We start from the raw sequence: 69563 nt of genomic DNA, 5'->3' as shown, positions 1-69563 counted from the left end.
GCTCTCCACTCGTTCCTCCATACATCCGCAGATAAGCACAGATGCATGCGTACCCCCACTCAAGCGCACAATCGCATACTCGCATTAAGAGAACAACACAGAGAGGTAGAAGGGGAGAGCTACAAGGAGTCACATGCAACCCCAACACACAGGCAGGCACCCCCCTCCCCCAACCCTCTTCTCAGGAATACGCTGGAGAGGAAAGGAGGGTAAGGGGATACGATGCGGGCTCCCCTCCCCTCGCCTCTTTCTTTTTGTTCATTTTGCATCAATCGTGAGTTTCGCCGAGTCCGTAGTGTTTTGAACTTGTCTCCTGGTCCGGAAAGTCTCTGCCCCACCCCTTCCCCGTCACCTCTGCACATCTCTCTCGCTCGCCCCCCCCGCCCCATCCTCTTTCTCTTGTTGCCGCAGTATCGGCGACGCAGAGAAGAGGAAGAGGGGAGGGGGAGAAAAGATGCACCGAGAGCCACGTGAAACACAAACACAAGAACAAGAGAAACACAGAGAAAATGGAAGATCACTGGCGGAAACAAAGGGAAAGGTTTAGATGAGCAAGACTGGGGGAGAGACACAGGGAGGGAGGGACGACGCGCCGATGAACTTTGAAGCACGGCACTAAAAGACCCACAGGCAGGCAGACTTTGACAGCTATCAACGAAGAAGCTCTGAAAAGAACCACACCGCAACACACATGTCAATTTTGCTGAACGGAGAAGCAACACATAAGAGAAGAATAAAAACGCAGGACAGACAGATACACACACGCATACATACATACACAGGACAGGCAGGCACACACACACACACACGCACAAACACACACATACATACATACACAGGACAGGCAGGCACACACACATACACACACACGCATACGCACATACCTCTACACATACATAATGACGAAGATGATGCTGAAACAAGCAAGGCGGAAACAATATATATATATATATATAACGCAAAGAGAGCACGCAGAGACAGACACAGACGCACGTGAAAACGCATATGCGCCATACATACACGTAAAAGACCATCGCTCGTGCATGACGTTATCCATCACACGAAGAGTCCATCGATGCTTGCTGTCGTGTGTGATCGAGGAGGGAGTGAAAGATAGAGAAAAAAAAAGGTTACGCGTCAGGTTGCTGAGAAGCTCTTGCTGTTTTCCTTTGGCGTTGTTCGTTTTTGTTTTTTGTTGGTTTTTCGCTCGTGCCGCGCCTCGCAACACACACACACACACACACACCTCTGCTGCTCCTCTACAGGGTGGGTACAGCTTGTACAGCACCCGAAACACCACGTTCAAGGTTCGCTGAGCTCGAAGTCTCTAGCTGTTTTGTGGTCCAATGCATGCACGCGTACCGTGCGCCGATACGCATAGAGCAAGGACCCTTGCGTGGGACATCAGCGATAAAGCGAGGAAGAAGGAAAATGCCATGCAAGTAGAGGGAGAGATGCAAACAGGACAGGGCGGGTTTCTGGCGCAGAGAAAGCGGCTGCTAAGGCACACAGCGGCGGAGCACACCCCCAAGGAGGGAACGACCACGCAAACATTTTGAAACAGACACGGGCAGAAGGCATGGGCTGGAAACAACGGAAACAAAAAAAAAAAGAGGGAGAGAGAGAGAGAGAGAGAGAGAGTAGAAGCACAGACTCACTCGCGCACAAGCACAGGGACTCACAGAGGCATGAGTAGACAGATACATCGGTAAGAGCAACACACACACACAGAGAGAGAGAGAGAGAGAAAGCGCTCGGAAAAACAAAAGGAACGAGAGAGCGAACGCAAAACAGAAATTGCGCATCCGGGGTGACATGCGTGCGCTGCTCATGCAGCACGCCAGCACGCACCCACACAAACAAGAGACGAGTCCGGAGTGAAGGAGGGTGAGAGAGAGGGGAAGGGGGAAAGGGGGGAGGGTCACGTAACGGGAGAGATGAGGGAAGCAGAAAGATGGGAGACAAAGACGAAACAAAAAGCACGCGAAAAAGAGGAGAGGGACTTGAGGGAGAGCCACGCAAGAAACAGAAACCAGATCCTAGGAGACAGTGAAGCGACAGCAACGACTCACCGGGTTACAACTCCAAGTGAAAAGAAACCGAATTTACTGCTTTCAGCGTGTGCCATACTCCACCCGCGGACAAGTCAGTACGTACACACGCAAGCACACAGCCACAGCTCACCTGCCTCGGTCGTACTGCGGCTAAAACCCTGGCCGACCAGAGCGAGCCGTCGGCAGTCGAATGGGGTCATGCGTCTAGCAGGCCCTTTTTGCCCGTCCTCGCCCCTTCTTCCGATACGCGCCACGCGATCAGCGCCAGGCAGACACCCGGCGGACCGCACACCCCGACCCACGCAGGCCGCATCCAAGCTCCTGACCGAGGGCGGAGGCGGCGGCGCCCGCCGTGCGAGTAACCACGCGGTGGCGCACGCGCATGCCGGATCAGCCCAGCGAGGAAGCCCGCCAGCCGCAGGCCAGGGCCCCCCCAGACCCTGCACCCGGCATGCATGCCCTGCCCCCCCCCCACCAGCCACGGCACCCCACAACACGGCACGGTGGCTCTCCACACCGGAGTTTGGAGGGCCCGATGGTGTCACCCGGGGCGTTCTCGGCACGCTTCCGGCACCGGCGCCCCGCCAGCACACACGGCCACATCTGGGAGACGCCGGGCGCGCCGCGCACACGCACGGCGGAGCTAATTCGCATGCGTATCCCCGCGACCTCTTCGCCCACCGCCCCTGCTCTGCTGACCTCTCCTTGCTCTGTTCGGGTGCGATACGCCATGCCAGCGGCGCCCGACAGCGCGTGCGCACAGCGCCCGTGCCCCGGGGCGTGGCCCGAGGCAACGCCGTTTTCCAGCAGGTCCGCTGTCCGCATCCCCCACCCCCGTCGACACCACGAGAAGGGGGGCGTCCCCGGGCGGCCCGCCCGCATGCGCCGCGACAGGCGAGGCGTTGCCGCCGGCCTGTGGCCGCAGAGGAGCCCCACCCACCCACACCCACGACCCATACGCCTTTGACAGGGAGCCGGCGCGTGGCAGGCGAAAGGGGCCCGCGCACACGCACGCACCAGCGCACAGGGAACCGACCACGCGCCCTTCGCAGGGGCACGGGAGGGGGCAGCCACACACACGCACACAGGACGGGGAAGCCCACGCCGCGCGAGCGAGGCGCGCGTAATCAGGCCATCGCGTTCAGGACCATTGCGTCAGACGGTGTGTGCTCCCCAGCTGCCAGCGACCCGCGAACCCAGCGCAGCATACCGGCCACAACGCCGGGCCGGCCGCCCCCATGGCAAACACAGGTGGGGGCCGGGGCTCTGGCGGGGGCGGGGGCCGCCACAGCGCCAGCGGCGCAGCAGGCAGCACACCGCCACCGCCAGCCACCCGCCACCGCGGCAACCCAATGCACCCGGACCGGCACCCGTGCGGGAGTGGGCAGGCGCGGCCCCCCCCGCCGCCCCGTGGGCTCAAGCATCCCTGCACATTCGTGCGGGAGCGCAGCCGCTTGGGAGCCCCCGCCGCACCGCGTGGCGCCGTGCAGCGCGGTTTCGGGGGATGCCAGCCCGGCGTCTGAGACCGGCGGCCAGGTCCGCGATCCACGCAGTTGGCGTCAGCGCCCCCGCCGGCTTGGCAAGCTTGTCGGCGCCGTCCTCTTGCCCCAACCCACAGCCACCAGAGACAAGCGGAAGCGAGGGGCGCGCGCGACGGGCCAGCAGCGCCAGCACCTGTGCCCCCATGTGCCGCATCATGCCACACCACAACACCCCCTAGCCCTTGTAGGGCCCGTGCCGGCCACCCTGAGGAGGCGAGAGCGAGCCCGCAGCAGCGACCACACGCACCTGACTGCGCCCTAGCTGATCCCGTTGTCCTCGCAGTAGGTCAAGCTCCAGCACCACTGCACCACGCCCAGCGCGGCAGCGGCAAGCAAGGGGGCCGCAGCCTGCTGTCGCTGCGCCGACGGGTGCATGGTTGTCATGAACCATCGCGGCCTCTCCCGACTTGTTCTCTGTCTGTGTCGCACCATTCGCCCACAGCGAGTAAGGGAGCTCCACACAGCGGGGGAGTCATTGCCTGCGTGCCGCTGGCCTTCCTCACTTCAGAGAGTCCGCCCACCACCCGCCAGGGGGTCGATGCGTCGAAGTGCATGCGGCCGCTGCGCGTGAGACGCACACTAAGCGGCACAAAAAGAAAAGAAAAATAGGGGGTGGCAGTGAGACAGCGATCAGCGCGAAACAAGCAAAAAGAAAAAGGAGGCTTGGCGGGGGAAAGGAAGCTGAGGGAGGGGGTGGGGATGAGGTGAGCTGGTGCGTGTTTGTGTGAGTGTGTGTAAAAGACGGGTAGACAACGAAACGAGAGAGGGGAGTTGCTCTTCTTCCTATCGGCATCCCTGTGCTCCCGCGGTCGCTCGCCTCCTCCGCGGACTCGCACACGCACGCTCACTCGCATACACACACACACACATACACACACCTTATACACATGAGTTTAACACTGTCGCTCCCCCGCCCCGCGTTTACTAACAAGAGGAAAGCAGTGAGCGAGGCAGTGTGAGAGGAGGAGGGGGAGGAGGAAAAAGGAGGAGAGAAGAGATGCACAACGTGCACTGAGCTGTAAAGCGAACACGGAAGCATGCGAAGAGCAACAGAGTCGTAGCGAAAGGTAAGGTACAGCAAGAATGCAGGCACACGGGAACAAGGTTTTCTTGAAGGCAAGAGCAGTTGTGGAGGAGAACCAGCGGAACATGTGCACAACAGAAGTAAAACACGAGGAAGAAGAGCGTGGAAAACGTAGGCAGGTGCAAGCAGTGGACAGCAAACAAAAGGAAGACAGGGGAAGGGGAGTCTAAGGGAGAGTGAGAATGTATCTTGTACGGACGAATGGAGAAGAGAGTAGGACGTGATAAGTAGAGGAGAGAAAGGGAAGGAGATAACAGTGAGCTATATAGACACATCTATATATATATATATATATCGATGTGTGTGTCTGTGTGACTGCCCCTTCGTTCCTTTCGCCCTTCGCGGTTGGATGTACGCGCGGCACCGTTCTTACACCAGCCTCCTTCCCCTCTTTCGCTCCGTCGTCGTGTCGATATCACTCGTTTGCGTTTTCGTTCGCCTTTCCTTCGCTGCGTTTACTCTCCTTTCTCGTTCCTTGCCGGCGCGCATCCCTCGCCACCACCGCCCCCTCTGAGCTCACGATCCGTTCTTTGGGAGGTCGCATCAGTTCAGTACGTGCACATGCTTGCATTCTTTTATCGCGTGTAAGCGTCTCTCTTCTCCGCTGCTCAGTTACGTGACTTGTCGCCAGACATGCCGTCTTCTATTTCTCGCACGTGCTTCGTACTGTTGCCGAACCTGTGAGTCAGCGGGGCGGTGGGAAGAGAAATCTCTCGACTTGTTCGACTACTTGGTTTAACTTCTTTTTTCTTGCAGCTGCATTGATCTCGCTTTGGGGGGGGGAGTGTCCCCCTTTCCTTTCCTTTCCCATCTCGTCCTCTTGATCTCTGCGCATCTAGGGGCATGCGTATGTGTGCTTGTGTGTGTGTGTGTGTGTGTGCCCACCTCCTCCACCTCTTGTGGTGGCACAAGACGCGTGCGCTGGCATGTCGCGTTGCGCGCTTCCTCCCCTCCCTTCTCCACTGAGAAAGAGCGCGCCGCCGCAGTAAAGCAACGTGCCTGTCTTCCCCAGTGCGGGCGGAGGACTCATCTATACAGCAGACTTCAGGAGGGGGCGGAGGCACACACACACACACACACACACACTGACACACTGGATGACAGGCAACAGGAGGCGGATCGACAGCAGAAGCCAACCGAGAAGAAGAAGAGAGAACCAGACATCAGAAGAGGGCCGCACGAATACCAAACAACAAAAAGAACGGCACTGTGGGATCTGAAAGAAGAGCAGAAAGTATAGCAGGCGACGGAGCGTAGTGAGGGGCGGCAGGAGACGTGTCCATCATGTATGTGGGCGTTGCGTGCGACAGCCTCTGTGGATATCCGCCTATTCACAGGTGACCCCACTTCCTACTTCGCATCCGTCAACGCAGACCCGCAAAGGCGATACAACGGTAAAAGAACGACTTCTCACAAAATGCCAGCGAAACGAGAAAAGGAAGGTGAACGAGTCCCGGAACAGGTATGCGAAGTGGAAACGAGATGAGCAGAGACTCCACATGAGCACGCAGACACAAGAACAAGTCTCTTGCACAGAAAGCAAGAGAAGGGCAAGACGAGGGCACTGCACACGACACGCTTCACGAAGGCAGCTTCCTCAACGCGTAGCTGAGTGTGGTGAAGCACGCCGCTGCGACGAGCACAAGGACCATTTCCTCGCCATACAAAAAACAGACCGCAGTATCCTCCTCCCCCTCACCCCCCTTTCGCCTTCCCATACTGAAATCCTCTTGAACGTATCTCACCGCGGGTTCTTATGCAACGGCTCCGACACACACACACACACAGAGACGCAAGCACAAGCGCCCCACATCTCTATGCCCCGCCGGCTCAACGGGCCCGCAGCTGGTGCACCTCGACACTTTGTTGTCTTCCGCTCCCTTCCCGTCTTTTCCTGCGCATCTCACGACTTCTCGTCTCCCCACGCGGGTGGTGGCACAGGGACGGAAGTCCGACGAGAAAGAGATCCGCCTCCCTGCGGCATCCCTCCTCCTCCTCTCTCTCGTCATCCAAGCCACCCACCCGTTCGCCCCCGCAGCCCGCACGCACACTGTGTACCCCCGTGCATGGCGTCCTGTCCTCCACAAGCTCAACGATGCCTTGATCCATCCTGACAGGGCCGCGTTTTCCCCACTGCAGAGAGGTCGAGCGCTCGCACGCGAGATGGAAATGACGGTTTGCGGCCTTCGCGCTCGTAAAGTTCGCCTCGGCACCTTTCCCAACCCTTCCCTGCCGCCGTTGCTGCAGTGGAGCGGGCAGGCCTTTCCCCCCGCCCCCCCTGCCCTCAGCGCCTGCGTTCGGAGAGAGTGTGCGCACGACAGTCGAGGCGTGGATGTCTGCGCTCGAGGGACAAGAGGAAGAGGCCTGGCCGAGAAAGGGAGCGGCCTGTAAAGCGACGCCGCCCCAATCGTGCACTCGCGTGTACCTGGCCAGGCATGCGTTTGTGTCTGTGTGCCTGTCCGTAACGTCGTGGTTATCTCGCGCGGAACGTATCCTCACCGAGGCCCTGTTAACCGAGGCAGAGAGCACAAGAATGCAGGAACAAGACCAGAAAGAGAGAGACCGCCAGCAGCCGTCCTAGTAGCCCATCTCCTGTTGCGGGGTGCGCTGGTTGCCGTAGCCGGCTTGCTGCTGGTTGCTGGTGGTGCTGTTGGTGAGAAGGGCACAAGCCTTGTCACTGCTTGTCGCGTTAGCGTGGCTGGCGCTGCTCGCGCCAGCGCCAGTTTTTCCCTTCCCTGAGCAGCCACCCTTGCCTCTCGCAAGGGTGGCGTCGGCGAGGTCACTGTTCGCCTGAAACGTCTGCTGCTGCTGCTGCTGCTGCTGAGACGCAGGGAAAAGGGTGCTGTTCGGCGACGGCTGCTGCTGGTGCGCCTGGCCTGCGCCGTTGTAGCCGCCGTTCACGTACACCTGCGGAGACTGTGCACCGCCACGGCGAGTAGGCTGCTGTTGCTGCTGAGACGGCGGCTGCAGTGGTTGGGACGTCGGCGTCGACTGCTGCATCGAGGTACCATACCGGAGAGAATAGTTGCCTGCCTGCTGCTGAGACGGCATCGGCGCCGAGAAGGTCGCGGCACCAGCGAATGCGCCAAAGCCGCTAGGCGCTATCTGCGGAATGTACGCCTGCTGCGGCTGATACAGCTGCGGAGCGGCGGCTGCGGCGGGGTAAATGTACGCCGGCTGCGGCGCCTGGGGCTGTTGTTGCTGCAGTTGAGGAATGCCGTAGGGGGTTCCATACGGATACTGCTGCGGCATGGGCATGTACCCGGTCATGATCGGCTGCTGCAGCTGCAGCTGCGGCTGTAAGACTAGCATGCTGTTTGGATTGCCGCCACCGTTGCTTCGCATGGCGTTGTTTTTGCCGTCGCTGTGCTGGTTGTTACTGTTGTTGCTGCTGTTGTTGTTGTTGTTACCGCCACGCCCGCCACGACCTGCACGACCGCCGCTGCCGTTGTTGTTGCCGCCGCTGCTGCTGCCCACACCACCGCCTGGACGGTTGTCGCGGCCATTGCCATTTCGGTTGGCGTATGATGTAGAGCCACCGCCGTTGTGGCGGTTGTCGCTGCCGTTGGTGCCGTTAGCGGTGTTTCGGTGGCCGCCGCTGCGGTGGCCGCTGTTGTTCGCGTTCCCGCCGTACTCGGGGCCGCTAACATCGATGCCTTGACTGAGGAGGAAGGTGTTCGTTAGAATGTTGTTCGACACCATCTTGCGCAGCAAGTGGCGGCCGTAGACGGACTGATTGATGGTGCCGATGTGGGGCTGCACAAGCTCGCTGATAACCTCGCGCTGCGTGGGCGAGACGGCCTCAAAGAAGCGCTGCACAACGTAGTTTGCGTAGGTGTCCTGCATCATGTTCACTAGGTAGTTGCCGCCCTGAAAGTCGCTCAGGGGCTTCTTCAGCTCTTTGATGATGGCGTCACGTTCCTCCTCGGTCGCCGTCGTCACAATGCGCTCGGCGACGTTGCTGGCGAACTTGCTGCACGACAGCGCATATAGCTGCGGCGTCAGCTGCACCACAAAGCGGTGGCGCAGATCCTCGGGCGCATTGAGCATGGCGTGCTGCACGACATAGTTACCGTATTGGTGCACCGTGAACTCGTTCACACGGCTCAGCACGGCCTCCATGAGCGGACGAATCTGCACCCCCGCCACGTCGTGGCACTTCTCGAAGGTGCGCTGCAGCACGCGACAGCCGTAGGCGTGGCAGGCCAGGTCACCCAGGGACGGAATGAAGGCGTCCACCACAAACTGCGCGCCCGAAGGGCATACCTCGACGACCTTCTGCACCACGTGGTTCGCGTTTTGATCAAAGACGAAGTCCACAATCTTCCCATCTAGCTCACGGATGATGGCGTTGCGGTCGGCAGCGCGCATGTTCTCGACCGCCTTCTGCATCACACGGCAGCCGTACGTTTGCACAGAGTACTCGAGTAGGTGGCCACGAACCTTCGCCGTCAGACGGTCCAGCATCTTCGCCTCCTTGATCTCCTGAAGCGCGTTGGCGTCGTTCTCCGCCTTGGGCACCACGTCGAACATTTTCTGCAACACGTAGTTGCCGAACACATCGGTCGCCAGCTCGCCAAACTCTTCAATAACCTCGTTAAAGATGGAGACGATGTTCTCCGGCTTCTCTAGCAGACGCTGCACGAGACGGCTTCCATCCTGGTCCCGGCTGAAGGTGCAAACGTGGCTCTTGATCTGCGCGTAATCCCAGTCAGGGCGGAAGGTGTCAACATACAGCTTTACGAGCGCCTGTGAAGAGAGGTGCTCGGTCGCCTCCGGAGCGGCATCGGCAGTGGCAGCGGCAGCAGTATTACAGTCGTTTTCTCCGTTCTCAATGCGGTCGCCAACAGCACCATTCGTGGAGGGGACAGACTGCTTGTCGCCGCTCGACACCGCGAACGCGCCGGGTGCGCGGGCCTCACGCACGAGGTGGTGACGGCGGCGCGTCAACGGCGGCAGCATGCGGGGGTCACGTGGGTTCTTGGAGTAGTACAATTGGTGGTAATCCTCTGTGTAGCGGTACTCCTCGTCTGGGTTCACCTCCTCGAAACCTCCGACACAGAGAGAGCCCCCGGTACCCATGATGGTCAACACCATCGGTGCCGTTTCGGCACGGCGAACCGCGCGGGGGTCTGACACCAGTAGGTCATCGGCATTCGAGGTGAACATGTCATCGCCACCCGTGGAGCCCCAGTCGATGTCCTCCACGCGAAGATGCGCGCCGGACGCGGCAGTCCAGTTAGAAGCCATGGCTTGTTTTTTCTTCTTAGTTTCCAACCGGTTGGTGGTCTCACGGAGGGGTGCGCAGGCGAGGGGACGAGGTAGCCCAGGAGCGAAAATGCGTGTGTGCGTAGGTCGTGCCTGAGACGGTCTTCCCACGCCTGTGGCTTGCACTCTTGTCGTACTCAGGAGGGTGCGCGCACTTATGTTTTTATACGCCCGAGCGCGCGTAAAGGCGTGCCTCCGCGGTGAGCCCTCAAGTATCAACACAAGCACGCACGAGAACAGATGCGTGCGCTTCAACAAGCAACAGGCGAAAAGTAAATAAGCCGGGGGAACGAAGTGTGCAGGCGGGAGCGTGTGTGTGTGTGTGTGTGTGTGTGTGCCTGTGTGTGTGTGCCTGTGTGTGTGTGCCTGTGTGTGTGTGCCTGTGTGTGTGTGCCTGTGTGTGTGTGTGTGTGTGTGTGTGTTGGGGGAGATGAGGGTGCTCTTGCCGTTGGTCTCCTTCACGGGCTTAGCAGTGGCAGCGATGACGCGGACAGCGACGGTGAAGTGGTGCTGCTGCACAACGACAGACAGAGAGCGACAATACCTGGTCGTCTGGGGAAGAAGAGGAGAGGACAGGGTGCGGGGGTTACGTGATAAGCCGCTAAAGTAACTTGAGAGGGGCAATTATAGCGTTGATGGTGTGCGGTGACACTAGTCGCCACCCGAAGACGTGCATACATGTGTGCGTATGCGTTACCGTGCACACGGGTCGCGCCCGGGCAGAGCGAAGCGAAAAGAAGGGTGAAGATGAAGAGGAGGTAAGACGACGTTGTAGCGCACGAGCCGCTGCGCCTGCACCGGGCGTCGCGGCGGGGTTTCATGCGACATGCGCGCCTCTTCCACTGCAAGGAGAGCGCGCGCACATCTCACAGACGCCGGTGATAAAGCGCGTTGCGTCATAAAGGTGAAAGCACAAGAAGCAAGAGGGAGGGCGAGATTGCCGCAACAACAGCAACCGTCGCAGCAACCTTCTTCCCACCCTCTCCCCTTGAACACGTGCAAAGAGTAATTAAAGGGGCGGGCGCACTTTCCGTTTCTCTTGTCCAACTTTGCCACTGCCGCTCACGGTTGCCTCAGCATTACGTATCAGCACACCGAAGATTTCTGCGCCACCTGCTGCAACTTTGAACCTGTCTTCACGTTCTTCTTGTACGTACGCAAGATTTGGCCCTCATGGCGCGTTCATGGAAGCGACGAAGCCTACACAGACCCAGGGGCCGAAGGATCGAGAGGGCGAGCGCGCGCCTGCACAGCGCACGTGGTGACGCCGTAAAATAACTCACGCAGGAAAAGGCTGTAGCGCTTGTCGCCGCTCCACACGCAAACAGACAAAACAAAGAGAAACGATCGAGAAAAGGAAGACAGAGAGATGAAGCACACCACCGCAGTTGGGAAACGAAGACACATACATACATGGAAAATAAAGAACAGCGAGGTCGATGTCAACCTCCGCCCCCACCCCCTCCGCCTCCCCTTCGTTCCAGGGAGAAGAAAAAACCAGGGCAGGCACAAGACCAACAACCGAAGCCGCACCATCATCACCACAAGAGCGAACGCCAATAAAAAAAAAATGACTCGAGCGCGCACGTAAACACGCGTGGCAGAAATAGATAGAAGGAGGCACGCACGTTAGAAAGGAAAAAGGAAAGAGCACGCAAACACCATACATACTCACGACCACGTCTTTGCATGCATGCATGTGTGTGTGTGGGTGGGTGGGTGTGGGTGGGTGGGTGTGGGTGCGTGTGTGGGGGGAGGGATGAACGCACGAGTCTAGGAGATCTAAGCAAAATCAGTCCATCTACAGAAAATAATAAATATAGGTAAAATGGAAACAGGCGAGGTAAACACTACCAAAAACGAAAATGCAAAGTCCGCCGCCATGGCGATCACTCCCTTTTGTGGTGGCCTGCCATCTGCTGTCCTCAAAGAGCGCCTGTGTCACGAAACGCGGGAAACGCAAGGAACGCGAACACGTGGGGTTGCTTTCTCCAATGCACCAGCACGTCCGCAGCGCGATGGTGCGCCTCAGCAAACGGGGTTGCAAGATGTGTTGCTGCGCGCAAACGCACGTGCCGCAGGTGCGGTGGTGCGCTCCCGCTCACACTCCGCCATCTCCTCCGCACGGAGACAGCCGTCGCGCGCCACCCGCGCGGTTGCGGGGCAACGCACAAGGCGTCCGCGCGGGCTAGCCGCCGGTGCGCTGAACTGACGGCGGCGTGCCGACCGGCGATGCTCCTGGGAAGAGCGACAGCCCCGTGGGAAAGCCGTCACCGTCGGCGGCGAGGTCGCCTGAAGGACCACCTCGCTCGAGTAGACGTCGTAGTAGTTGGAAGTCAGTCGCTCAAAGACGTCGCAGTGCGCCGGCGGCATCAGACCAGCACAGACCGGCGCCGCAGCTCCAGGCACCTGACAAGTACGCTCAGCGGCGCTACCACGCGCGGAGACCATAGCGGCAGCGGGCTCTCCCACAAGCCGACGTGGACGCTGCTGGACGCGGAAGCGCGCGCTGCGTGGTGTGCGGATGGTCGAGGGGCAAGGCGCCTGCGCACTCGGCTGAGCTGTCTCCACCTCGACCACCTCAACCCCACCACCTTTCATCATACTGTAGTATCGCTCAGTCCGCGCCACTGGCGCGGCAGACCGCACCGTTTGGCTAGCGGAGGCGGTACGATGGGGCTTGCTTGGTGGGCCGCTGGTCACAGCCGCAAGCATCTGAGTAGGATACTGCGAGGCTTGGCGCTGCAACATAATCGTCTCCCCGCTGTGCCCGTGGAAGTCGTACTTGATGGGCACGTCCTCGCGGCAAAGTCGCTGGTACCCTGCCAAACGCGGGCTTGCCACGACCGGCGCCACCACTAGAGAGGCAGCTAGCGCCGTCGCCGTTTTCCTGGTCTCGATCGCCCTCTTCCAGGTCGACGCTCCAGTCAGCGCCTTGGCCCACTTCGTTTCCTGTTTCCGTTTCTTCTGCTTGTTGTCCTTCGACGACGGCAGCGCCGCAGCCCGCGATCGCACTGACGTCGCATCTGCACCCCCCGCAAGATGCACAGCTGGAGAGCACAAGCGGCGCAGGGGAACCGATCCTGCCGCGTGTGCCGCGGCGGTGGTGGTGGGCATGGAGGTGGGCAACGCTGAAGCTGGTGTCAACGACGCGGTGCGAGCAAAGTGGTAGTGAAGCGTGTCTGGGGGCTCCAGCGCAGAGTCGCTAACACCACACACCGCTGCAAACGGTCGCGCTGTCAAGGCGGCCGTGGCGACACTGCGAGCAGCCCTCTGCCGCCGGAGCTGATTCGGATGCGTTATGTACATGCCCGTCGTCTCATCCCAAGCAGCACCGCGCTTGATCGGGGAGGCGCCGCCGAGCTTCGACGGGGGAGGCGGCGGTGACAGCTGGGGTGTACCACTGTCTGGGTTCTGGACGTTGCAGGGCGAGTGGCCGTCGCTACCCTCCGCTTCACGCTTTCGGTCTGTCAAGGGCACGCGCGGCGTGCGCGGCGGCTGCTGAGCCTTGCCCGCTCCGCCACTGTTGCTGGCCGCGGTTGCCGTATCGCCGAACCTACTACCGTGCGTTCTGTTAGGCTGGTCGTGTGACGCCTCGGCGGGCAGGCGAGGAGAGCAAAGGCCGGAGGCAGGGGTGACGTCGGTTGCTTCCTTCGGTGCCGGGAGATGGTCCTTCCAGGGAGACGCTGGCACTGCCGCCGCAGGTTTCGTCGCCATCGCCGCCGGAACCGTCGGCAGTTGCGGCGCAGGTGCCGCTGCGACTAGTGCAGCCCAGTCCGTGCCGCACACACTCACAGCGCCACTGCCAGCCAGCGACGGCGGCGTGCAAGAGGGAGAGGGGTTGCTGTGATTGCGCGGCAGCTCCCTGTAGGCGACATCAACGCCCCCTTGAGGGTGGCCGAGGGTCGAGGTGCGATCGCGCCGGTGCGTGCCCCGCACGGCCGTCGGCTTGGAGTCCACGAAACCGACGTAGCACTGCTGCCGCGGATGCGGGACCGGTGCAGTGTGCATAGCTGTGGGATTCGCGTAGTACCCCATGGGCTTGGCAGCCACCGTCTTTCGCGGCCCCTCGTCGTCGCCAGCGTCCTCATGGACGGTGGAAGGCAGCGACGGAGGTGCGACCGGCGTAGAAACTGGAGCAGCAGCGGTCACCGTGGTGCTCGGCTTCGGTGCCGCCGGTGACAGATGCTGGCAACCTGGAGGCGGTACGACGGAGGGAGAAACAGCTCGAGGCTGCGCCGTGACGGTGACAGTGGTGGTGTTGGTCATCGTAGGGCTCACCGAGGACCGACGCTCGCTGTGCACGACACCAGCACTGGGAAAGCTTGCGGAGCTGTTGCTGTTACTGCCGTGCGGCTTCAGAACAGCATCCAGCGCTAAGAGCGGCACAGCGGGTACAACGGCAGCCGCGCCGGCGTTGGCACGGGAATCACGAGAGCGCGGCGTCACGGTGGGCGGCATGACCGCCTCCGCCCCCTCCTTCGCCGGGGTCTTGGCCAGTCGGAGCTCAGCGGCGTCATCGCTGTCCTCGCTCGACATGGAGGAGACGGTGACGAGGGTGCACACTGACTCGCCGCTCCGCGCCACACGCGTGCGATGCAAGCAGCTCCCGGCCTTTGCCACCGGCGATAGCGCGGTGCTGCCGCTGGCGGGCACGACGGCGCGTCCGGTGCCGGTAGGCTTGCGCACCTCGTCTCTGAAAGCGACATTGCCGGTCGGTGCCGACGCAGCAAGAGGCCTATTCGCACCGGAAGCAGCGGCAGCGCTAGGCTTCGCTCCTGCGTTTGCCGCAGTCAGCGTGTTGGTCGACAGCGACTTGAGAGCCTTGGAAGCAGCCAAAACCGGCGCCGCAGCAGAGGCGGTGGTGGTGGTGCCGCCGGAGCGCGAGGCCCTGGCGCTGATGCCGCCGTGAGAGCGGGGTGAAGCTCCACTGCTGGCCAAGACATACTCCACGCCGGCTGCGGCGTCGTTCATTTCAAAGAAAAGGCGCAACGCTTCGCATCGCACATTCGGTGTGGCGTGCGCGAGGACGAGGCGCTCCTCCTTCGTCAGCTTACGGTCTGTGTAGCGTTGCAGCAGTGTCTGCATGGACGCCGGCAGCGTGACGCTGCTGGAGTCAGTGGACCTCCTGCATGACATGATGAGGGTCGCAGGTGAGGAGGTGACGAAGAGATGAGCAGCGTGCCGCGGCGTCTGCCGGTCAGTCGCGAAGGCTTCTATGCAGATTGAGAGATCGATAGGGAGGAGGGCCGCACCAACAAAGTAAATGGAGAGCGATGATCGAGTGACGATAAGAACAAAATGAGAGAGAGAGAGACAAGGGGAAAGGGTTGGGAGGAGAGAAGGATCACGATGGAGCACATATGGCCAACACACCGAGGGAGAGGCTGGGCGAGATCCAACGCAAGGGTGTGCGAGTGTGTACAGACGAAGAAGAGTCGGGGCTCACAAGCTGTCCGCTGAAAGAAACGGCCAGTACGGAATGATGATGAGAGGGAGAGGCAGGAGGGGGAAATCGTTGTGCCTGCTAAGCACGCAGAGTGAACGCGTCAGCTGAGGTGGAGGGGAGGGGGAAGTGGAGTGCACGTGGGTGCGCGTGAAAAGGGGGGAAAGGACGCAAAGGAGACGGCGGCAGAGCGCGATGTGTGAACTCAGCGTAACGGTGGGGAAGTGCCCAGGCAAGAGGATTAGACAGGGAGGGAAGAGTGGAAAGGGAGGGAGTGGAGAATATCGCCGAAGTACGCCAATGGCTCGCGTTGGCGCCCCTCACAGAGGGCCTGGCGCTATGAAAAGGCAAAGGCGGATGAGCGACGATGACATGTCTCACCCTCTCCTTCAGTGAGGGCCACGGCGCGAAGCGATCGCGGGTGGTATACGAGGGGGGAGGGGAAGACACAGCCCGCGTATCCTCTGCCCTGATCCACCACCCGCCCCCTTCCCCAAACCTTCGCGCACGCCAGCGAAGGCACGAACCACCCCCACGCGATCGGTGCACACGTGCCGCTCTTTGCCCTTGTGAGCATGTGTGTGTGTGTGTGTGTGTGTGTGTTTGCGAAATGAATCGAAAGACAAGAAACGAGGAAATAAAGAGGAGGAACACAAGGAAGCGCACGAGAGAGACACACTGGTGAAAGAGAGGGTGGAAGAGGGAAGGAAGGGAAGGGGGGGAGGCGGAAGGTGGGGGAGGGGACAGCACCAGCTGCCTCGCCCACGTCCGTACTGCCGAAACCCTCTCACTCGGATGCCCTTCCTCCCCTCTCTCACTCCCCTTCCCCCGACAACCCCGATGTGTGCCCTTGGATGTGTTTGTTTCTTGACGGGCCGCTCACTTCTTCACCAGCTTAGAGCCGACCGGCTGGCGCGTCGTGGTGGCCTTCTTCGCCGGCACCTTCTTCTTGGAAACCGTCTTGGTGGAAATCTTCTTGGCGATGGCCTCCTTCTTCGACTGCTTGCTCTTCTTCTTATTCGCGGTACGCTTATGCGAGAGCTTCATCTTGCTGTGCTCCTTGAGCGCCTGCTTCACGATGCGCTGCTCCTCCACGAGGAAGGCGCGCACGACGCGGTCGCGGACCTGATCGTGGCTCAGCACACCACCGTACGCGCGGGACACGCTCTTCTCGTGGCGGGAGGCGAGGCGGGCGTCGATGTGGCGCAGCGCCTTGGTGCCGCCAAGGCGCTTGTGGCCCAGCACCCACGGGGTGTGGATACCCTGCGAGCGCTTCGCGCGCTTCTGCATCACAAGCTTGTTGCCCGGGGTGCGGACCATCTTCATGCGGTTGCCACGAGTGGCATAGTGCATGCGACGGCGGTACTGAACGCGAGGGCAGGACATCTTCTACGTGTGTGTGTGTGTGTGAAGAAGGACCAGCAAGAAGATCAGGTTATCCCTGTTCTCGAAGCGCTTCTGCTCAGTTGGATATGGGCATACGCGTGCATCGTGCGTACGGAGTCGACGGGGAGAGAGTGCGAGGGAGAAGTTCTGGATAGAAAGGAAGACATCGTGGTCTCTATAGGAGATGTGCACCGTGATGACAGACACGCACGCGCACATGCTCATCTCTGCTCAGCTCATACACAGAGAGTGACCAACAGACTGAGAGACACAAAATGAAAGCACGTGTTCCTGGCCCCGTGCGCCCGTACCCTGCGCACAGTACAAGAACGAATCAGTGTTGCAGAAATAAAGGTGTGTGTGTGTGTGGGGGGGGGGGGGGGCAAAGACGCCATCACCCAACTCTCTTGTGAACATTGAGCGCGGCGCGGCTGTCGTCTGCCCCCCCCCCTCTCAGAGGCGTGCGGCGCGTCGGGGAGACGTGTTACACGCAGCACTTCTATCGTTGCTGTTTTGCTGTTCGATCTCTGTGCGATCCACGCGTCACAACAACAACGGTGATCGTCGCAAGAGGCACATGCACATCAGAAAAAGGTCCGTTGCGTCCTGGCAGGCAGCGACGTGGGCCCCATCTCGACAAATCGCTCCCGCTCCTCGGCCGACTCCGCGTTGCCGTGCCGCACCTCGCGCACATCGAGCACACGATCGGTAAACATGACACCACCACCGCCGGTCAGGGAACCGATCTGCAGTATTGCCCAGTACAAGAGATGAAGATAGTCCCACTCCTCCAGCGGAGACGCGGGGTGCATCCTGCGCAGCTCCACGTTCCAGTCGAGCTCGTGCCACTTCTTTTGCCGGCACGCCTCGATCACCATGTGCAGCCGCACCGCTGGCGGCAACGCTTCGAGAGGGTCTTCCTTCTTCAACACCTCCGCGCCGAGCTTGTAGATGTCGCTGTATCGCATGCCGCGCACCATGTAGGTGTAGTCGCGCTGGTCCTCTGGCGAGAGATGCGCGACGGCGTCCATTTCTTTGAAGTAGCCGACCACGATGACCACAATGAGGCAAGAGACGAGGACCAGCAGCACCACATTGCAAATACGAATGCCCCACCTCACACGCCGCTCTGTCATGCCCCGGAAGGGCGCGTATAGCCGCGCGTACCACCGTGTCGAGACGTACCGGTTCACGATTTCCTGCCTCTGCTCATCAGAAAGCTGCACCGTCATCGGCTCGCGGCGGCGCGAGTTGCGCTTGTTCAACCCATTGATCGCCGCCAGTAGCCGCTCTGCCGCGCGAGCCTCGGGGTCGTATTTCGATTTCTCATTCCACTTGTCGAAGCTCATGAGAGGGTTCATCGGCTGCTTCTTGCGGCCCTCACGGCCGCCTTTGATGAAGCTCCAGAAGCCACCAGGTGGCTTTGTGAGTGGCCCCGTCGCGGACGACGACTTCGCAAACAATGTGGTAGAAGACGCAGACGTATCGGCTGAGGCGCCAGCTCCTGCTGCATACGTGGCCCGTCTCTGAGCCGCACGTACCGCCTCGTCCTGCTGATCTTTTCGATACTCTTCGAATCTGCGCGTCTTATCCTGCCACGTGCTGGTGTGTGGCCTTGCCGACGTACTGCGCTGATACCGACGACTCACGAGAAGCGCAGCGGGGGTCGATCGGGAGTAAGACGGAGGGCAGTGAGAGCTCGGCAAGAGACGGCACTCCACCCCAGAGACCGCAGCGGAGGAGCAGAAGCAACGGCACGATGGAAACGACGGAAACACGACGGTGCCGCAAGAAGGCCATGCCGCCCCCGTCGCTGCCGTGGCAACACCGCTCCCTGAGAAAAACGCTGTGATGCACAGTCGGTGCATCTGTGCTACATGCATGCGAACGCGTGAATGTGGGTTCGCATATGCTGGAGGGAGGGGAGGGGAGGGGGGCAGAAGGAAGGAAATCCGTTGCGGCGCCAAGAAAATCACGCGCGCGTGCGCCCGCGGACTTCGATGCAAACCGATGCCGCCGGCACCATCACGGCGGGTGCGCGGAACAGAAAGAGAGAGAAGGGCGGGTGTGATGGGGAGAGGGAGATAAAGAATCAGTGACTAAGACGAAGAGATGGCTAAAGAGGAGGACGGCGCAGGTGCGGCAATCTCGCAGCGGAGCTCAGCTTAAGGTGCGTGGTGCTTGCAGTCTTGCCACTCCCCCCCCCCTTCTCCATTGCTCTCTATCTCCGTCAAACACGGAAAAGACAAGATGGTAAGCAAGAAAGAGCGTCTTCTCCTGTGGCTGATGCAGTCAGCCGCGCCACCCAACCACCGCTTCCACTGTGCATGAAAGAGGTGGGAAAAAGAGGACAGGATGGAGGCACGCATGAGAAAATGTACCTGCCGCCGCTGCTGCCATGATAGAGGCTAGGAGAGGAGGAAGGACGCTTGACACGTACTCGAATCTGCTGAGCCTTTTTTGTTTCGTGAACGTTTCTCGCGCGTGTGTGTGTGTGTGTGTATCGGTGTGTGCGTCGGTGTGTATGTGTCGGTGGTGGTGTCCCTTTCCTTTGTTTCGTTGAAAAATTAGCGTTAAGGCACCCTTCACGCCGCGCACCTCCGCCTCTACTCCCCCCCCCACTCACATCTTCGCTCTTAGCTTTCCCGTTCCTCTCCACGTCCTGTGTGTTTGGGTGTCAGTCGATGCCTGCGCATGCCTCTGCGTGCGAATACAGAAGAGACATCTGCCCATGCTGCTTTTCACCGTCATCCATGCGACGTGTGCCCACATGCATCGCCATCGCACATCGCAGGTAAAGACGGCATCGAGCGCAGCACCGTCCCTCTCGCCCTCAACCCCTCTCTTCTATCTTGCACGCTCGCTCTTTTATTCTTGCTCTCAGCAACAGTCCGCAGCCGACGAACCGAATACCGGGCGAGATGAAGAGCGACAAGGAGGCGCAATGCGCAGGTGCACACACACGAGCAACCAAACGCAGCAACACCGGCACAAGCGCGGAAGCAAGTCTCTACAACATCCACACAAGCACCCGCCCACACACACACACACAAATAGTATGCGTGCAGCATGCATGCCGTGCTCACACCATCATCGTACACGGAACGCACACGTGCGCCAAGGAGGCCTGAAGAGAACACGGAATCTTGACACGAGATGATGGGCGCCAAATGAAGAAAAAGCATTCAGACACATGGGAAAAGAGAGGTGCGGAGGGTGGACAACACGCAAAGATTTTATAGTAGAAGGCCGAAAACAAGAGAAGGACGGAACACGTCCATCGAGTCTACTCGCACACACGCACAGAGAAAGAGAGACAAGCAGACACACACACACACACACACACACACCGTCAGCGAATGGATTTGTACGCGTGATTGTGCACATGCATGCTTCTTCAATTTGCCAAAACCACTAGCATGCAGTAAACTAGACCTCGCTGTTTGGCGTTGCTCTTTTTTTCTTGTCGGTCACCATCGCGGGAGGTGAGAAGGGGGGCGGAGGAGCGGAGGGGCGGGTGTTCGACGGAGAGTGTTTGAGAATACACCCACGCACGCTTGCAAAAAAAAGGGGAACGAAACAAACAACAAAAAAACATTCGCTAGAGTCGTGTTCGCTTTTGTGTGTGCATGTGTATGTGTGTGTGTGTGTGTGTGTGTGTGTGTGTGTGCGGGTAATGCGTGACGCGCATATGATAGGAGTACGCGGATTTGGGCTGTATGTGCACATACGTGCGCCCCCCACCCACCCCCCATCCCTCTGCTCACAAGGCGTATTCGCTCTTCTCGCTGTCTCAGGAGCACATGTCCGAAAAAACTCACATAAATGCGGCAAAAAAAAAGTTGCCGTCGCTCGCTTCGGCTGTTTCCTCTATGTCTCTGTTGTTGTTTCGTGTAGGCATCGCACAGACAAGACGCGACGACGTTGATGGAGGAATGAAGGTTGCATGACGTGAGGCAGGGAGCACACATCGGTATGTGTACGTGTTGGAGGCTGTGTGTATTTAAAAAAAAAAACATATAGAGAGAGACACACACGTACACACAGCACGATCGCCACGCCAACAAGGACAACAAAGGCGAACCAGCAAGGCGTGAGGAGGCACAGACACCCAAACACACAGAGAGCGAGAGAGCGCGGCACACAAGGCGTCAGGCACACATCTCGAGGCACGCCTCCTCGGCCTCACTTCGCTATCCGTCTTTCCTGATTAGGGCTTGTGGTACACAGTGCCCTGGCAAGTGCGGTGCTCGTACTGCTCACCCACGTAGATGTCCGTGAAGAGCTCATCCAGCTTTGTCATAGGCTGTTTCTGGGCCTTCTGCAGGTCCTGGTCCACCTCCTTCTTTACGTCTTTCTCCATCTTGCTCATCTCGTCCTCGGTCATGATGCCCTCCGTTGCCATGAACTCGCGCATCTTGCGAATGCAGTCACGCTCCTGCTTCACGTGCTGGATGTCGCTCTTGGTGCGGTACTGGTTGTCGGGGTCTGACATGCTATGGCCCATGTAGCGGTAGCAGTCCAGCTCCATCACAATCGGGCCTTTGCCCGACATGCAGTAGTCGCGTGCGTAGCGGGTGCCCTCCTGCACCGCGAGCACGTCCATGCCATCGACCTTGATACCAGGGATGTAGTCACCACGGCGGTAAAACTCCGCCTGATAGGAGCCGCGAGCGGCGCTAGTGCCCATACCGAAGTGGTTGTTCTCCACGGCGAAGATGACGGGGAGGCGCTGCAGAGCGGCAATGTTCATGGACTCGTAGATCTGGCCCTGGTTGGCAGCACCGTCGCCGTAGAAGGTGACCGCGACGTGCTTCGGGCTGTCGCGGTTCTCCATCGCGAAGCGCCAGGCAAGGCCAGCGCCGATGGAGACCTGCGCACCGACGATACCATTACCGCCGTAGAAGCCGTTATCCACCCTGTACATGTGCATCGAGCCACCCTTGCCCTTGCTGCAGCCGCCCTGACGACCGAACATTTCAGCGAAGACATCCTCGGGCTTGCCACCGCGAGAAATGTACCAGCCGTGATCACGGTAGCCAGTGATAATGGGGTCCTCGAAGGTCAGAACGTTCTCCATGCCAGCCGGGATGGCCTCCTGCCCGATGTAGAGGTGGCAGAAGCCGCGAATCTTCTTTAGCTTGTAGGACTGATCGCACAGAGACTCCATGCGGCGGATGCGGAACATCAGGGCAAGGCTCTGCTTCAGCTGCTCTGCGTCGTATACCGCCTGCGTCGGCAGGGGTGCCATGTCGGTGCGGCCAGCCGTGTGCAGCTTGAAGGGGCGCTGCGGCTTCAGCGGCACCGTCTTGGTGTCCAGAAGGCAGCGAGTCGCGCACTTGAACATAATGATAGACGAATGTGCGTATGGGGGAGGGGGGAGGGAGGGAGGGAGGGAGGCAAAGGTCGGTTCGAGAGAAAAAGAGCTGTCACTACGCGTTGGCTCCGTGCAATGTGAAGCATCGGTGGGGTGGCATGGGTGTACAGAAGCGTATGCGGGGAAAGGAGAGGTATGAAGGGGGACAGACAAAGAGAGATGACGAAAAGAAAGAGGCACCGGTCAATGTGAAAGAAGATGGCACAGCCCGAAAAGTAGCAAGAGACGGATATACACGAGCAAGGGAACGCAAATGATCAGCGACGGGCTCATGTCCGTCACACATGCACGCACGGACAAACACGACACCCCACGCCTATTCCCGTGCTCCTCGACAGATCACCGCCTTCGACCGTTTTCCTTCAAACAACGGTGAGCCTTTTATAGACCCATGCCGGATACACTGATAGCGCAGTTCTCGAGTCGCCTGTGCACGTGAGACTTGCTCATCGGCATGGCTGCCTGGACCAATCGTGTCGGCTTACCCTTTCTGCGTGCCACGGTCCATGCTGTTCTCCCTTTTCGTTGTTTTTTGGTTGTTTTGCTTCCTTCGTGCTCTCTTCTCTCGTACGCATATATGTGTATGTGTATGTGTATGTGCGTTGGGTGTGTTGGGTGCGTTCACCAGCGTGGCTCTTGAAGAGTGCCGCAAGCCAGTGCCACCTCTATCAGTCTCCCATCCCCCACACACACCACCACCACCACCACCCACACACACACACACACCACTACCCAACCTCACCACACACCTTATCGACTCCGTTGGCCTCGCTTCCATTCGCGTTCTCTCGGCTGGAGATCAGCTTTGAAAAGCATGCCAACAATGCAAATTATGTAACGGAGCCTTGGAGATGCGGATACAGGTGCAAGCCGGCGTGCATACACACACGCACACGCATTCACCAATAACGAAAAACGGGGTACAAACTCGCTCCTTGTTATCAGCACTGAGAGGCTCAAAAGACGAAAAAGGGAGAGAGAAGAGAGAGAGAGGGCGAAATAATACGGAGAGTCTCACTGACCAAACAGAACACAAAAACCCACACAGCCATTTCGCTGGATATTGTTGCGTGTGTGTGTGTGTGTGTGTGTGTGCAGGTGTCTGTATGTATGTTTATGCTTTGTCTCTCTCTCTCTCTCTCTGTGTGTGTGTGTGTGTCGCCTTCTCTCATTAATTCTATATCGATCTCCATCGATCTATATCCATATCTATATACATATATAGACAGACAGATAGATATAGATCGATTGATAGAGAGAGGGATAAATAAATATATATAGAGATAGATAGATATAGATATAGATATATGTTACACGCTCCTTTTCTTCTCCTTGCCTTTGTGTCTGATAAACGGGGGAGGGGGGGGGACAGAAAGCATCGTCTCTTTTGTGTTTTTCTTCTGGACAACAAACGAAGCGAGGGCGGAGAGCGGCGCTTCAGAGGAGAAACGGAGTGGAGTCATCATCATCCGCGTTGTACGCGAGCACAGGCATGCGTCGCTCCCCCACCCACCCCACCCGCCCACCCAATGCACAACAATAAAAAGGGCGGGCAGGCAGAACACCAAAACAAAAACAGAAGGTACCAAACAGGAGAACACCTGATAAGTTAGAGCTAAACCGAAAAACGGGTGTGTGTGTGTGTGTGATCATCTCGCAAGAGAAAAAGAAGGCGCACATGCACGCATGTACACACACACACACACCAGCAACGGGAGGGGAGGGTGTGTGTGTGTGGGGGGGGGGGGGGGCAAACATAGAGGGGTGCCTTCCAAGAAGGTGAGAAAGCGAACGAAAAGGAGGAAGGCGTGTAGCACCGAATACGCGAATGTGTGCTGCCTCTCCCAGCACAGACGAGAAACACACACGGGAGCGAGTGAGGGGGATGCGGTGCCTGCTCCACGGAGAGTGGCTGCGAGACGCGCGGCGGTGCAGAGTTGACATGGGGAAAGGGGGCGTACATGCACACACACATACAGAGATGCATGATTGCGCACGCACCAAACTCGTGCCTCACTGACGCGATCCGGTAACGGCGTCCTGCGCGCGTAAGTGCGCAAGTGTAAAGCTCGAGTACGCGTTCGCGCATAACCATGCATAAAAAGAATTATAAAGAGTGCTCAATACGGAGGGGGGAGGGCACAAGAATCGGCTCCCACGCACGTCCGCATCAAGCAGCTCTCTCCCATTCCTCCACACACCCACACGCTCGTCCAAAGTACATTCCAAGGAGAACAACGTCCACGATAACAGCACCGATAACCCGCTCCCGCCCACGGCTCCCTCCTCATGCGTCATGGGCCCGTCTTTCCTTCTTCGCATCGGCGCACCTCACCCCCACCCCCTCCCCAGAGACACATACACACACATACACAGCAGCAGGAGCACATATCGAAGAGCGGCGGAAGAGAGAGGGTTGGGGATGGGGGGAGGTATAGAAACAGAAAACATCTGCACAATCAACAGAAACCCTTTTAAAAAAATGGAGGGGACAACATGGGAAAAGGGAAGGAAAGAGACGAACGGGCAGCCGCTAAGGTGTTTGAGAAAGACGAGGCAGGGCTCACATACACCAAGACACACACACACACACACACACACACACACATACAGACACGCACGCACACGCACACGAAACGAAATAATAATAGAGAGAGAAGCGGCAATACGAGAAAACAAAAACAAAGAGAACGAAAAAGAACCCCAAGAATACGGCGAGTGAATGCATGTGCGTGTCCGAGCGGGGAAAGCTTTCGCGTGTGCTCGCATGTGTGCCGCCGTGATAGAAAAAAAAAACGGCAGAGGGATGTCAAGGAGAGGAGAAGGATGGGGCAGACAGAGGACAACGTGCGTAGTGAAGCGCGACAGACACGCACACACACGCAGGCGGCACCCCTGCCATGACACATCTGGCCTTCCCCCCTCCCTCCTTTTTCAATACCCCCCTCCCCCTTCTGTCATCTTTATCGCTTAATCGAGCTCCGGTGCGTTCGTCGGCGCAGGCACTTCCTCCTCAGGAGCCTTCTGCTGGGGCGCGGCCTCCGCACCCGCCGCCGCCTCGGCTGCCACGTCCTCCTCAGCATTCTCCGGCTTCTTGCTCTCCTTGGGCTTCGGCGGGGCTGGCTTCGTCATGACTTTGTGGATGCCCTGCTCCACCTCCGACGCCTTCTTCTCGAGGTCCGCTTTCGACAGCATCGTGTCCTGCGTCTTGGGAGCCGCCAGCATCGCCGCAACCTGTTGGTCCACCCACGCCTTCGCCTGCTCGGCCGTGGCTGCAGCCTCCTTCAGCTCCTCCTCAGTGATGTGCTCCTTCTTACCGATAAGGTCGAGCGCCTTCTGTTGGGCAGCCATAATGCGAGTTTGGACACCCTTCGCCGCGAACTCGACGTCCTCGCGAGTGCGAAGGCGGTTGTACGCGGCGTCGCCGATGGCACGCAGCGCCTGTACGCGGCGCTCGTACTCCTCGAATGTAGAGAACTCGCCGTCTTCGTAGAGCCACTGCTCATCCTCATCGCACTGGCGCACAAAGTTGGCCGCCGCATCCGGCGCGGCGTACTCGATCAGCATGCCACCCGGCGAGAGACGAGGGCGAAAGTCGAGAATGTAGCTTTCCAGCTCGTTCTTCTTGATGCGCGTGCGAACGATGCGGCAGTCGCGCTCGCACATCTCCGCCTCGGCCTTGCGGAAAACCAGGACAGACTCGCCGCTGTGTCCAAGGATCTCCACGTTCGGCTTCACCGACACAACAATCGCAGCCTCCTTCGTCTTCTTGACCGGCTTGACCGGCTTGGGCGGCTCGGCCAGCGCCTCCTCGTTCTCCTTCTCCGGGCCCTCGCCGTTCTCGGCGGCAGGGGCAGCGTCCGGCGCCTCCTCGACCTCGTACACGTCGATCGCCTCCGCCTTCTCCAGCTCCACCACACCATCCGGCTGGATGCAGATACGGACGCGCATCTCGTTCACCGCACCCTTCGCCTTCGAAGGCAAGCCCATCTCCCACTCACCGATGATGTAGTTGCACGGCTGCACAATCTCCTTAACCCCCTCGTTTTCGTAATCGTAGAAGGCGTAGATCTTCGGCGCACTCGAGCACGGGAAGCGCACGTCCAGCTTCTTCGGGTAGCTGTCCGCCGCCCCCAGCAGCTTCACGACCTTATTCACCTGCGGCAAGAAAGGCACGGAGCTGGGGGAGCGTGGGTTCTCGGCGTGGTAGCCCAGCAGAATTGGGTACGTTGGCAGCTCCGATACCTTGAACTCGCGCACCTGGAACTTCGGCGAGAGCATGGCCGCCACAATCGCGCACCCGCGTGCCGTGGACTCAGACGCGTTCAAAGTGAAGCTAGGCCCGCGGCCCAGCACCTCCTCCACCAACCTCTTCATCATCGGAATACGGCAGCCACCGCCGATCATCTCGATAGAGTGGAAGTCATCGCGGTTGACGCCCGCCTCGGCAAACCCGCGCTCGATCACGAGCTTGATGGAGTGGAGAACATCCTGGCAGAGGGACTCCATGGTGGCACGCTCAAAGACGGGAATGCTGACGTCGATGTCCATCAAGTTCTCGACGTTCAGCGGTGCCGATTGGTTCGCAGACAGGAGGTATTTGAGCCGCTCGCACGCCTGCACCAGGCGCAAGCGAGCGCGCTTGTTCTGCGAGACGTCGACATTGTAGCGGGACTTCACTTCATTCAGCATGTGCTCGTAGAGCAGGTAGTCGCAGTCACGAGTGCCAGTGTTACGGTCGAAGGTGCGGGCGAGGATTTTGCAGTTGCCGCGCCAGAACTTGCACACGGAGAAAACCGTGGCGCCATATCCAATGTCGAGAATGCCGACCACCTGCCCCTCCTCCATCGTCTCCTTCAGCGAGGCGCCGCGGAAAATGCCGTAGTCCACCGCTGACGCAGTTGTCTCGTTGATGAGGGACATGCAGTGCAGTCCCGCCACCTCAGCCGCCTGGTACATGAGGCGGCGCTGCTCCGCGGTGTAGTAGCACGGCACGGTGATCACAAAGTCGCGCACGTCCGCCTTCACGCGTGGGTCCGTCGTGGCAGCTTCGTTGACGTAGCTGCGCAGCCGCTGCAGCATCATGGCCAGCACCTGCTCCGGGTAGAAGTGCTTCTCCTCGCCGCAGTAGTTGACGCTAAACATGAGCCGTCCGCTTGTGTCGCCGATGATGTTACACGTCAGGAACTTGAGCTCCCGAGAGAGCTGGGAGTCGTCCATGCGCATGCCGATGAAGCGCTTGAGCAAGAAGACGGTATTCTGAGCGTTGCGGACGTAGCGGTCCAGCCCCTGCTCCCCGATAAACCGCTCATCGTCGACGAACGAAACAATGGTGGTCGTCTCGCGCTTGCTGACCTCGTTTGTCACGATGTCCACCCCGCCGTAGCGGGTGATGGCCACCGTGGAGTTGACGTTGCCGAAATCGATGCCGAACACAGACATGACACCGATGCTTTTGGTCACGGTTGGTTTAATTCTTCTTTGTTGTTGTTGCCGTGTCGTTGTGCTGTCTGCGCTCTGTAGTTTGTTTCGTGCGGCGTGAGGAGAGACGGGAGGGATGGAGAAGAGGTATGATACCTGCTACTGGAACGGGTATCGAGATCTTTAAGTGAAGCGTGTGAAGAGACGGGTTATAGTGGTTGTGGGGTGTGCGTGACTACCAACCCAGGCAGGTGACGGTTCAGGCGCAGGCCAGCAAGTGTAGTGGGACAGTAAACGCCAGCAAGCACACACATGAATGGAGTGACATATGCAAAAAAAAAAAAGATGAAGAAGAGAGAGGGGAAAAGGGAGAGTAGGGTGAAAGAGGGACGCATCTGAGCACGCACTTGCATATGTGTGCTCCATTTTCCCGCCTCGATCTTCGTGCGCGCGGCTCACTGATGAAGGATTGGAGGAGGGGGGAGGCGCCAATGACAGGCGAGCCTCTGCGTCACCACAACAGCAGAAGTGGAGCAAATGGAGGAAGAGTGCGCGCCAGAGAAGCGGCGCGCAGGCATACACACGTCAGTGAAGACCATCATATCTGCGCACGCATGAGGGGCAGCAAAGGAGGCGCAGCAGCAAGCGTTTGCACGTGCACTCTCTCTGTCTTTCTCCCTCTCCTTCGAGCACGTCGTGCAAGGGTGGACAGCGGATGTGTCCTTTCCTTCTTGACCCCGCCGCTCTCGGCCGGTGCGCGTGCCCGTTGTTGCGGCTTGTGTCTTTTCGGCCACTCAAAGAGAGGGAGGCAGACAGAGAGAGAGCAGCCGCACGATGGCCTTTCGAGTTGTTTTCTGGTTGCTGGTGCATGTGCGCGTGTGTGTTTGTGTGGGAATGTCGAGCATGCGGCGTAGAGCCACAAAGGCAAACAAAAGACAGGCGTCAAGCCAATATGTACCTTGCCGTCGCATACAAGGATACCTTGGCCAGCAGCAGCAGCAGCAACAGCAACAGCAGCGCCGGCAGAGCAGCATTCTACCACCATCAACACCCCTCTCTCCTCCGCTGCTGCTGCTCGTGCCACGGATGCCCACACACAGCCTCTTCTCACTTTTCCTCTTCTAGTCTAACCATCACCCGTACGGAGCAAAAGACAACCAGGCACAGGCACAGGAGCAGGCACAGAGGCGGGCGCCACATCAGCGCACCAGCCCCTCACCCACCCCTCGCATCCTCAGCAAGTGCGAGCGCACCTCCACGCAGGGCATCCCCGGCCGCCTCAACGCCACGCAAGCACACTGCAATGATGCACACGCATTTTGCCCTTTCTCTCTGTTGTCCTCTTTCTCTCGCAATCAATGCCACGGGCGAAATGGGGAGGACGCGGAGGGCCGACCACCGGCACCGTCCGACTCTGCGCCGGCCCCGCCAGCGTTATTGGAATGACCGCTGGCATTCGTAAGCGTGTGGACGGGGCTGCGATGCTGCATCGACTGGGGCGTGCTAGACAGCGATGCTGCAGCAGACAGCTTGGTGGCGGCGCGACGAGGAGCGGGTGCTGGGGAAGCAGGAGCAGCTGACGAAGACGCCGGTGCCGCACCAGTGGCAGCCATGACGCTCTCACTAGTAGTAGGGCAGCGTCCGGTCGGATTGGTGTTGCGAAAGACGTGATACCGTGCGCTATTCTCTTTGGCTGAGGACACTTGTCCACCAATGCGCTGCGCCGCAGCGCTGGCCTCCCGGCACACCCGCTCAAAGTCGTCCTCGCGCCGCGCCTGCAGCTTCGCGTCTTCGAGAAAGGCATCGAGCTTCTTCGATAGCTGATCCCGCTCGCGCCGCAGCAGCTCAGTCTCCTCCTTCGCCTTCAGGGCGTCACGGCGTGCTGCTTCAGCAGCCTGGCGTAGCTCCGGCAGCTCCCGCAGACGTCGCTGAAGATCCTCCATCTGTCTATGCCACTGCGCATCGCCGACAGTGCGCTGCTTGAGCGCCTTCACCTCCTCGCGCAGCCCCGTGCACTCCTTCTGGATTAGCTGATACTGCTCGTGCAAGCGGATGTTCTCGCGCATCAGCTGCTCCTTGTCCTGCGTCTGACGATCCTCGGCCATGCGAGTTTTCTCCACCTCGGTGCAGCGGGAGCGCAGCGTCTTCACTTCCTCTTGTATCAAGGCCCGAGCCTTCTCAGCGGCCTTCCAGTCCGCGTGCAGAGTCGCGTAGCGCTGCTCCTGCCTCGACTTTTCGTTCACCAGCGCCGCAGCCAGCTCCGCTTTCTCCTTCTCGACGATATCGCAGCGCCTCTGAAGCTCTTGCGCGAGGGTGCTGCCCTCGCCAGAAGCAGCGCGGAGCTGATCCGCCTCCACCTGGGCACGCTGCCGCTGCTCCACCGCCTCTTTGCATTGACCGCGCAGCCGCTCCAGTTCTTCCTGCATGTGAGTCAGATCTCTCTGAGCGGTGCGGTGCTCTACCAGAGCAGCACTCTCGCGCGCTGCCGTCTCCTCGCTCTCTCGCACCGCTGCTCGGGCTGCCTCCTGTGCCTCGTCTAGCTGGGCTCGCAATGATGCCAGCTCCTCCTCCATCACCGCCCGCACCCGCTGCAGGTCGTCGCGATGTCGCCCCATGGCCGCCGACTGTTCGGCGGCAGTTTGCACCTTGTGAGCCTTGTACTCCTTACTCTGTGCCTGCAGATTGCGTTCCACAACGTCCAGCTTCGCGACCGTCTCCTCCAACCTGTGCTGCAGCGTCATCGCTGTGTCGTCTGCCACCTCGCAGTCGTGCTCGAGCTCACGTACGCGGGCGTCGTACTCGTCCTGCATCGTCCGCTGTGTCGCCTTCATCTCCGCCACCACGGCCTCCGCGCGCAGCCGCTCCTCGCGCAAGGAGTTGTGAAGTTCTTGTATCTGTGACGCGGCATCGCGCAGCGCGGCGTCTGCCTCGGCTAGAGCATTTGTCTTCTGGCTGCTCACCTGCTCGTGCTGCGTGCACTGTCGCTCCAGTTCTTCCAGCTGCCGCTGCATCGCACCGTTGGCCTCCAAGAGCTCCGTCATTTCGGCCTCGTGCGCGCGTGCCAGCACCGTCTGGGACTCGACCAGCTGCTGCGCCTTGCCAAGCCGTTCCGTCATCGTCTCCAGCTGCCGCTGAACGTAGGCGTGCTCTTCCACCGGCACCGACCCACCCTGTGTGGACCGCAGCTTCATCTCAGACAAGACAACAGCGTGCTCGTTCTGCAGCAGCGTGAGCTGCTGCCAGAGGTCCTTGTTCTCGGACATGACCGCCAGCAGGAACTCGTGTGTCTCACGCTCGACACCGTCGCGGTAGTCCGTCCATTGCTTGTCTATATCGTCGAGAGCTGCCTCGGCACGCTTTAGTCGAGCGTCGACATCCGTGGCAGCCGACAGCACGGAGCTGCGCGCCACGAAGAAGTTTGTTTGCGACTCTTCGCTAGACGTTGTCAAGGACTCCAGCGACGTCAGCAGACGATCGACGAGGGCCTGGTGGGTATTGTGCATCTCGGTCTGTATCCGGCGCACCTCGACAGTGGGAATGAAGTGGGACCGGTCTTCCAGTCGCAGCTGCACCTCCTTCGGGTCCAGTCCCTTGGTTGCCTCGAGCTGCTGGAGACGGCGCTGCAGGCGCTCCTGGGCCCACTCCGCCTCGCGCAGTGCCAGCCGCTGCTCCTCCCGCTCCTTCTGCACCTGATGGCGCTGGTTGCGCTCTTTGACCAGGTGCTCCTCCAACGTCTTGACGTCGCTCTCGGTAGAGGTCAGCTTCTCCACTGTTGCGCTGTAGCGGTGCGTGAGAGACGTGTACGCGGCCTTCTGTTCATTGAGCTGATGGCGCGTGTCGACAAGGCGGGCGTTGGCCTCCTGCAGCTCTGCCTTGAGCCGCTCCGTCTCGCGATGCGCCTGCTGCACCTGCTGTTGCAGGAGTCGGCGCTGGAAATCTAGACTGGCCTCGCTAACGTATGGCAGGCTGGCAGCCCCGAGCGACGTCGAGAGGGTCTGGGTAGACAGCGGCGGCAGCGCTGCTGAGGGGTCTGCGTAATCGTCATGGGCACCACAGTGCTGCGACGACTGCAGGTGTAAGCCTCCCCCCATAGCAGCGCCCTGGCGAGACGGGCTGCCGCGCTGCGTTTGGGTGGTCGCAGTGCCGCCATTCACGGAAGATCGATCAGCAGGGGAGCCGAACAAGCTCGGGTCGGCATCCTGCAAGGGTATGATGAAGGCGTCTTTCCCAGACATCATATGCGGTGCGTGTGAAAGGGGCGTGTATGTGGATGTATGCGTGAATGTATGTCAGTGGTCTACTCTACATTAGCGAATAGGCGTGCATGCGTGTCTTAGCGTCGGTTCTGACCAACACACCCGTGCACATGCGCGAGTGCCTTCACGCAACGATCAATTTGACCCCGAACGATTTTGCCCACTTGCGGGTGTGGTGAGGGCGAACAAATCGCTCCGCGGCGAGAGGGAGCACTGTTGAGGGATGCGATAGGGACGGCGCGCGTGCGGTCGCGGTTGGAGCAGCGCAGGCACACACACACACACACACACGCACGCACACCGCAGAAATTGCACCGGATGAGAAGAGGGAAAGGGCAAAAGTGAGGGCGCTGGAGAGGTCGAACGAATGTGCAGGTGATAAGCGGCATGGAGCAGGAGACACGCATGAGCGAGTCACTGTTGCCAAACACCTCCACTATCTGTGTACTTGTTTGTGTGGGTGTGGGTGTGTGTGTGTGTGTGTGAGGATTAGCAGCGACGAAAAGAAGGGGACGAAAGAGGGCAGCAGAGGAGTCGTGTCGTGACGCTTGATTTCGTGCGCTCATTGCTTCGGATGCAGCAGTGCAGAGAGACGAAAAGACACGCACGCAAAATGGTTCCTCTTCCCTTCCTACAGCGTCGCCTGCTAACTCATCGCTCACGTCCACCACCACCCGAAGTGACACCTGACCGAGACGAGATCCTTTTTGGTGCGAACACGAACAAAAGGGCTGTCGCCCCTTCCCTTCATCCCCGTGTGCTCGTAGCCTTTGGTTGCTGTTGCTCATTTGTGTTCTCGGTGTCCAGTCCTCGGGAAAGAGCACACACACACACACACATACATATATACATATATAGGCATATACAGACATATGTATATATATATATATACATATATGTGTGTGTATGTGGATATACGCGCTCGCCCATGTTGGTGCGTCTGTGTTTGTCGCCCAGCAACCACGCGTGGGGCAGAGGCCCGACTAGACGACAGAGCAAGTCGAACGCACGTACACGGAGAGACGAACAATGAAAGGATGTGAAATGAAGATAGACCTCCGTGCAGCCATGTACAGGTACTATATATATATACATACATATAAACATGCGTGTGTATGTATGTGCGTATGTGCCCGGTGCCGGTGATACAAGTACACAGAGAGAGAGGGAGACGCACAACGCCGGACCAGATCACAGCTGTGGTGGCTGCACTAGACGAAGCGCTACTGCAGTGGTACTATAAAGCGCATGTATGGTGCAAAACAGAAAGACGTAGATGCATACATAAATGCGTGTAAGTGTGTGTTTGCGTGTGTGTGTGTGTGTGTGTGTGTCTGTGTGTGTGTGTGTGTGTGTGTGTGTGCACGCGTACGTAAAGGCGCAGCGCACAAACACACACACACACACACGCAAACAACGACAAGCGACCAGTGTGGGAAAACAAAAAAAAACTCTACAATGACTCCACTCATGCACTCTGCCAGGCAAAACCCGTAGACACACACACACACACACACACACACACACTAAGCACGGCAGGAAAGAGGGGAGAAGAGACACACACTGGAAATGTATAATCGAAAGATAAACCAAGTATTGGTGTCAACCAAAGCAAGCGGAGGAGCGGAATGAGCGCAAGAGCACAAAAATGCCGAAGAAGTTCAAACAAAACAAAAAAAAAGTAAGAGATGTAAGCGGTCATCGAAAACGCCGGATGGAGCCGTTGCCCGCATCTCTCCATTTTTCAGTTTTTTGTCGCAGTCTCTACCACACAGACACATATACACACGCATGCGCTCCTTGAAAGAAAGATCTAGACTCGTTTTGTTGCTGTTTGGCTTCCTAGACGCTCACGCAGAGGCAACTCTTACGCATCAACGAGTGTACGACGCTGGTAGAAGTAAGTTTTGTGTATCACGCGTGCGTGCCATGTCAGTTGGGAGAGGTTAAGATGAGCAGAAGTGTACACAGTGGCGCAGCAGAGGGAGAGCGGAGAAGCAGGAAGGAGTGCAAGAGGAAAAGGCGAAAAGGAAAGGTGTGCGTTACCGACAGAGGGGCCGGCCACTGTAATGGCATCAAGGCGACACCCCAAGCCCATGATGCCGCAGAGTGTAGCTGAAAAAGAAAGGGGAGAGGCAGGTGGATGAGCGAAAAATAATGTACAGTATGCGGTGTGCGACACTAGTCCTCTGTGATTTATTCCGTCGTAAGGCAGGGCGCATCACAGCCAATGCCATATCCGTTTCCCCTCACCACACATCCTGTGTGCGCACACGTGCATACGCCACTGGAGACACGAGCGTGAAATGACACGAGTCGCCAAAGAAGGAAGAAAAAGTCACTGTACGTCGACAGTTCACTTCCAGAAAGAGGAAGCATCAAAAACTATAGAGGGTGTATATTAAGCACCGCTCACCCTCTGCCTTGTCCGTGTGCGTGTATGCGCACGACTCTCCCGCTACTGGTTTCGCCCCGCCGTCCTCCACCCCCTCCCTGACGCATACGCATGCGCCATCACGCACGCATGTGAGCTCGGAGAGAAAGGAGGGCACCGGATGGGGTGGCAGGCAGCACAGAAAGACGCGCGTACACGTGCAGCGAGGAGCACGGATGGAGAGGGGCGGGTGGAAGCGGCGAATGTACGCGAAACATATGTTGTACACCGCCGACACCGACAGCAGCACATGGCAAGAAGGCGGAGGCGGAGAGAGCTGACCGACAAAACGAAGAAAAAATGGATCCGCTATCGGCACCCAGGCGCCGCACTACTATCACGCATACGGGCACGTGAGCGAGCGACGGCATGCATGACTCGCTTGCTCGGTAACCCTTCGTTTTTCTTTGCGTTTACTTTGCGATACGGAGAAAGAAGGAAAAAAATCGAGAGCGATAAAGGGGCCGTAAGATAGGACGAAAGAGCTACGGGTGATGCCTGGCTGCCTGCATGTGTGTGTGTGTGTGTGTGTGTGTGTGTGCCTAACATAACGAAGGCAAAACAAGGACGGAGAAAACGAAAATGCTACAAAAGGCAAGCTGAGAAGAGGCGAATTCAGAACGAAAAAAAAAGGAGGAGGAGGAGGAGGTGGTGGTGGTGGAAGAGGTGGTCGTGGTGGTGGTGGAGGGATGCAGGTTAGAACGCGTATGTGCGCGCGTGCCGCACGATGAAGCAAAGAAGGATGCGCAGAAAAAAAAAGAAAAAAAGAAGGAAGTACAGACTCTCGCTCTCTCCCGCCGTGGCACGGCGTGCACACCCAACCATCCCAAAAAAAAAAAACGAAACGAAAGAGAAGGCTGCACTCGGCACGGCACGTGCACCCGTATCCGCCCCCTCGCTTGCGCGTCGTCTTTTTCGCTCTCGTTTTTGGTCACTGATAGAGACAACTACGTCGTTTAGCGGGGCGTGAAGAACACGAGATGAGGGCCACCTGTCTATGCACACACACACACACACATATATATATATATACACACACAATGAAGGCAACGAAAAGGCGTTGAAGAAAAACTGCGAGCAGCAAAAGGGGGAGGGCCAAGTGCCGAGAACATGTAAGGAGGCAGAAAGAAGCAAGCGAGCGGGGTTATCTCCGCAGATGGGGGAGGGGGGCAGTACGTGCATGAGACGAGAGAGAATCAAGAAGCACCTCCTGTGGCCGTGCCGTCGGCACGGCCACAATGGCAGCCATGACATCACAGCAGTACCAAAAACAGAGTTGAAGTAGGAGTAGCGAAGTGGCGTGTGCGTGTGTGTGTGTGTATGCTGAAATGAAAGTGGGATGGTCGGAGGCAAGGGGAGCGAAGGAGAGAGGTGTGTGCACATCCAAGTGTGATACGCACACATACACACACAAACGCAAGAGAAAGATGATGAAGCTCTCGCAGCGATGGCGATGGCGATGACACGCGGAATCGCATCATGAAAAAGACGCCCCCCCACACACACACATACACACATCACCACCACCATTAAAAAAGGGAAGAGTGAAGCACGACAGAGACTGGAGAGAGGGAGAAAGAGCTCTACCTTTTGTAGCATATCGAAGAGATGGAGAGAGGGAGCGGAGACACACACACACACACACACGCACACGCACAGACAAAAATGCAAGGAGGATGAAAGCAGAGAGCAAAACGATGAAGATACGGCAGAGAAGAGGAGCTGAACTGGTAAAGAGAAAACGCACACGCACACACCAACAACACAAACATAAGCCACAGAAGAACGGAAAAGGCTGCGCGGACGAAGCCAAGAGCAGCAACAAGAACAACAACAAAAAAAAAAACAACGAGCATGTTCAATACATTAACCAAACCGAACCATGGCGAAACTAGCGAACACAAAGGAGGAGGCGACAGCGCCAGCAAAGGCGACGCAAGGCCGCCGGAAAAGCAGAAGGCATGAACAAAAAAAATGACTGAGCCCACCGTCTCCAACTCGCAGTAGCATCTGCTTTAGCGCCCCAACAGACATGTATGCAGAGACCAGGTGGTGTGCGATAGTCCCATTGACACCCTCAGAGCCGACCTCAGCATGGGCATGCGGTTGAGAACACAAGCAACCAACAAAAAAGAGGGGGAGGAGAACAGGGAGGACGATGAGCTGCACATGCACATGTGTGTACATACAATGGCACAAGCAGTGCCATCAGCAGGAAAGACAAGGAGAACGTTAACCCAACGCACAAGAACAAAAAGAAGAAAAGCTATACCCTTCGTTTTCTAGATGATTGAGCTGCACCGAACAACAGACAAGCGCGTGGAAAAGGAGAGGCGTCTCCCGCACAGTCAGGCCAGCCGACACACATACACACATACACACATACAGTCGATACGTCCTCTGAAACTACACTGTCCCTTTGTTTTTCCACCTTGTTTGCTTGCTGTTGGTTTGCCTCTTGTTCGTCTTGCGAGCGGGTGTTTAGCACAAGAAAAAAAAAACGGAAAGGGCGTAAAGCAAGCGAGCGGGAGAGCGAGACAGAGGGAGGGAGGGAGGGAGGGAGGGAAACGAATAAAGGGACGGATGAGAAAGGCGTGTGTGCGTGTGTGCACGTGTATAGTGCAACCCACACATGCACACAAAGAGAGAGAGAGAGAAGCAAACACAAAAAGGAGAAAAGTTGTTTGCGCACCTGTAGAAGGAAGTGTGGCATGACGGAGAGCGCGACATGAAGGGGGGAATGTGATTGCCATGCAGCTTTACAGAGAGAGAGACAGAGACAGAGATGGTGAAACAGAAAAGAGCGTACAGCAAGAGAGCACTTTTGAAGGGAGCGAAGAAAAAGAAGGAAGGCAGGGCAAGCAGACAAGTCTCTTGCATGCAACAATGTCACCTGTGCTTACAGGCAGAGGCGGCACCGAAGAGAGAGAAAGACACGAGGCTCTGACAAAGGACTTCGACGGCACAGACTCAGAGGCCACGTATAAAAAAAAAAACTTCACTAAAGAGGGAGGGGGAGCGCGGAGGAAGGAAGAAAAAAGAGTGCAGAGAGAGTGAACGAAAATGGGGAAGCAAAAACAAATCGACGAATAAAAAGCGAAACAAAATAAACAATGCAACAGCATAAACACACACACACACATATCCAGAGAGCACGCATACGGCACATAACATGAGGCATGTATACAGTGTGTAGTGCAGGAGACACTAACCAGCAACAAAAAAGGGGGAGAGTGCGCTGATGGGAGGAGGGGGAGGAGAACAACTCAAACAAGACAGAAAAAAAGGGCGCGTCGTGAATGCGGCACACAAACGAGAAGGAGAACAACAAACACAAAGAGCGAGAGAGAGGAGGGCGGTGCGCAAAAAAAAAGTGAGACGAGGGTGCAGCACAAGAAACCGAGTCAAAGCCCGTACATAGAGGCGTATGTACGCTTTACGATAGGCCTGAGCAGGAGACCAACCATCCAGCGAGAGCACGAAGACGAAAAAGAAATAAGCTCACACATGCACCGCCTTGCACTACGCACGTCGTGTGTCTTTTACCTGGGTAGTCTGGGGGTACACGTGGGGCCTCGCCCCCATCTCCCACCTCTCGCGGCGTGCCTCAAACTCTCTTTCCTGCTAAAGGGCAACCTATTTTAGTTTCTTTCTTCTTCGCCCTGTCGGCTTTACATATCCTCCGGGCATCGTGTGAGCGCGCGCCCATGCTTGTCTGCTTGCAAGCTCGCTCTCGTTCAAGCCAGCCAACGGCGCGAGCCGTTGTGTGGGTACGCATGTGTATCCACTTTGAAGACCTTGTCCTCGTCCCATTCGCTTACTTTCCTGTCAGCACGATAAAGTGAGCATGAAGAAAAAAGGGAAAAAGAGGGGGAAGTCAACGCAGCACTACGGCCTGCACACCTCTCCTCTGTGACAGCTTTTCTGTCTGTGTATATAGAGAGAGATTTTGGAAGTTTCCGTGCTGCCGCCCTCGATCTGACCTCGTTTTGTTTTTTGGTATGCTCTCGGCTCACTAACGCTCTCCACCCCTCGTTTCTCATCATAAAAAAATACCGGTGAGATTTGCAAAAACGGTAACACAAAAAAAGGGCTCTCCAGAAAAGTGGGCATGCACCCGGGTCACCGCCGCCATGGAGACGGGGTGTGTGTATGTGTGTGTGTGTGTCTGTCTACGACCGTGTCTCGCGGTGTGTGTGCGTGAGTGTAAGTGTGTTGTCAGGCTTCAGTGGATGCGCGGATGCCATTTTGTACACAAAGAAAGTCGGTGTTTCCCACGCGCTAAAGCGCGTGAGAGCCCCTCCCCCTCCCTTGTCTTGTCCTTTTTCGTTGTTTTTTCGTTGGTGTTTGCCCATCCCGCATTATCATTCTGTTCAGAGCAGCCGCTGTGGCTTGGTGTCGGTCCGTGCGCACCGGACAAGGCAAGGATGAGCGCCAGCGAAGAGGAAGTAAGAAGGTGCAGGGCACTGACACAGAGAGCACCGCCACACACGGCGGACACACAAGCAGCGCACATACGCGCTGCAAAGGGAGGGACGGACGGCAGGTCAGCAATGAGAGAAGACAGGTTTGAAGCAGGAATGCGAGACATGAATAAAAAAAAATAGAAAGTCAACGTAACAGAAACCCGAAAAAACAAAAGAAGGACCCTACGGCACTTGCTGCAGAGAGAAAGAACCACGAGGAGACGACAAGAGCGAGAGCAGGGAAAGCAAGCCAAAATCAAGTAAGACATCGCAAGACAGAGACAAAATCAAAAAAAAATGTGCTTCAGATGAGGAAAGAAAACACACACACACACACATACACACACACATACACACACACATACACACAAGAACATGGAAAAAAGGAAGGACACGTGGACAGTGACTGCGAGAGAGAGAGAGAGGCAAGTCGTGCGCCATAGCCAAAAGTGAAGAAAAAAAAAACGTATGCAAGAAAGACAGGAAGAGACAAGAGATGAAACACAGTGAGAGAGCGAGTGAGAGACGCACGCCTACAAAACGCACGAGCATGCGAGGGCAGAAAGAGGGAGAGGACGGACCACAAAAAAGAAAGCACCAACACGGAAGCGGCAAGACCTACACCGAGAAAGAGAGAGATGTATAGAGATGTATCTATTCATATATGCAACAACGAAAAAAAAAAGGAATCGCCGGCCGACAGCGATAAAGGTGTATGCACACGGACTAAGCGCACGGCCCACTCGACTTTTTGGTGTCTTTCGGTTCTGCTTTTGTTTTTTTGAGAGGGAGGGAGGGGATGGGTAAGTGTGTGTGTGTGTGTGTGTGTGTGTGTGTGTGTGTGTGTGTGTGCGTGTCTTGTACTCTCGATAATACGGCAACAGAAAGAAACCACACCGGCGCAGCCCACAAGACGAAGACATAATCCGCTAGACGAAGACAAAATAATAGGCTGACCACAGAGAGAGAGAGCGTAAAGCAGCAGCAAGACAGAGAAGTAGACCAGGGAAGACGTGAGACGAAGAGCAACATTCGTTGTTCGCTTCACATCCAAGACCACCACAAGAAGAGCGACGAGGGCGAACGGGTCGTCCCCAGCAACGTGAAGGAACGAAAACTTGATAAGACGATGGAGGAGTGCGTGTGTGTGTGCGTGATAGCAAAAAAAGGGAGAAAAACAAGAAGGCAAGCAAGCACGGAGGGGGTGGCCATACGACCTCTCGACACGCCTGTACATCAACATCAACGGAAAGAGAACACACGTTTGCGAATACTGCGGCCAGTGGTGCACCCTGTTTATGGAAAAGACAAAGACGGACAGAAGAGGACGGGGCGGGAGATCGCAGGATCCGCGGAAGAGGGACAAGGGCAAAACCAACACAGGGTGGCACAATTGTGTGTGTGTGCGTGTGTGTAACTGAGAGGAGCTGCACAGGTACGCGTACACCTCGTGACAAGAGAAAGGCAGACAGAGAGGGGGAAAGCATGTTCGAGCGTGAGAACAAGAAATACAGGACGGAGACAGGAGAACAAGACACACACGCTCACATGGAGAGAGGAGAGAGGAGGAATACAGAGAAAGCACGAGTAAAAGAGTAGGCGGATAGATACATAAACCACGCACACCCTCCCTTCATGGTGGTGTGTAACGATCGAGAAAAACAAAAGAGAAACGAGAAAAAGGTTCGGCGCAGAAATGTGGAAAGCACGAAAGCAACAAACAAAACAAAAGAGAACAACAGAAGAAATCAGCGGTTGGGTTTGATTAACGCGACGGAGAGGAAGGTGAAGAAGAGAGATCACGACAGCGCATCAGAACACGTAAAGCGAGAGAAACATGAGCAGCAGCAGCAGCACAGGACACACAAAAAGAAGGGAAGAGAGAGACAGACGTGGCAATCTGCCTTGCCCCCATCCCGTGGACGCCAAGCCAGCGAGCCACAGAAATGCACTTGTAACGTGCACGTCATGCCATCACTGCCTCAGGTGCGAAAGAGAAAGCAAAAACGAAAGTGTGGAGAAGGGCACATGCATAAACGGGGGAGGTAGGGGAATAGGAAGATGAGATGAGAGCAAGAAGCTTCCTTTCATCGCTTCAATGACAAAGTTTGAGGCCTCATACCCTTCTAGATTGCTTCGTCGCCGCCCTGCCCCACCCCCACACACACACCACCACCATCCCACCCCGCGGCGTGCGTGCGCGTGTCCTGGGTTCGTGTGCGAGTACTCGTGTGCGCAACAGCCACGAATGGGGGGAGAAGGAGGGGGGCGGCGAAATGCAAAACATGCCCTCTTCATGACGCTCTTGAGAGCCTGGTCTACTGCAGGGTGCCTCGCTGAGACTCTCCCCTTCTCCTCTCGCCTCGACCGCAGCGCTCTCGCTTCGCTGCTTCGCTTGTTGTTCTTGTGTGTGTGTGTGTGTGTGTGTGTGTGTGCGTGTGTGTTTGTATGTGCTGACGATGCAGCGCGCGTGCTGATTGCCCTCTCTACTTTTGCTTTGGTCACTGGTGCCGGTGGTACTGCTTGGTGGTGCGTCGTGTTTCTCCGCCCCGCTTCGCTCCAATGCGTAGACATACAAGCGATTCCGTCGAGCAAAAAAAAAAGAAATAAATGCCGTGAAAACAGCGATAGGGCCCACAGCACTCAGCACACACACACACACACACAAACACTGAATCACGCCAGCAGTGAAAAAAAAGGAAGCACGAGAACATGTACAAGATAGGGGAGGGGGCGGGTGAGGGAAGGAAAGGGCAAGGAAACATAAAATTTTGAAACAAGGCACTTCTTCTCACCACGGCTCACACGTAAGTACACGTGCTTGCTCGCGTGCGCTCTACAAGGAGCAAAAAAAAAAGGAGAGACGCGAGAGACGCGCTGGAAAGGATAAATCAAAAAATAAGATATCAATCCACACAAATAGACACAGCTCCATCCGACACACACACACACACACACGCACACGGGCATTATGGAGGCGGAGGCGGCGGAAGAAGGAAGGGAAGGGAAGAGAAGAGGAGAGAGAACTGAAAAAATTCGAAGAGAAAGACAGCCATAGAAGCTTACATAACTAAAGTGAACGGAAAATCCAAAATCCAAAAAAATGAGAAGAAATACAGGGCAACAAGGGGGTGAGGAAGGAGGAAGGACGAGATAAACAAGGAGACACAAAGACAGAGAGGGAAGCGGCGTTGAGGTGGATACACGGACCCCGCGCTCATCACACAGCGCTCATGCAATGAGGAGAGAGAGAGATTCGGAGAGAGCAAAAAAAAATGCACTTACAAACAGAAGAAGCGATCCGAAATAAAGCAGCGAAACAACACGGAGAGAGGAAGCCGCACGCACACAGAGAGGGGGAGGACAAGACCAAGCAAGAAAAAAAATGAAATGAAAAGCAAACAAAATGAGCGAACGACAAGCGAGTGGCAGCGTGAGACGCCATTATATATATATATACATATATATAGATATATTTCAACGCATTTATGTTCGTCTGTGGTTCTGCACTGAGAGTATGGCACCCGTCAAGAGAGGAAGGGGGAAAGACGTGAAACGGCAAAAACAACGCCCAGAGACACACGCAGCATAGGCGGACAGCACGACAGCGCGACACAAAAGGAGCAGACGATGTGCTCGGAGGAGCGACGCACATTAGGGCGGGGAGGGGGGGGGCAACAAAATTAGATGTGAAAATACAAAAAGACAACAGCAGACAAGGCAGAGAAAGAGAGCGTAGTGCGATCGGTGCGCTGCTCTCTCTGAACAGCTTGTCTGTTTCCCTCCCTTTCCCGAGTGAGTTGGCTTTGGTTTGGGAATGAGCCACTGTGCAGGGCGTGTGTACGCACATAGTTCTGTTGTTGTTGAGGGACGTGAGAAAAATAAAGTTGGAGTTACGCCCGTGCGGCATACGCACACACTCCTCTCTCCTCGTTCGCACGCCCCAGGAACACCAGACGCAGCAGCGCGAAGCGAAAAAAAAGAAAGAATTCTATGAGAGCAAACTACCTGCACACATGAGGCCGCCGCCCACTCGCCACTGGCATTCACATACACACATGCACGCCTCCCCGTCACGGCCGGCAAGCGAGAAGACATAAAAAAGGGGAAATTATATATATATATATATGTAGTAGAGAGAGAGATGGTGAGGAGACAGAAGGGCAGCGTAAACAAAAAAAGGCAGCGTACAGTAGCCCACCCAAAGGACAAGAACTTGTCGGCGAACAATAAAAGAGGTGCATCCCCTCTCCTCCTCTCCCCCTTCCTCCATGCGAGTGTCTACAACGCACAAACGAGAGACCAAAACACAAAAATGAAGAAAATGATGCTCATGAGCACGCATCCAATATCGATGTTGTCGTTGACGTGTCGCTGGATATGTGTGCGTGTTTAGGTATGTGATGATGATGCGCGTGTAGGCTTCAAGCAAAAAGAAAAACGCACGAAAAAGGGAGGAAACGAACGCTCACGCAGGCAGCGTCAGCCGCACACGCTTTTATTCAACTCCTGCATCTACTGTGTTTGTGAGCTTACCTTCCTTTTGTTTTTTGGCCCTCCATTGACATCTAGCATCCCATTAACCAGCTCTTTTTGGGTTTCTTGCGTGTGGCCTGGGTGCTCCCTGCCATCCCTATTCATCCGCCTCTCCTTTCCACTCTTGACAACGATGCACAGGCCCTGCTTTCATTTCTTTCCGTTTGGTGTTAGTAATTTGTCGACGCCTTCGAACCGCACACAAGTACACGCCTCAACACACACGTGTGGATGCAACGTGGCCGCATGTAGACACCATCCGAAAGGAGCGATGGAAGCGGAAGGAACACACGCAGAGGGCAACAGCGACAGACACAAAAAAACATGCAAAACATATATATATAAATATATATATATATTTTTTTTCGTGTCGTCGTGTGTGTGCGTGTGTGTGTACTAATCCACTCGTCATTTTCGTCATTGCCCTTCTCAGAGAGATACGTGAGACGTACGTATACAATGATACCGCTGTTGTATACACACATGTGTGTATACAACAGCGGTATGAAAGGGCAGACGGAGATGAAACGTACAGAAAAGAACTGAAGAAAAAAGGGGGCCCGCACGTGCAAGGGGAAGCAAGCACCAGATCATGTATCAGCTCTCACTCGCTTCTCTCTGATAGTTCTGCGCTTCTTCTTTTTCTGTCGTGCTTTTCCTTTGTTTGTTTTGTTGCGTCGCGCATATAAACTCACATGTCCACCGCTGCTCGCGCAGTTTCGAACTTCTTTCCGGGAGCTCGCCGTTCCCTCTTGTGCATGGTCATAGACACCGTGCACAGATGGAGAGGGCCACGCCTTTTGGTTGTTGTTGTTCTGCATGTGTGTGTGTGTGTATGTGTCTGTCTGTGTGTGTCTGTGTGTGTCTGTGTGTGTGTGTGTGTGTTGAGGCTTCTGTAGACGGACCACCTGCCAATGACAACAACACGCAAACACAGCAACGCACGCTAAAAAAAAAAAACAACAGCAGAAGCAGATAAACGCGACGCATCCCTGCTACGTTGAGCCACAGAGCCCTTGTCATCCCTGACCATGGTTGTACGCGTGTGTGCATATATCGATAGATACACGTGGGTCGGTGTGTCATTGCTGCAGCGGATGGGAATGTCACTGGATCTGCGGTTGGTACGCTCAAAGCAAACACGAAAATATATATATATATACATATACATGTAAAACAACGAAAAGAGCACCAAATAATAATAATAACGAAGAGTAGGGGGGGGAAGCGAGGAGGAGGAAGACGGGCACGAGACGGACAACAAACACAAAAACAAAAATGAGACCATAGACATCATCGCACGCATCCAATGGGAAGGAGACAGCAGGGAGAGGCGGCAACGCAGAAAGAGACCACACACACACACACACCAGGACACAGCGAGAACCTGAGAAAAGAGGAAAGGGGTGAATCGATGAGACGCGACACACATTTTTCCTTGTGCTGGGAAGCAAGAAGCGGCTGGCAGGGAAAGGAAAAAAAAAAGAAAGATGCAAAATCGACGGTGAAATGGCGAGCAAACACAGACACGCACATCCAAACGACACCAAAAAAAAAAGAACGCACACAGGCACACAGATATACAACTCGAAAGGGAGGGAGGGAAGAGTAGCCTGGCAAGCAAAACACGGAAGAGAAAACAACAGAGAATAAAAAAGAGGGAGACCCACCTACACAGCTAAAAAGAGAAAAAAAACGAGCACACGCACCCACAAAGCACAGAGATCCTGTTGCACATCTCCGTTTCTGTGTTTCGTTTCTCGGGACCGGTGTGTGTGTGTGTGTGTGTGTGTGTGTGCGTGTGTGGGTGGGTGTATTCCCCTGTGTGCGGAGGTGCTTTCGCTCTTTAATTTGTAATGATGAAGCCGAAAAAAAAAAAAGAGACGTACACACACAACGAAAAGGAAGCAAGCGAAAAGTGAAGAGAGCCCGACAAGTCCACCAAGTAGACAGAGTAGAAAAAGAAGAAGCCGTGGTAATCGGGGTAGGGAGGAGGGAGGAGACTCGGAAGTGAAAGGCGGAAAGGGAGGACGAGCGAAAAAAAAAATGGTGACTAATGGTGACGATATACACACGCAAAAAGGGTGCGGATAGAAACGACGAAATGCGAGCAGGCGATGTGGGCATACAAGCTGCTCGAGCTACCCAGACGCGCGCACGGAGAGAAACATATATATATATATATATATATATATATATATATATATATATGTACATCGATCATAACTTATCGATCCCACCCTCCTCGTAACCTTTTCGTTCGTATCGTATTGCTTTTCATTGCACGATACTCCTGCCCCTTGCAAATACAGCTCTCGCCTACACTCGCTCGCATGCCCTCTGCCATACTGGTGCATTGTACGCATCTGGTCTAGCGCGCGCACGAGGGGGATTGGCCTACGCTCCCCCGCCCCTTTTTTTTTCAAGGGCGCGCGTGTGCGCACGTATTTTTGCCGCTTGACAGCAGACGCATTCAAAGAGAAGAACAAGATCGACAAGAGACGGGATGAAGAGTGCAAGACAGAAGCTGCGGCGACGCAGGACGACAGCGAATGAAAAGGGGGAGAAGTGAGACACCTGAGTGCGCGCCAACGCAGCCGACGGGAGTTGGGCGCAGAGAGGAAGGGAAGGGGGTGAGAGAAGGGCAAAGCCCATCACAGAAAACGCCCAAAAAAAAAAACTGAGAGTCGAAACAGCAGCGACAACAAACACAAAACAAGCGCAAGAAGGGATAGCGACACCGATAAGCTGTTGTGAATGTGACGAGTATGCGTGTAAGAGTGCGAAAAGAGGGATGGCGAGAGAGACAGTCAGACGAGGAGAGGCGGGCGTGCACTCCTCGGGGTAACCTAACCAGCAAGCACACATGCGCAGCTGACGCAATCGCAGACATACAGGCACATACACCGCTACGTGCACCAACACACATCTACACACAAACACGGATGCAGCTGACATTCATGGTTGTGCAACGACGCAACAACCAAGAAGAAACACAAAAAGCTGGAGAATAACAATCACATATGGGAGTTGATAACCAAAAAAAAAAGAACAAACAACAACAACAAGGACAAGACGCGTGCAGAAGCATGGTGAGACATGAGTCGACGAAAAAAAAAAGAAACGCGCAACATATAACGAAAATAAATAGCGAGAAGGAACCTGGAGGAGGAGGGAGAGAGACAGAGAAGCTTATACGTATGCTTGCACGTGCACGTGTGTGTGGGGAGGAGGGGGAGGGGGTACATTAGAGGAGGAAAAACAAGACTTCGAACGGGGCTTCCGTGTGTTCTTCAGGCGCAAGTAAGCATTGCAAAGGACCCACAAGGGCAAGGGAAACAGAAAAACGAACAACCATCAAGGATGTCGCAACATACACTCGAAGCACAAAAAAGAATGACGCGTGATAGCGGTGAAATCAGCGCGTCCGCTCACATCGGAGAGACGACAACACGCAACATCCACAGCGACAACACGAATATAGAGGCGCAAGAGGTGGAGAGACGACAATGAGAACGCTGCTGTTATCTCCTTGTCCCCTTTCCTTCTGCCCTTTTTTTTCCTCTCTCTTTTTCATACGTTCTCTGTGGGAGGGGGTGCCTGTATTTGCGCACCGGACATCGGTGCCCACTTCCTTTTTTTTCTTCGCCCTTGTTTAGGGAGCCCGGATACAGCATGCGCTGTGGTTTTCTGTCACACGCTTCTTCCCTGCTCTCGTTGTTGTTGTTGCTCGTGTTGGGTTTACTGGCTCCTTTGCTTTTTCTTTTTTGTCCGTCTGATACATGTGCACGCAACAACGACAATGTGTGTGTGTGTGCGCGCGCTCGACTTTGTCTCCCTTCCCTTTCTCTGGCCTCATCTCCGCTGCCTTTGCAGTTTTGCAGCGCTTCGTGAGCATCGTTCACCTCGCGCGCTGCCGACCTCACACAAAAAGCACGATGGGCAGAAAAGGAAAAGGAAGAAAACGAAAATGCAGCGGGAGCAGCAGCACCAGTTGCCCATGTCATTCCCTCTCTGCGGCACATTGGCGCCGTTGGCGTGCACCACCACCTCCCCGCACACCAGTGCGCAGTAGCTGCGCACGGGACCCCCCCCCCTCTCACCGGGTTCGCTCAGACGGCTAAAAACAAAAAAACAGACAAAAAACACGCACATGCAGGGAAGCAGAAGTTAAAAGATAAAACATGTATAAAGACATTAAGAAAAAACGAGGGCGAGTCCCCCCCCCTTCCTGCTTGTGTCGTGTATAACGGCGGCACAGACACGGAAACATCAAAGCCCAACGAGCGGGGGCAAAAGACCAACACCAAGCCGCGGAATGGCGTGGACAAGGGGTAGAATCACATAGGTCACGCGCGCCACGAGGAGATGGATGCTACTGTGTCGCGCTTCGAGTTACGCGCAAGCCGCTGTTGCGCGTTGGGTGACCTCAAGGAGACGACTGCGACATCTCGCCGGCACCGACGGGCCCGAGCACCGTGGCCTCCAAAGCCCCGCGCGGCAGATACAAAAGCGTCCCGAGCGACTGAGAGCTCGTCAGTGTCTGGATGGCAAAGGGCGTGAGCGAGATGGAGAAGGACGGAGTCACCGAGTGCATGGGCATGCTCCCCGCTGCGTGCAGCTGCTGCGCCACGGCCTCCTGCAGCTTTGCAGACACGGACGTGTTCAAGATCCCCTCGACTGGGGTGGGCGTTGCCTTGTTGGGCTTTGCGCCGCTCAGCACGGTCGCATTCGTGGCATTGCTGGAGTTGCTGTTCACCGTGTCAGGAGAATTAGTCTGGCGGTGCTGCGGTAGCTGCTCCAGGGTGAGGGAGCTACCACTCCGTTGCGCCCGCCCACTCGCCCCACCGTTGCTCGCGCCGCTGTTGCCGTTGTGATGGTTGCACTGAATCGTGTTGTTGGAAGTGCTGCTGGTATTGTTATTGTTGTTGCTGTTGCTGTTGCTGTTGCTCTGCCCATCTCGCTTACGAGGTGCGCGCTTGAAGTCGCCCTGCACTTTCGGGTCCACGTGCACGGTGTGGATGAAGTTGCAGCGCTCGCCGCAGTTGCACATGCCACTGTTTTCGTAGCTGTCGCAGCACGTCAGCGTTGTCTTTCCAGCCTCCGCGTGTGCTGCCGCACCTGCCGTCAAGAGAATCCTCTCGGAGGGAATGGCAATACTATGACCGTCCGGCTGCACCACCTCCAGCCTCTCGCCGGCCGGCATGCGCGGGTACGTGCAGAGAGTCTCGTGGCGCCAGATGTAGTTCACGTGGATCGGGTGTGCCTCAAGCATTGTGTAATTGCAGTCCGCGTGCACAAACTTGCAGCTGCTTCCCATCGCGCAGCTCTGCGGCTCATGCGGGCGGTAGTTGCGGCACAGCACAAGGCGGGTGATGTTCAGCCGCGCAGGCGGCAGGTGAACCACGCAGTTTGTTGGCACATTGTAGATTAACTTAAAGTCGGGGTCGAACACGTCAAGCGTCGCCTTGGCCGTTAGCATCTCCTGAAGCGTGGCCTGGTTCTCGCGGCGGGTGGACGCGCTGCTGCTGTTGTTGCCGCTGTTGGAGTGGTGCTGGTTGCCTGCAATCGTCGCAGCAGGGGAGCGGTTGACAGCGCCGCGGGCGCGCGGGGAGGCACTCGGCATGTGGCCCTGTATCGCATAAGGGGTTACCGAGGCGCTACCGACAGTTGCCGGTGCCATACCGAGCGGGCCGCTGCTCAAGAATCCGGTCGCTGCTGCGTAGAACGGGTACTCTCCAGACGGCGGGGCACCGTTCGCTGCTGCTGCACCTGAGAAGAGGCCACCGGCAGGCGGCGTGGAGGTCAGCGCCGTGGTGGTGCCATTCGACTCGAGAGTGTAGAGGGTGCCACCGTGCTGCTGCATCTGCATGATGTTCGCCTGTGTTGTCGCTGCAGGGCCAGCGGAAGCCATCACCGGCGCACCTGTAGAAGAGGACAGGTAATACTTTACGCCATCCTGCGCGTGGACAGCGGTGGGTTTGCCAGCAGCCGCGAGTTGTTGCTGCTGCTGATGCTGCATGAAGACCTCATATGGAACAATGGAGGCGCCATCAAAGGCGCCGAACGGCACGCTGCTCATCGGAATTTGCTGCGGCGGCGCAGCCTGACGGTGCAGCTGCACACCAGACGCATCCACCAACGAGTAGACTGTAGCGCGTCCAGCGAGCTGCTGCTGTTGCTGCTGAGTTGGTGTTTGCGGCGCGTTGGTGGTGGTTGTCATGTAGCTTGTCTGTGGAAACTGCAGCTCTGTCGATGGGCCAAAGCCGGAGATGGGCATGGGGTGGCCGAAGAGGCCAGACACATCTTCATACACGGGGGAGAACATGTTTGCGTAAGTGAGCGTGTCGTTAGGGGGGAAGCTAACAAAAAAAAAAACGAAAAATGTAGACGCGGACGACGGTATCACACCGCCGCACAAAGCACAGAAAGAGCGAGGTTTAATGCACACAAACACAAAAAGGGGCCCGCGTGGTCGTGGGCGGGGGAGGGGGAGAGTCGGCAACCAGCAGCGAAGTAAAACACACAAATATGAGAACACCGTAACACGACCACCAACACGAGCAAGACGAAAAAAAGAAATAGAGAGAAAACACGTTTGCGGGTCTTCTCTGGGTTTGTTCTTGTTGATGCTGTTGTGATCTTTTGTTTTTGAGGGGAAGGGGGGAGCGAGGCCACCTTGCTACCTTCGCTTCTACTTTGTATTGTCGCTTCCTCACACTCTCACTCTACCTTGTCTTTATAGCTGTGACGTCAACGATGGAGTGGGGGTGGGGGCTGTGGTGGTAGTGGTGATTGAGCGAAGACGGAGAAGTGGTTTCAACGACTGCAGACACGAAAACGAAAAAAATGAGAGAAAAGAGGGGGAAAACCGAGGAACGAAGAAACGAGTGAGACACGAAGACAAGCAATGCAGCGCAAAATGAAAAATATACATATATAGAGAGACACGCACGCGACCAAAACGCAGAGGCACAGGAAAGACAACGACAATGCGGAAGACAGACAGAGTGTAGAAAGATGAAAACGAGAACAGCAAAGGCGTGTGGAGGGGGAGAGAGAGAGAGAAAACACGCACACACATACACACACGCAACAGGAAAGAAGGAGGAAGAGAGAGGGAGAGGGAGAGAGAGAGAGAGAGTAGGCAGTGAAATACAATACAAAGAAAGCCACAACACAGAAGAGAGAAAGGCAAGAGAAGAGAACAAAAAAAAAAGAGGGAGAGAGAGAGAGAGCTATCTCCTGTAAATCTTTGTGTTTCCGCAGAAAAAAAAGTATCTCACACCTGTTTTCGGCCTTCTTGCTTGCCGGCTCTGTACCCCTTTCAATGCGTTCTAGTACACGTGCACGAGACAACGAAAAACTCGAGCCCAGCGTGGGTGTTGAGGAAGGCAGTGAGGTACAGAGAAGGAAAGAGAAGCAGGAGGAGAGGGGGCAAAGTGGGCTAGATAGGAAGAGCGGTGTTCGTGTGCTCACGGCAGAGAGAAAGGGAGGGAGCGAAAAAAGGGGAAGGATAACTGCACACACGCAGGCACACAATTGGTAAATCGGAAGCCAGGAGGCGCACGACAAAGAAAAGGAGAAAAGTACCAGCGCAGATGCTGCTGCTGACGATGGTGAAGGGAGACAGAGAGAAAGAGGGGGGGGCAGAGTAGTGCAGAAGTAAACCAAGAAAAAGAGAAATGAAGGTAGAGGCAGGGCGATCCTTGCCCTTTGGTGTTTTGTTCGTTCTCAAGCAAGCCCTGTTCCTGTATATATATATATATATATATATGGCCGATGGTCTGAGTAGCGACTAGGAAAGAAGAATCGAGAGGAAATCCACCCAAAAACGAAGAAAATGTAGGCACAAGCGACAGCACAAGCAATGATTCGCTCTCTTTTATCTGTTCGGTTCCCCTCTCTCCTCACTCTCCCGTGCAAGCCAAAGTCAAAAAACGGTGCTGAGTTTGAGGGCGAGCAGAGAAGAATCAGACACGAAGAATATATATATATATATACAACCAAGAACAAAGAACGCACAGAGAGACAGAGACAGGTCAGAGGAGGCGACACACGAAAGAAAAACAACGCAGCGGAAGAGAGTCGGCTGCTATCACAAACACGGAGATAGAAGCGTTGTTTGTCAGAGAAAGAGGAACGAGAGAGAACGAAGGGGTGAACAAGAGAAGTAGCAGCGGAAAATATTTAAGCTCTTCCGACTCTCTCCTTTCTGCTGTTGTTTTGCGCTTGCACTCAGCAGGTGGCCCCTCGTTGACGTTACTGTGTTTTGACTGTTTTTTTTTTGTTTGTTGCTGTTTCCCACGCCGCTCACCCCCGTGTGCTCGGGTGGTGCGCCCTTTTTCCTCTCCCCTCTCGTTGTAATGTCCTCGCCGTCGCCGTCGTCTTCGCGGTTGGATCGTGTTCGTTGTTGTCGGTTCTCTCCTTGTTTTCCTTTTTTTGTGTTTTTATCGTTAAAGCCGCTCCCTCTTTCTGTTCCTTTTTTTGTCCTACTTTCCGGTTGTTCAACGTTTGTGTGTGTGTGTGTGTGTGTGTGTGTGTGTGTGTGTGTGTGTGTGTGTGTGTGTCGGTGGGTGAGTGGGTGTTCCGTATCTTTTCTTTATATATATATATATATGTATTTTGTGTACGGCTCTGCGTGGATGTAATGAGATCTGATGTGATGTGATGTGTTGTGCTAGTGTGCTTGTGTGCGTGTTTTTTGGTTGCTTGCGTTACTCTCCCCGTCAACTTGCGTGTTAGAGGGCGAGAGAGGAGGGGGGCGGATGAGGAAGATGGTGGAAGGAGAACCAGACAACAACGACAACGAAAATATATATAGATAAAGAGAGAGAGATCAACCAATAGAACAGCAACAGGTAACGTATTTGGCTGAAGACGAGAGCAACAGAAAGAAAAGGGAAAAGAAAACGGGAAGGGGGACGCGCGTAGAGGAGAAACACAAAGCCTCCTGATGAGTGGATCCGCACGAATGAACTAATGGAGCTTCTCGCAGTATCGAATCAAGGAAACCGAAAAAATATATATCGAACAACAACAAAAAAAACGACAAGACAGACCAGACAACAACACAAAAGGGGTAGGGAGGTAACGAGAGAAGAAGGAGGTGATACGAAAGGAAAGACCGGAAGAACAGGCGAGACGACAGAAAGTGGGGGGAAGGGGGGAAGGTGAGAGGGTGAAGAAACAAGCCTTGCAACCACTCGGGAACTGCCTCGAATACCGGCACACAAACACACACAGCGAGAAGGTTGGGGAGAGACAGATGGAAGTCTCAACGGCAGCCAGCCACGCAGATGCGTCGGTGGAGCGAGGCGTGGGACGCGGGCGGGTGTCGGAGGGACAATCCACAAGACACAGAGAAAGCGAGGAGAAAGGGAGCGGCGAAGAGGGGGAGGGGAGAAAAGGCCGAGGTGTGTGAAAAAAAAACCCCTGCGTGCTGTCTTTTTGTCGTACTCTTCGCCCTTCTCGTGTGTTGTTCGTGGTGGTGGTGGTCTTGTGCTGATTGGTGGCTGTCACGGAGTGTGTCCCTCGAATTGGCAGGCAGAAGGGAGGGGATGTGAGCAAAAACGGAGGGAAGATAGCGAAAGTGTCTCCACTTACGTCGGAGTCGAATACGTGAAGAGGGAGAAGATGGTGGGCGAGCGGGGAGAGACGGCGGCGGCGGTGCGGTGAGGTGAAGCAGGTAAGAGAAGCAAGACGCCCACTTTCGAGAACAAAAAAAGTGCGCTGGTCGACCCTCACGTCAGAATATATATATATATATATATATATATATGAAGGTGAGAGAAGAGAAGTCGGTGAAGAAGTGCTCACGAGGTCAACGGTGCAGCTAGACACGAGAAATGGGAAAATAAAGCAAAGAATGGAAGAATAGAGAAAGAGGCTGGAATAAACCACTCTCAATCCTGTTGCGTGCGTCCGTCGCAGACGTGGACGCGCGTGAGTGATCGGGTGTGTGCGAATAAGCAGTGACAATGATGATGGTGCTGCGTAAGGCTCTCGAGGGTTCGTAAAAGTACACTTTCTGTCTCTTTTCGCTGAGCTCACTGATCTTATTTTTGTTTTTCTTTCCTCTGATCCTCTTGCGAACTCCACAAGCCTACCCGAAACATAAAATAGGAAAGGAAAGGCACTCAACGCGCAGGAAGAGGGGAGGAGAGAAATACACCTACCAAAAAAACGAAAAGAAGAGAGTAGGAGGAGGAGGCGAAAGGGTGGCGGGGCTAAAATATGGACCCGCGGAGATGCTCGTGCACAACGAAAAAGCAGCGGCTGCAGTTTGTCGCCTACCCAGGAAGCACCCAGGTGGAAGCACATGCAAGGATGGTTCGATGGGCGCAGGTGAGAGAGAAGCGAGCAAAAGAGACACACACACACACGCACGAGCACGCACGGGCCGGAGAATCAGGGGAGAGAGAAAGAGACGGAGATGGAGAGCAGCGCAAAAATGTTGAAGAAAGCGAGGGCGCGCCCGTTGTGAAAACAGCGAGGGAGACAGGCAGAGCTCAGAGAGAGAGAGAGTTCCCTTTCCCTGCTGCTTTTCTTCGTGTTCTCTCTGTTTCAAGACGGGAGGTCGGGATTGAACCGACAAAAACAACAAAAAAAAAAGAAGACGGGGGAGGGGGGTCACACACGCGCTCTGTGTGATGGGCAGAGAGAGGGAGAGGGAGATGGAAAAGGGGGAAAACAACCAATAAAAACAAAAATAAAAACAAAAGAGAGAGACGAAGAGGTGGAGGCGAAAGTGCTCAGATAAGAAACAAACAAAATAAGACACGCAGAGATACACACACACACACACACACACACACACGCAGAGAGAGAGAGAGAGACAGCAAGTGGAGGGAGAAAGGGAGAAAAAAAAAACAAGGTAGAGAGAATCGAAAACGAAAAGACACACAGAGAGAGATACACGCACACACACACACACACAGCAAGGAAAACCGGAAAAGAAACGTAAAAGGAGAGAGAAGGAAGCGGCGAAGGTTTTAACCAAGAGAGACAGCGTTGGAGTGGCGTGGAAGCAGGCTTGATCACTGCTTCTGCGTTACTCCTTTTTTCGTTGTCTTTTCTGTGGTCGCAGCCGATCCGGTTATTTGTTTGTTTGCTGTTTTGTGGGTATGCGGATTACGCTCGCGTGGGCGGGATGTGCTCTCTCTCTCCTTGTTTGCTTCCTGTGCCTGGCTTGAGGGAAGGTGGAAAGGCGAGACTGAGGAGGTGGGATGCTGGCGTATGTGGGTCTAGAAGTGCGGATGAATGATGGAGAACCAGGGGACAGCGACAACAGCGACAGCGAGCGCCGTGCAGCGCACGCACTCGGGAAAAGAGCGGGGAGAAGGCAAGAAAAGTAGGGCTGCTGGAGGAGGCGATGGTCGTGGCAGGGCGATACCAGGACAAGCGACGGAGCTGGGAGATCGTAATGGCGAGATGACAACACTACGAGAAAGGCCTCACAGTGCTAGTGAACTCTGTTGTGGCCGGTTTTGTGCGTTCGGGCGTGAGACACAGAAGAGGAAAAAGAGGAAGAGGATCACTGCAGACAGATTCGCGCATGCCCACATACGCGGCGGGCACATCCCGGTGGCTCACAAAGTGGTGATACCTTTCTTCTTCACTCGTCAAGGACGACCATGCAGCGGTGGCGGTGCTCGAAACGTGACAACCGGATGAAGGAGCTACATAGAGGATATCAGAGAGCGGAAGCGACGGCAACGGAGAGCGGGCATTGATGAAACCGACGTGTCCAGCTATGACCCTATGCGACACAGCAGGCTGCACCGCGTCCGACCCCTGACCCCACACTTGCTCTCGACTGAGCAGTGAAACAGAAAGGTTACAAGGCAAGTTGCTCAGAGCCATCGCGCCGCCCTGTCTTTTGTGGTGTTTTTTCTGTTGTTGCTTGCTTGCTTGCTTCCTCGCACATGCACTCAATGTGTGTCCTCACGTAGGCCTTTCGTTTTCTTTTGCTGTTGTTGTCGTTGGTGCTGCACTTTTTCACGAGATGCTGTCGCTTCTGCGCACAGCGAGAGAGAGAGAGACGCTGTGAGACAGAGCGTCAACAGATGGCGAAGTGGGGGGGGGGGGGGGGGGGCGTATGCACGCGAGCGCACAAGCCAGAACACACACACACACACGCGCTCTCATGTCAAACGAGAACGCTCCCTAAGGGAGCGCAACTAAGAGAAGCACACAGCGATGGATGCGCGTGCGTTGGAGGAGGAGGGTTTCCACAGACGAGCGGGTGCAAGACTGGAGATAGATGGAGAGCGCAGCACTGCACAGCAGAAAACACAAAACGAAATCCAGAGAGCCCAACGGCCCTGAGAGAACGAAATCATAAAAAAGGAACAGCCCAGCGTTCTTTGCGTGCGCCAGCGTATGTGTGCGGCCATACCGACCGCGCCCCTACTGAGTCATGCCCGTGAAACGACATGCACAAGAGGAAAGGAACGAGAGAGGGGTGGAGAGGTTGCTGCAGCAACATACAGTCGCATGACACGGAAAAACGAGCGCAGAAACAGGAATACGACGGCTCAGAAGAAACGCAGAAATATACTCCGAGAGAGAATCACGCGACGCGCCAGCACACGCATAAAAGATAAGAGAGCAAGAGTAGCCGTCAAGTCGACGCGATCCATTCCTTGAAATACGGTCTTAGATGCCAGCCGCGCACGGAGACATGTGGGCCTTTGCGTGAATAGGTAAGCGACAGCGGAGAGGCAAGAGGGAGGGGGGCTGTTTCCGATGTGAGATGGAAAGGAGAGGAAAGGTGTGCGCTGCTTGCTTGTTCTTTTTACGTCCGATACAGATAGCGGCACATTACTGTCGTTGTTTGCGGTGTTCCACAGGGCACCCTCAGCCTGCTTGATAACTCCCTTTTTTCCACAACAATACACACACACAACCCCGCACGAAAACGGGAGAGAAGGAGGAGGGGACGGACCGGCGCAGGCACAGAGAGAGAGAGAGAGAGAGAGAGACATGAAGCAGCGGCAGAAAGGTAAGACAGCAAACGCGAATCTCAGCACCTCGCCATGCCGCGCAGCTTTTTTTCTATGTTTTGCCTGTATCTGAGCGGTCAATTTTTTCGGTTTCGCTCAACGTGCCCATGTCGCTGCCGTACAGCACGAGGTCCAACGCCACTCGACCCCCAACACCCCACCCCGGGACCGTCGCAGGCGCCATCGCGTCGTGTCAAGCAGTCCTGGGGACACGCGCCTTACAGCGCCGCGTCAACTCAGCCACCTGAGCACAGCCCCAGCCTCGAGCTCGAACTCTACCCAGACTCTGCTCCGCAGGTCGCCTCACAGCGGCTCTCCCCCATCATGCCGGTTCACCACACCTGGTGTGCATCCCCCTCGGGGTGGCACTCAGGCCCCCCCCCTACGCCAGTAAGGCAGTGCAGCGCTCTGACGACCCTTACGTCGTTGGTGCTTGACCTTGTCACCGCCAGAAGTGGTTCGGCACCGGCAGGGGGGGTAGAGGGCTGCTGCTGCTGCTGCTGCTTGGCTTCGCCTCACATGGTGAGGTTACCGGACCCTTCGATACCACGCACTGAGGGGTGGGGGTCGGAGATGTGTGCATGCGTGTGTGTGGGAGAGGGAGCATACACCTGGGCACGTCGTGGGCGACGCTGCAAAAGTAAAAGTTGAAGAAGCGGAAAGAGGGAGTGGTGCGCGGCAAGGCTGCGGGTGCGCAGTGGGAGGCATGACACGAGAGCGCTGACAGGGCCGAGGAGGAAAGGCAATAAACAGATAGCATCACAAGCCGCGGAGGCGTTCTTGGGGGAGGGGGGGAGGAGGTGGCAGTGATTCGTTGAAGGGGTGAGTCGCCCAACGCACGCATACACACGCACACACACACACGCAGAAGCGTCTGTCTCTAGTACGCTCGAGTACATGTATATTGCATGCATGTGGGTGTGTTCATGTCAGCAAGTCGCTGTCTCGTTGATATCGTGTGTGGCACCACTTCTTCTCGTGTTGTCGTTCGTTTTTTTGGGGGGTGTCTTTCCATGTTAGCCTGTGCCGTTTGAGAGAAGAGGTCAGAGAGGGTCGCCAAAAATAAATAAAAAAATAGACCATAAAGCGATTTAGAGAGATAGAGAGAGTGGGTGGAACAGGAGGGATACGGGGGGGGGACAGAGATGTGCGACGGGAAGGTAGCTGGGGAAGTGCGCGAATACACACAGGCAAATCTGCGCGATTTGATCGGTGCTGAAGCACGTTGCCTGTTTGGGTATGGCAGGGAGCGAGGAGGGCGAGGGGGGCGCACCTCAGTCATTCTGCCTCTAAACACACACTCCCACAAACCCATAGATCCATACGCGCTTGGTTGCGCTGCACAGAGAAGGGAAGGCAAACAAAAAAAAAAGTGTGGCAAGGGCAAGCAATCGAGGAAAAGCAGCTCAACAACGTACAAGATCGAACAGAGAACAAGAAAAGCTACACACAGAGCAGTGATACACAACACCGCCGAATGCAGGAGCACGCGCACGCAAGCGGGCACTACCATCATCCACATTTTTTCTTTACTCCATCCCTAATGTGTGTGTGTGTGTGTGTGTCGAATTGGCTACTTCTTCTTCCGTCCTTCTTCCCGTTACAGACGACGGTGCCTTTAATGAGGGTGGGGGGATGGCACAGTGAAAACAGCGACGCATTGAAAACGAAGCCAACAGTGAACGAAAAAATGAAAGACGACAAGACAAAAAAAAGCAAGAGGGAGGCTGATAACACGAAGGATGAGAATCACTAAACGAAGAAAAAGCTTGGCGCGTAGCATATACATTGAGATTCAGGTTCTGTTTCGCTGCCATATGCGTCAAACTCCACTCTACCCCCCCCCCCGGCCCCTCGGGCTGTCACAGGTTCATTGCGTTGTTCGAAGCAGCTGTAGACACGCGCCTTACAGCGCCGCGTCAACTCAGCCACCTGAGCACAGCCTCAGCCTCGAGCTCGAACTCTACCCAGACTCTGCTCCGCAGGTCGCCTCACAGCGGCTCTCCCCCATCATGCCGGTTCACCACACCTGGTGTGCATCCCCCTCGGGGTGGCACTCAGGCCCCCCCCCCTACGCCAGTAAGGCAGTGCGAGGGCCGGGGGTGGGATACGCGTTCGATCGACGCCGACACGTCGCCATCACATAGACGGCACAAGCGTGCTCACCGTCGCAGGTCGCTCCGGCACGGCGCCATCCTGGACATCACCGCCGACATCAACAGCGATGAAGCGCTTTAACTCCCTGACGTCGCAGGTGTTCAACCCTGTCACCACCAGAGGTGGTTCGGCATTGGCAGGGAATAGGGGGAGGCTGGTTGGCTGTCGTGCACACAGAGCGGGCAGTGCACCTTAAGATACCACGTACCGCGGTCTCCTCCCCACCTCCTTCATCACATGTACATGAAAGATAAAGGGGGAAAAAAGACGACTTGCAGGACAAAATCAACAACCGTGAAAAGTCTAAACGCACGGGCACATGTACACACGCGAACAAAACAATTAGAACAAAAAACACCCCCCCCTTCCTTTCCTTCACACATACAGTTGAGAAACACCCAAAAACTTAGATTTTAGGAGATGAGCTACTTTGTGTGTGTGTGTGTGTGCGTGTGTGTGGTGTGTGTGTTTGGTTTGGTTTTACTTGTTTTTATCTGTTAGCGTTTTTTTAGGGTTGTTGTTCAGCTGTGCTCTTTCTGCCCTTCGTTTTTTGTTTGTCTTTTTTGGGGGGAGGGAGGGGGGCTGCTTTCCCGCGTGTGTCTGTGTGTGTGTGTGTGTGTGTGTGTGTGTGTGTGTATCGGTGGGTGCGTGTGCGTGCGGGCGCCTCCTCAGCTGCCGACTGATGACCCGCTGTACCGAGGCGACGGTGAGAGAACCAGCAGCAGCAGTACTAGAGAAGACAAAGACGGAGAGGCGCGCTGAGACCAACACATTGATGCAGAAGGGAGACGAGGAGGCCAGCATTGTTTGTCGTCTTTCCTTTCGCTTCACTGATCATCCCAGCCTGCACCGCAACCATCAATGAGTGCAAGCATGCACACCTAGCCAGAGACACAAGATGGAAAAAAGGAGAAGGACACATACGTAAGCTAAAGTGAAGCCGAACAGAAAGCACACCAAGATGCAGAGGCAGCGGCAGAGAGGGAGCACACACACACACATACCGGCACCGACGAATATGCACGTCTCCACCTCCATACGCATCTCCGCGTCGTTTCAACAGGCACCTCTAAATGATAACAAACACGAAAGCAAAGAAAAAAACGCAACGCAAAAATACGACACACACAGACACACACACGCACAGAAATAGAGAGAGAGAGAGAGAGACAGCGAAAAATTAAAGGCGAAAATGAAAAGAGCAGCAACCACACACGAGACAACGACGACTACCGATAAGCCGAGGAAAGGGGGGGGGGAAGGGGCGGGCAAAAACAAACAAAACGAAAAGCAACAGAGGACGAACAAAAACGTCACCGACACACTTCCCATCAGAGAGGTATAGCGAAGAACAACGAACCACAAGGCGTGACGCCGTGAACACGGCGGAAAAAAAAAATGAGCACCACCCGTGCATGTGCACACAAAAGCGTCAGTGGAATATCCCTATCATGTATATACATATATGCTTATATTTATATATGTATATATATATATATACATATATATATATATATATATACACGTATACACACATATACACAGGCTTTTGATGACAGTGAGAGGAGAACAGGGACGACGGCCACAACAACAGAGGAGGTCGACATAGAAAGGAAAAATAAAATCACTGAGAGAAACAAAGAGAACCATGCTCCCAAGACACACAGCAGAACATCACCTCTCTTGTATTCGCTTTTCGCCGCTACAGCCGCAGCTGCGGCCCAAGTATCCATACAATCACCAGTTAACGGGGCCGTTGCCCAGACTGCTGAAAGACTGACCCAGAGGGGAGACAGGGACTCCGGGGCTGCCGAGAGGAGCGCCGCTGCCACCCAATGACCCACCAGACCCGTTCGCCGTCGGCACGATCAAGAAGACGCCGTTGGAACCGCCCATCTGCTGCGGGGTTGAGGGCATCAAGGTGGCTGGAACGTAGCTGCAACCCACCTGCTGGCCGGCACTGTTCATGAGCATCACGTACGGTGCACCCCCTGCTACGCCACCCGGCGACTGCGGTACCCCCATCGCGGTCGACGATGATGTGGGGTTCAGCAGGGGGTACGCCATACACCCGTGCGGCGGCAGGGCAAATATACTCGGCGCGAAGGCGTAGGCGATTCCGCCGCCCGCGTTGGCGACGTTGTTGGCGCTGTTCTGCTGCACCGGTGGCAGCAGTTGCGGCTGCTTCGCCAAAGGCGCCGTCCGTGCTGCGGCGCCGCCGTGGTGAGCACTGGACTGGTGGTGCCCCTCGTTTGATGCAGCCTGCGCTCCGCTTGCAGCGCGCGAGGCCGCCGAGTTGGATGGCTTGGACGCAATCGGCGCCACCGCCCTCGGCGCAGGCGCATGCTTGAAGTCGCCTTGCACGTTCGGGTCCACGTGCACGGCGTGGATGAAATTGCAGCGCTTGCCGCGGTTGCACATGCGGTTGAAGTAGTAGTGCGCGCAGTGCGAGAGCGGCGCGGTGTGCTCCCGCCAGTTGGTGCTGCCGCGCGTGACAAGAATGCGTTCGCTGGGAATCACCTCCGACGGCGACCGCTCGTTCGGCGCTAGGACGGTGACCTCATCACCGGCCGGCAGTCGCGGATACGTGCACAGGGCGAGGCTGCGCCATGCATAGTTGACGTGGATGCTGCACCGGGACGCTTTACGGATATCGGCGTGCACGAACTTGCACATCTCGCCCTTCGAGCAGCTTTGGGGGTTCTCGAGATTGAACTTGCGGCACAGCACGAGCCGCGACACGCCCAGAGCCGGGTTGGGACGGTGCAGCACCTGCGACGCTGGAATAGATAGCAATGTCTCGAAGTCTGAGTCGTAGACGCTAACAAACTCGCCCTGACTAGCGGGACTGCTGCAGCCTTTCTGCAGACTTTCAGGAGCCATCTGGCCAGTGGAGAGGGAGCAGTTGCTGGCGCTCACATTCTGACGCCGTGACGCGGCGCCGGCGCGCTGCTGTCGCTGCTTCGAATGGCTCGGGGAGTTCTTCGGCGGTGATGCCGCGTGGTCTGCACGCGGGTTCGACTTGGCCGACGGCGCCGAGCCACATGACTTGGAAGGGCCGCCGCGGCTTGGCGTCTTGGGCGAGCGCGTCCTACCGTCGTCGACTTTGGCATTGTTCTCGGGGGGAGAGATGAAGGTGCACTGGTGAGTCTCACCGAGCGCGTCCTCGTCAAGCGCCTGCGCGGCTGACGCCGTTTCTGCATTCGGACTAGAGATGTTCACCTCCGCTTCAAAGAGAAGAGAGCAGGTGCCGCTGGGGGAGACGCAGCTGGTGTTCCCGCCGCACTGCGGCGACGAAGTCGTTTGCGCGAGTGGGCTGGGAGCCGAGGACGTCGACGACGACGACGAAGACGAGTAGATCGCCTGCAACGGCGCACCAACGCCGTCCACCAAGTTAGGGATGCATGTGGACCCCATGGGTTCCGGGGCATTCACAATGTCGCTTGCAACGGCAGCCTCGCCGCCACAGGCCACCCCATCAGCAGCGGATGGCGAAGTCGGCTGCGCCACAATGCATACCGAAGACGGCAAACCGAGCTTCACAAGCGGCGTGATGCTCACCGTCTGTGGGCTGTTGCCGAAGGACGACGAGTTGCTGTGTAAGCCAGCACCAGCGCCGATGACACCGTTCCCAGACGCAAACGCCGGCGATCCAGTCAAACCGCACGATGACGCCGAGGCCCCTACACTTCCTGACAACGAGATCCTCGACGGAGCCCTAGCGGAGTAACCGCTGTTGATTCCCTTCTGGAGGGGTGTATCCGGGGCGGAGTACACGGGCATGGTGCTGCTGGCCACGACGCCCGCGGCAGAGTCCCCAAAGTGCGACTTGTAGGAGGACGGTGCTTTCGCGAAGAAGTTGATCGCGTCACTTCCAGGGGTGGTCGGCGCTTGGTCAACTGAGATAGAGGGAGAGGAAACCATGTCCTTGTGGCCTGTCTGTCCAGCAGCGCTCACTGCGAGCCCTGGCGCTGGCATGCCCGCCGCAGAGTCACTGGACGAGTAGTGTGAATTCAACGTCATAGACCTGTCCGTGTTAAGCATTGCTCGCCCAGCGATAAGAAAATCAAAGGAGAAAGAGAGACGGTGAGCCCGTGAAGACAGAGAAAATGGAACAACCGAAACGACGAGAGAAGAGCAATGAAGGCGGAGAGAAGGAGGAGGGGGGAGGGGGGGCGCATAAAGTTGTGCGCGTGAGCCGGGAAGCACAGATGAAGCAAAAAGGGGGAAAAATACAGAAAAATGCACAACGAAACACGCAGCACACAGTACAGCAAAAACAACACAGAAACGAAAAGGGGAGGGGGAAAGAAACGAATGAAGCACGGGAGAGGTGCTCGTATTTGTTCACCTTTCTTCAGGTAGGAGAGGATATGAATGCCAAAAAAAAAAAACGAAGAAACAAAATAATCGCTTCGCCGCTCCCTCAGGCGGTTGCAAGTCGGCTTTGTATCCTTCACAATGCCGCGGTTGTCGCTACCTCTTTCTCTTGCGGTTCTTTGTGTTGTTGTTGTTGCTATCGTCGTTTTTTTTTTCGATCCTTATCGTAAAAAGGAAAAGACAGAAAAAATACTCAACCAAAGTGAGAGAGGTACTGTGTGTGTGTGTGTGTGTGTGTGTGTGTGTGTGGTGTGTGTGTATATATTTATGTATATGGCGAGTTATATATATATATATATATATATATATGCGTCCGTGTTCGTATTCTGGCCACTTTCTGTCACTGTCTCCCTCCCTCGATCTCTCGCCGTCTTCTCGTGTTATATTTCTCTCGAACGTACAAGAGGGAAACGGGGGAGGGGGGCGTACAAGCGAAGAAAAGAAGCAAAACAAGAAGAGCGCGATGCAGTCGGCGTGGAAGAAGGAAGATGCATAGAGAGACGGAGATGATGAGGAGAAAGAGGGAGAAAAAGAAACATAAAGAACTATCTAAAAAAAAAGCTAGAGAGAGCAGAGAGAGAGAGAGAGACAACGAAGGCACAGGCACACAAATACGCATACACTTCGTGGCAAGCGGAACGTGATGGGAAGAAGACGGACAAGGTGTAGTCGTGTGTGTGTGTGTGTGTGTGTGTGTGTGTCTGTCTCTGTGGGTGTGTGGGACGGGGGGAGAGGGGGGGGGCTCTTGCTGTCGCCGCTTCCTTTTTTGTTGTTGTTTCGTTGTTCTTTCCGCCGTATGTTCTGTCTTCTTTTTGTTTTTTTTTGGTGGTTGCTCAACCAAGAGGAGGGGGGAGGGATAAGCCAGCAACGAAATGGACTGTGATGATGATGATGATAGGGTCAAAGAACAGAAAGAACATCAAAAAAGTTGCACAGACTCACGAGTAAACAGAAACCAAAAAAACAAAAGAAACAAGACAACAGAAGAAACGAAAGTAGTCTATTTGTGACGCTCATAGAGAGAGAGAGAGAAATAGAGCGCGCGCCCGGGGCAGGGAGGAAAGGGTGTAAGGTGAAGAGAGAAGGAAGGAAGGGAGGGAGGGAAGAGTGGCCCTGGAGGAGATGACGAAAGCGTGAAAACAGAAAAAAAAGGAAAGAGGAGAGGGTTAAGAGCAACGCAGCGCGTGCAGCGGAGCTGTAACCCGTCTCCCTCTTTAGTGTATGTGCGTGCGTACACTTGGTTCGTTATTTCTCTTTCTTCCTTCGAAGACAGAGCACTAGACCAAAAGCAGCCAGCAGTAGCACGCTCAGCACGGAAAGATGCAAGTCGAAGCTTCTTTTCCTCTCTCCACAAGTAGCAGCAGCAGCAGAAGTTTGTAGCGAACTGGCGCGCGTGTGCGTGATGGCCCTCAAAACAGGTAGAGAGAGGAGGTAAGTTCTGGGAAAGACGACGGCAAGAAAATAATCAAAACCGACAGGACAAATAGAAGAGCTCAGAGGTAGAAAGGAAGGGGGAAAGGAAGCAAAAAATGGGTGTGCCGGTATATGCGTGCGTGAGGGGGGTGTGATGTCTGGTTGTGTGCTCAACGGATGTGCGCACGCCCGGTTCAGTCCCCTGACACCGCGTATTCTTGCCCTCTACGCCGATTTCGCCTGCCTCGTTTTCTTTTTGCTAGTGACAATAAAAGGACGTGCTGGTCGGGTACACGCAGAAACACGCACAAGCGGGCAGACAAACGTGTACGCCACGCCAGCAAAGGAAAAAAGCACACGCACAGGAGAAACGGCAAGCTGTGCCACGAGAAGCCACAACTCCAGGCAAGCAGAGAGTCTGGCACAGAAAGCGAGATGGTGGACAAGAGGAGGCTACGAGAGAGCGTGTGAGAGAGCGTGAGAGAGAGAAAGAGAGAAAAGAAAGAGGCGTATGTCAACGGAAAGAGGAGAACAAAACGGGAAAAAAGTGCGAGAAGGCGGAGAAGTAAATATGTGTATATATATTTATGTATATATATATATACTTATATATATATATATATGTATGTATACAGATGGTTAAATGCGAGATAAAAGGTTATGTTTCTTTGATTCCTCTCCTTTGGTGGGCCACCTCCCCTTTTTGGTTCGTTCTTTTGGGTGGTGCTTCTGTCTGGTGTGTGTCTGTGTGTATGTGTGTGATGTATGTTTTCTGCTGTTGTTGGTTTATCGCGTTAGATATGCTTCGTGGCGCTTCCTTCAGCTTTTGGTTGGTGGGTTTGGTTTCCTCGCGTGTGGGGGTGTTGTCCTCCCCCTCAGCGTGTGCGCTCAAGAGTTGTGTATGCACCCAGGTGCGTGCAGGGCGGGGCGTTCACGTGGCAGGTGTGTGCTGACCGTGCAACAAAGGATAAAACACAGAGAGAAGAAGGGTTTGTCAATTTGTAGCCAAGTCGGTGCACCTATGCGCATGCATCTGCTGCCCCTTCTTGGCAGAAGGGGAGGTGCGTCAATGGCCATTGCAGTCCACTCGTTCACCCAGGCATAGACGCGCGCGCAAGCTGAGCCTCCGCATCTTTCTTGTGCCCTTGCTCCTGCAACTTTCGGCTGGAAGCCCTCCAACATGAGATCGGCGCGCACGACAGAGATGGACAGAAAAGGAATGAGAGCGCTAGAAGCGCAGGCGCCTCAGCACAGCCCCACGGCAGAGCAGCGGGCGCCCAACACGCACCAAAAGGACACAGGAAGGCACAGCACGCCTTCCAGTCGCTTCGTCTCGTTTGTCTGTGTTCATAAATCGTGCCCATGTCGCTGCCGTACAGCACGAGGTCCAACGCCACTCGACCCCCAACACCCCACCCCGGGACCGTCGCAGGCGCCATCGCGTCGTGTCAAGCAGTCCTGGGGACACGCGCCTTACAGCGCCGCGTCAACTCAGCCACCTGAGCACAGCCTCAGCCTCGAGCTCGAACTCTACCCAGACTCTGCTCCGCAGGTCGCCTCACAGCGGCTCTCCCCCATCATGCCGGTTCACCACACCTGGTGTGCATCCCCCTCGGGGTGGCACTCAGGCCCCCCCCCCTACGCCAGTAAGGCAGTGCGAGGGCCGGGGGTGGGATACGCGTTCGATCGACGCCGACACGTCGCCATCACATAGACGGCACAAGCGTGCTCACCGTCGCAGGTCGCTCCGGCACGGCGCCATCCTGGACATCACCGCCGACATCAACAGCGATGAAGCGCTTTAACTCCCTGACGTCGCAGGTGTTCAACCCTGTCACCACCAGAGGTGGTTCGGCATTGGCAGGGAATAGGGGGAGGCTGGTTGGCTGTCGTGCACACAGAGCGGGCAGTGCATGTCACGCACTGAGGGGTGTCCCCCCGTCAAGAAGGGCTCGCTGCGGCGGACCCCAACAAAAGCCAAGAGTGACGGTTGTAAGCGCTGCGGCCCTCACAACGAATGCACAATGACCTAAACACAGTTGCTCAAGACGCGCGCCTTATTTTTAAGGCGCCCCCGTCGTTACCGCTCAAACCTGCACGTTACATTTCCTTAGTTTTCTTGGCGCGCATGTGTGCGTGTGTCCTTCCGCTGCTATCGCATATATATGTGCTTGATACATATACGTATGTATGGTGCTTCAGATGCGCAGCTCAGACGACTCCGATGAGGCGGACACTCTCCTCTGCGCGCGTATGGCCCTGCAGATGTGTGTTGTGATGACGACTATGACTTCACAAGGGGCACCGCTTCAAGGCAGCCACTACTCGCCCGCATCGTCCCGGTTTCTGTGCACGCGGTTGCGGTACACCTCCTCTTGTTCTCTCACCCTCGCCTTGCGTGCGTGCGTGTGTGTGCGCGCATCAACGGAAAATGTGCATCCGCGTCATACGACAACAATGATCGAAAAACACACACACACACACACACACACACACACACGTATATATATATATATATATCATATATATATATATCCAAGACCACCGTGCGACCGATAAAGCACCCACGCAGAGAAAAAGCAAAACTGATAAATAAGATATGTATGAGCATAGATAAAGAAACGCCATCAACTATGCGATAAGGCGGAAATACAATAGCCATGGAACAAAAAAGGCTACACACGCCCGCGCACGCAGAGACGCACACATATCTGCTCCCCGAGTGGGTGCGTATTTTCAAGAGGTGCACCGTCAAAAAAGACACTCGCACAGAGAGAGTGGCAGAGGAGGGGGGAGCGCGGAGAGCACAGAGCTGGGGAATCACACGTGAAAGGACATAAGAGACGAAGGGAGAAAAAAAACAATATATGCGGGCAGAGAAAGTGCACGACGGCTTGAACGCGAACACAAAATGTGTATACCTATACATATATATATATATAGAAGTATACACGTATGTGTGTGTGTGTGTGTGCATACACATGGGCAGCGAAAATGACGAAGACGACCGTGACAGCGCCACCAGCACACCTTTGCTACGCAAAACAGCGCTGTATTTAGCTCTTGACGGTGGCAGACGCATACAGAAGGCAATCATGTAACACGAAGGATGGGTAAAGGTGATCCAGGCGAGAGGCGTGGTGCGGCGCGCCCCGACGTCTTTGTTGTTTTTTCGTCCTGTTTCTTCGTCTGGCCTTCCTTGGGAGAGCCACGACCACTGGAAAAAGAACAAAACAAAAGGGGTACGCAGGTCTACACATTACAGAAGCCGACATACACACACACACACATAGATATATATATATATATTGGTGTTTGCGCAGAGGTCATCGCCGCCGAGCCCCTTGCTCTTCAGCGACGGCGATGCGCTGCTGTGCCCGCATATATATTTCTCGCGTTTATCATGGTTGCTTTCAGACACCATTTTGAATGGCCAAGAGCAGAGCAAAGCAGTAGCGGGAGAAGAGGGGGTGCGCGCACGTGCATTTGTGAAAGTGCCTCGGCGTAGTGTGCGTACACACTATCACCGGAGAATTCGACACCGGCATAGACTGCAGAAGGGCGTCCGCCAAAGACACAGGGCCCAGCAGCTTGCACACAAGAAGACGCCGGCATCTCCCCTCATGCCCCGTCCTTCACCGTTGGCTTGTCGCTCTTCCTGTCCTTCGCCTCTATTGAGCTGTCACTGGCGGCACGGATGCGCGAGATGAGAACGCTGGTGGAGATACCGGGAGTTCTCGGCACTGTGCACAGGATGCCCATGCGGCGCGGTACCGCGTAGTACGTGTCTGTCGGCGTGTTGTACTCCTCACCACACACAACTACGTGTATATTGTAGTACCGGATCATTTCCGCTGTGATTCCCGTCACTGGTGAGTTCGGAATCACTTCTGAGACGTACTTGCACAGGCGCACCTCATTGATGCGCTCTTCGGTGGTCATGATCGGCGGACGTTTGTATGAGGCGCACTCCTCGTCGCTGCAGACGCCAACGATGAGACGGTTGCCAAACTTGAGAGCGTTGGCCATCAGTTTCTTGTGTCCGGCGTGGCAGAGGTCGAAGACGCCGTCGATGAACACGTTACGCACAGGCGTGAAAAGCGGCACGTTCAGCGAGTACGACAAGTCCACCAGCATGGCAATCAAGTACATGATAGACCCGGCCACAGAGAGCACGTCGTTCAACAGCGAGCCGAGGCAAAGGAAGAAAACTGCGGCGTGGATGCGGCGCTGGGCGAGGTGGCTGACGTACACCTCGATGGACAGCAGCCCTACCATCATGGCATCGCCAATGACGCTCAGCAAGCTGTACTGGCTTAGCGGCAAGAGGTAGAAGAGCGGCAGCACACGCGCGGCGAGGCAGAGCAAAATAATCCCCTTGTACAGCTTCTTCATCTTGAGCAGCGCAATGCTCACGAAGGTGGCGACGACGAGGGTGTTGTAGCCCACCTGCGCCTTGGCCAAGATGACGCCGAGGATGTCGCGGCACGCGGTAGGGTAGAACCAGCGGGCGATGAGAAGCAACACCATGAGGAACGACAACTCCGATTCACGGAAGCAGTATGTCGCAATGTACGCCAAATTCTTCACGCGGTCCTTCTTCAAGTTCGACGCACTAATGCGGCCAAGCACCGTGTTCAGCTCAATCAGTTGCAGGGCGAGCAGGAAGTACCACTTCGTGCACACGTCCTCGATTTGAAACACCTCCAGCAGCGTTAGCGCCATAAAGACGCGCGCCATGGAGGAGCAGATGCGGGAGAAGATGTCGCCCAGGCTGGTGGCGCTGCGACAGCGCCGCGCGTGCACGCCGTCCAAGGAGCCGCACGTGATAGAGATGACCAGGAGCAGAATCGCCAGGACCGTGGCCGTCTGCACCGTGCGGTCAGTATGGAAAAAGTCCACGTAGTCGGTCTCTGGAGGCCTTAAGATTTGACCGCTCGCAGCACTTGTGGCAGCGGCGGCAGCGGCGGCAGCGGCGGCACCCATGGCCTTGGCCGTCTTGGCCGCAGCGCCTGGCCCGGCTTTGTAGGCAGAGGCCATCTCTCCCACGACAGTCTTCTCAGCTGCGAGGGGTACCTGGCCGGCGCCACGGAGCCCAAACGCCTGCAACGACGACTTCACATCAACCAGTACCGCATGCGGGTCGTGCTGCTGATTGCCAAAATGGTAGTACGTGTTAATGAGCTGGTATGCCTGCATACTGCTAAGAAGCCCTGCCAATGTGATGGCGTTCGGCGCTACAAGATCGCTGAGCAGATGCTTGCTGATACAAATCCAGATGGGGTAGAAGATGCGAGTGACGAAGCCCACGGGGCGGGTGTTGACGTCACTGTTGGC

At 55.9% G+C, this 69563-nt stretch overlaps 10 protein-coding genes across 10 annotated transcripts in view; all 10 read right to left on the bottom strand.

Moving 5' to 3' along the window:
* Positions 1-7256: 7256 nt before the first annotated feature.
* PUF2 (putative pumilio protein 2) lies at positions 7257-9929 on the bottom strand (the record flags this gene model as incomplete). The annotated part of the gene is made up of 1 exon (XM_001682499.1): positions 7257-9929. One exon carries the CDS (start codon positions 9927-9929, stop codon positions 7257-7259), a length of 2673 nt encoding a protein of 890 aa, XP_001682551.1.
* A 2046-nt stretch (positions 9930-11975) lies between these two features.
* LMJF_18_1410 (conserved hypothetical protein) lies at positions 11976-15086 on the bottom strand (the record flags this gene model as incomplete). The annotated part of the gene is made up of 1 exon (XM_001682498.1): positions 11976-15086. The coding sequence occupies one exon, from the start codon at positions 15084-15086 to the stop codon at positions 11976-11978; it is 3111 nt and encodes a 1036-aa protein (XP_001682550.1).
* A 1186-nt stretch (positions 15087-16272) lies between these two features.
* LMJF_18_1400 (putative 60S ribosomal protein L34) lies at positions 16273-16779 on the bottom strand (the record flags this gene model as incomplete). The annotated part of the gene is made up of 1 exon (XM_001682497.1): positions 16273-16779. One exon carries the CDS (start codon positions 16777-16779, stop codon positions 16273-16275), a length of 507 nt encoding a protein of 168 aa, XP_001682549.1.
* Positions 16780-17363: 584 nt separating this feature from the next.
* Positions 17364-18140, bottom strand: LMJF_18_1390 (conserved hypothetical protein; the record flags this gene model as incomplete). Its single annotated transcript, XM_001682496.1, has 1 exon — positions 17364-18140. The coding sequence occupies one exon, from the start codon at positions 18138-18140 to the stop codon at positions 17364-17366; it is 777 nt and encodes a 258-aa protein (XP_001682548.1).
* Positions 18141-20989: 2849 nt separating this feature from the next.
* Positions 20990-22126, bottom strand: LMJF_18_1380 (putative pyruvate dehydrogenase E1 component alpha subunit; the record flags this gene model as incomplete). Its single annotated transcript, XM_001682495.1, has 1 exon — positions 20990-22126. The coding sequence occupies one exon, from the start codon at positions 22124-22126 to the stop codon at positions 20990-20992; it is 1137 nt and encodes a 378-aa protein (XP_001682547.1).
* Positions 22127-25126: 3000 nt separating this feature from the next.
* On the bottom strand, positions 25127-27598 carry LMJF_18_1370 (putative heat shock protein; the record flags this gene model as incomplete). The annotated part of the gene is made up of 1 exon (XM_001682494.1): positions 25127-27598. One exon carries the CDS (start codon positions 27596-27598, stop codon positions 25127-25129), a length of 2472 nt encoding a protein of 823 aa, XP_001682546.1.
* Positions 27599-28932: 1334 nt separating this feature from the next.
* On the bottom strand, positions 28933-31815 carry LMJF_18_1360 (conserved hypothetical protein; the record flags this gene model as incomplete). Its single annotated transcript, XM_001682493.1, has 1 exon — positions 28933-31815. One exon carries the CDS (start codon positions 31813-31815, stop codon positions 28933-28935), a length of 2883 nt encoding a protein of 960 aa, XP_001682545.1.
* A 15883-nt stretch (positions 31816-47698) lies between these two features.
* LMJF_18_1350 (conserved hypothetical protein) lies at positions 47699-49597 on the bottom strand (the record flags this gene model as incomplete). The annotated part of the gene is made up of 1 exon (XM_001682492.1): positions 47699-49597. One exon carries the CDS (start codon positions 49595-49597, stop codon positions 47699-47701), a length of 1899 nt encoding a protein of 632 aa, XP_001682544.1.
* Positions 49598-60170: 10573 nt separating this feature from the next.
* Positions 60171-62477, bottom strand: LMJF_18_1340 (conserved hypothetical protein; the record flags this gene model as incomplete). Its single annotated transcript, XM_001682491.1, has 1 exon — positions 60171-62477. One exon carries the CDS (start codon positions 62475-62477, stop codon positions 60171-60173), a length of 2307 nt encoding a protein of 768 aa, XP_001682543.1.
* A 5370-nt stretch (positions 62478-67847) lies between these two features.
* Positions 67848-69563, bottom strand: part of LMJF_18_1330 (putative cholinephosphate cytidylyltransferase A) — a gene marked incomplete at both ends in the record, with an annotated part of 1779 nt that continues 63 nt past the window's right edge. Inside the window, one exon of the mRNA XM_001682490.1 lies at positions 67848-69563. This exon is cut by the window's right edge and continues 63 nt beyond it. Coding sequence (XP_001682542.1) covers positions 67848-69563 — 1716 coding nt within the window.

Source organism: Leishmania major, chromosome 18, assembly GCF_000002725.2.
Source record: "Leishmania major strain Friedlin complete genome, chromosome 18".
Taxonomy (NCBI): Eukaryota; Euglenozoa; class Kinetoplastea; order Trypanosomatida; family Trypanosomatidae; genus Leishmania; species Leishmania major.
This window is presented reverse-complemented; position numbering and strand designations above follow the sequence as displayed.